This window comes from Schistocerca gregaria, chromosome 5 (genome assembly GCF_023897955.1).
Source record: "Schistocerca gregaria isolate iqSchGreg1 chromosome 5, iqSchGreg1.2, whole genome shotgun sequence".
NCBI lineage: Eukaryota > Metazoa > Arthropoda > Insecta > Orthoptera > Acrididae > Schistocerca > Schistocerca gregaria.
Window position 1 is genome coordinate 66,498,080 of NC_064924.1, and position 72,089 is coordinate 66,570,168.

Below are 72,089 nucleotides of genomic sequence, written 5' to 3' on the forward strand. Positions count from 1 at the left end.
CACCAAGCATGTGCATTGTCAAAACGATCTATGATTCTTTTGTAAGGAACAATAATTATAGTGGTACATAGCCCGCCCGGTTGGCCGTGCGGTCTAACGCATGGCTTTCCGGACTGGAAGGAGCGCCGGTCCCCGGCACGAATTCGCCCACGGATTTGTGTGGAGGTCCGGTGAGCCGGCCAGTCTGTGGATAGTTTTTAGGCGGTTTTCCATCTGCCTCGGCAAATGCGGGCTGGTTCCCCTTATTCCGCCTTACCTACAGTAAGTCGGCGATTTGCTGCACAAACAAGTTCTCCACGTACGCGTACATCACCATCACTCTACCACGCAAACATAGGGGTTACACTCGTCTGGTGTGAAACGTTCTCTGGAAGAAGGGGGGAGGGGGGGGGGGGTCCACCGGGGCCCAAACAGAACCATAACACTGGTTCGGTGTGGGGCGGCTGAGGGGTGGACTGCGGTAGTCGTCGTGGGGTTGTGGACCACTGCGGCTGCGGCGGGGACGGAGCCTCTCTGTCGTTTCTAGGTCCCTCATTAACATAACATAACATAACGTTGTGGAACATTCGTGGAGGCATTTAATCGAGGTGTAATATGGAATCGCAATGAAATGAAATTTTATTTATTGATTCATTTATGTGCGTGTTTAGAGTTTATAACAGTGAAGGCGTTTCGATCATCATTTTTCGTCGTCATTGACAGGCTGACAGTTGCTGGAGCATAAAAATATAGCACAGACTATCACTAAGAATCACTTCATTAATCCTAGATTACTAAACCCTTGTAAAATTTAAGATAGCAGTTGATAGTAATTCGTGGTTCCCGATTATCTGGTATTGTAAGTATAGGTTGCAAAACAGGACATTTTGTACTTATTTTGTACATTACATACCATTGGAGACAATATAATTGTAATTAACTAGTGCATAAACTATAAATTCTGACTTCCTTTGAATGAAATGTAGAATAGTAACGTTTACGATGGTTTAGTAACAATGTAACATTTTCCCCCTTTTGTATTCCAGAGTTGAGTTATAAAGAGAAGCATCCTTCAGAAATAATTGTTGACACAAACAGTGCGTATTTCAACATAGAGACAGATACCGTGGCTGTCATTTGAGTGAGTGGAAGAACGATGCAGTCAGTTTCTCTACAGCCCTAGAGTTGATGATAAAATTATACGTTGCTTGCCTGACACAATGGCGTGCGTTTCGGCGGTAAGATCTTCAGCGTACACATTACTGTGATAAAATTATACATTGCTTGCGTGACATAATGAAGTGCATTTCGGTGGCAAGATCTTCAGCGTACACATTGCTATTCCGCTTTTAACTTGAATGATTTTATCATTCAAAACTGAATCGGTCTGCTCCCCGCATGAATAGATCATGAGCTGCAAGATATATGACATTTCGGCAAAATCATTATTGTTGTTGTTGTTGATGATGATGGTGGTGGTATTCCCTTCCGAAGAAAGCTGTTCTTAGTAACGACACAAGTGCTTGATGTAAGATAAGAAGGGAAAAAAAACCCAAATGGGACATGTAGTATATCGCTCGGCCGCTGGCCATCTCGTAGAGGTCGTATTTCCAATTGGTGTGTAGACTGGCTGTTTTTATTAAATGTGGGTAAGTTGTAAGATAAAACATCTAACGAAGAGATTGGACTAAGTGTAAAAATTTATGAGGGGCCGTCCATGCTGCAACCTCTAAGTATGGGTTGGTGACTCGTGTACCGAAAAATTTACATTAGTTACGATGACGGAAGAGAGGATGTGTCATTTTCTCGTAGCGATCGCGGCAGAAATCAGTCAGTTATAGGAATACGTCATGTCTGTTCTTTCGCTCGGTGGTAATATGGTTAGGCAGTGAGGTGTGCCGAGATGGTCCGAGCAGTTGCGTTAAAACTGTGTCCCGAATGGTGCAGTGGCTGACTCAACTGCCTATAATAGTAAGTAGGAGATCCCGGGTTCAAATCCCGCTCCGGCAAACATTTTCATTCATCGCCGCCGATTTCTTTCTCGCAACGCCGGCCGAGGTGGCAGAGTGGTTCTAGGCGCTACAGTCTGGAACCGCGCGACCGTTACGGTCGCAGGTTCGAGTCCTGCCTCGGCCCTGGATATGTGTGATGTCCTTAGGTTAGTAAGGTTTAAGTATTTCTAAGTTCTAGGGGACTGATGACCTTAGAAGTTAAGTCCCACGGTGCTCAGAGGCATTTTTTTTCTCCCCACCTCCACCTTCAATTTACGTGTAAGAAATTAGTCGGGTGCGCGATATCTTAGCAGCACAAAGATTTTACGAGCGCAGCTGAGGCTCGTCTCACCACTGGCCCTATCGGTTGCTCCTCTATCGAGAAACCTGGACTCTGAAAGGGACTAAGAGAGGCTTGCTTATTTGGATGAATCAAAGAAGCTTTCTTCAGCTGCGGCAGAGGATGGCTTCATCAGACCGCCATGGAACAGGGCTGCAATGCGACAGGCTCCACCACCTCAGCTCATAACGACGTAGAACAGCTGCTGTGTTATCGGTCCTGTACAGGATCAGCCTGCTGCAATAGCAGCACCGCCACAACGTGAACTGAAGCAGAGGCTACCGCTTCTCATCCTCCGGTATCCTGAGTCGCATGAGAAATTACACTACTCGCCATTAAACTTGCTACACCAAGAAGAAATGCAGATGATATACGGGTATTTATTGGACAAATATATTATACTAGAACTGACATGTGATTACATTTTCAAGCAGTTTGGGTACACAAATCCTGAGAAATCAGTAACCAGAACAACCACCTCTGGTCGCAATAACGGCCTTGATACGCCTGGGCATTGTGTCAAACAGAGCTTGGATGGAGCGAACAGGTACAGCTGCCCATGCAACTTTAACTCGATACCACAGTTCATCAAGAGTACTGACTGGCGTATTGTGACGAGCCAGTTGCTCGGCGGCCATTTACCAGACGTCTTCAATTGGTGAGAGATATGGAGAATGTGCTGGCCAGGGCAGCAGTTCAACATTTTCTGTATCCAGAAAGGCCCTTCCAGGGCCTGCAACATGCGGCCGTGTATTATCTTGCTGAAATGTAGGGTTTCGCAAGGATAGAATGAAGGGTAGAGCCACGGGTCTTAACACATCTGAAATGTAACATCCACTGTTCAAAGTGCCGTCGATGCGAACTAGAGGTGTCCGAGACGTGTAACCAATGGTACCCAAATGACGCTGGGTCATACGTCAGTATGGCGATGACGAATACACGCTTCCAATGTGCGTTCACAGTTCACAGCGATGTCGCCAAAAACGGATGCAACCATCATGATGCTGTAAACAGAACCTAGATTCATCCGAAAAAATGACGTTTCGCCATTCGTGCACCCAGGATCGTCGTTGAAACACCATCGTAGGCGCTCCTGTCTGTGATGCAGCGTCAATGATAACCGTAGTCATGGTGTCCGACCTGATTGTCCATGCTGCTGCAAACGTCGTCGAACTGTTAGTGCAGGTGGTTGTTGTCTTGCAAACGTCCCTATCTGTTGACTCAGGGATCGCGACGTGGCTGCACGATCCGTTACAGCCATGCGGATAAGATGCCTGTCATCTCGACTGCTAGTGATACGAGGTCATTGGGATCCAGCATGGCGTTCCGTATTACCCTCCTGATCCCACCGATTCCATATTCTATACCTTTATCAAAGTCGGAAACGTGATGGTACGCATTTCTCGTCGTTACACAAGACATCAGAACAACGTTTCACCAGGCAACGCCGGTCAACTGCTGTTTGTGTATGAGAAATCGGTTGGAAACTTTCCTCGTGTCAGCACGTTGTAGTTGTCGCCACCGGCGCCAACCTAGAAAAGCTAATAATTTGCATATCACAGTATCTTCTTCCTGACGGTTAAATTTCGCGTCTCGTGCACGCCATCTTCGTGGTGTAGCAATTTTAATGGCCAGTAGTGTATGTGAATGACTCAAGAGCCACAGAAAAAGGCTTTTTATACAGTAATGTTGACGCTTACTTGTATAGAGGACTACGTTACGCTTATGAACATTGGGCGAGACGAGTGTATTGCTGTTATGTTTCTCCCGCCGTCAAGGCGAAGCTGATGAAAGTAGGTATCCATAGGATTCTACTCAAGATGGCGGAAGTCGAGGTTAAGGAAGAATTGGAAGATATTGCCTTTGTAGTCATCAAAGTTCTGCGGATGACGTAACCAGGAACTCGACACGAAATGAACAAGAAGACTGTCATTCTCGGCGACACAGCAGAGCACCGCACTATGTTTCGGAAGGAGCGATTTTTCTCGCTCGTAGTTACGGCTTAGCGTCACGCGTGGTCCAGCTGTGTGTTTTAATTACCACGACCCTGGACCATGTCGCTAGGCAGAGTACTATGCCCTCTCTCGGCGTGTCAAGTATGGGGACAATCACGATAGCAGAAGTTCCGAGTGATAAAAGTGCTATGTGAGCACCTCGTGGGTAAGTTTTCTTGTTGAGTTACGGAGGCTGTATTCATTAAAAAAGAAAGTAGAAGGCACCTCCAGCGATGTCTACCGCCGCTTTCCAACAGACCTGCGGCCTGTGGACGCTCCGCGACGACTCGTCACCCGGTACGCGCTTCAAAAGTAGCTGCTGCTCTTTCTATGCAACAGCTTGCGCAACAACGCCATGCAGAGTATCCGACACGTGTTAAGGTTCTCTGTGGTTGTCCGCTCCACACCGGACATGGTCCCAGCTGCAACGGACCTAAACACAGCTGCAAACCTGCCATCGCAGCCGAACCCTTCCCGGCGCCAGTGGCTTTAAACCAGCATCCAACTCACTCTGCTGTTCCCTCTGTGCCTTAGATGGCTGACATCACGGCCCAACTCCGCACAGTGGAGGAAACACTTACCAGCACCAACGAGACGCTGAGGAACCTTCCTCACTGCCACAGGCGCTGCATTCTTAAGGTGTGATACCAAAATCCAGCCAGCACCGACAGTGTCTGCTAATGGACCAGCCTAGAAAAATTATTGTACTCCATACTGCGACATGGTATGCAAACCGAATTCTTTCTACATTTTTCCGTGGTCAGGGAAACTCACTTCATGTTGCGACTTGATGCAAACTACGCGTGTTACTCCGCTGATAGGTTGACGGATGGGAATGGCTTAGTGATGTACAAAATATCAAGACTTTGATCTGCCATTACCAAGTCCCAACTGCAGAACTCACTAACTTAGAGACTACAGCTGTGGCGATGGATACTGCCAGAGGACTTTTGTAGTGGTCTATCCGTTACTCAGGGTACATATCAACACTGAAGATGCCACGGTGTCGCTACAGTTAGGACGATACTTGTCTATAGCTGCCGTCCTCAGTGCGAAGTGGCACTGACACAACACGAATAGCAGTGACTGAAGGCTCCTGTGCGCTGTTACAAGAGTTCAGAGACAAGTTTATGGACCATCAGAGCACACAACATACCCGTACTCGAGAAGCCTCACTAATGTCCTTGAGAATGGGATACTTAAAGGACTGGAGTTTACAGGTAGCTAAAGGACTGAGCTGGTTCAGTGCGGCAGAAGTCATAAAAATTTTACTCTGAGACCACTTTCCTTTCTCCTAGCCAATGAGTCGATTTCAACACGACCAGGCCTTAATACGAGGGAAATGGACTGGCATACGTACACTATGTGATTAAAAGTATCCGGTCACCCCCAAAAACATACGATTTTCATACTAGGTGCATTTTGCTGCCACCTACTGACAGGTACTCCATATCAGCGACCTGAGTAGTCATTAGACATCTTGAGAGAGCAGAGTGGGGCGCTCCGCAGAACTCACGGACTTCGAACGTCGTCAGGTGATTGGGTGTCACATTGTGTCATGCGTCTGTACGCGAGATTTCCACGCTCCTAAACGTCAAAAAAATGGCTCGAGCACTATGGGACTTGACTTCTGAGGTCATCAGTCCCCTAGAACTTAGAACTACCTAAACCTAACTAACCTAAGGATATCACACACACCGATGCCCGAGGCAGGATTCGAAACTGCGACCGTAGCGGTCGCGCGGTTCCAGACTGTAGCGCCCAGAACCGCTCGGCCATCCCGGCCGGCAGAGTCCTAAATGTCCCTAGGTCCACTGTTTCCGATGTGATAGTGAAACGGAAACGAGAAGGGACACGTACAGCACAAGAACGTACAGGCTGACAGTCGAAGAGGGTTGCAATGTGTAATAGACATCTATCCAGACCATCACACAGGAATTCAAAACTGCATCAGGATCCACTTCACGTATTATGACAGTGGAGTTGGAGGTGAGAAAACTTTGACTTCATGGACGAACGACTGCTCATAATCCACACGCCATGCCAGTAAATGCCAAACAACGCTTCGCTTGGTGAAAGGAGCGTAAACACTGGACGATTGAACAGTGGAAAAACGTGGTATGGAGTGACGAATCACGGTACACAATGTGGCGATCCGATGGCAGGGTGTGGGTATGGCGAATGCCCGGTGAACGTCATCTGCCAGCGTGTGTAGAGCCAACAGTAGAATTCGGAGGCGGAGGTTGGTGTTATGGCGTGGTCATGTTTTTCATGGAGAGGGCTTGCACCGTTTGTTGTTTTGCGAGGCACTATCAGAGCATAGTCCTACATTGATGCTCTAAGCACATTCTTGCTTCCCACTTTCCCACTGTTGAAGAGCAATTCGGAGATGGCGATTGCATCTTTCAACACGATCGAGGACCAGTTCATAATGCACGGCGTGTGGCGGAGTGGTTACACGATATTAACATCTCTGTAATGGACTGGCCTGCACAGAGTCCTGACCTAAATCCTATAGAACACCTTTGGGATGTTTTGGAACGCCGACTTCGAGCCAGGCCTCACGGACCGACACTGATACCTCTCCTCAGTGCAGCACTCTGTGAAGAATGGGCTGCCATTTCCCAAGGAACCTACCAGCACCTGATGTATGCCTGCAAGAGTAGGAGCTGTCATCAAGGCTAAGGGTGGGCCAAGACCATATTGAATCCCAGCATTACCGATGGAGGGCGCCACGAACTTGTGTCATTTTCAGCCATCTGTCCGGATACTTTTGGTCACATAGTGTTACAACAGTGTCGCACATCGCCTTGAGGGTGTTGAACGTGGCGTGTGTGCCAATGTCGACAACGCTGCGCTGCTCTTCCAAGAAGTGGTCACTGAGGCGCTGCACCGACTCAGCACTCTCCACCGCCAACAGGTTCCTTCTTTATTGGCAGAGTGCCAGATACCAAGAGGCAGATCAATTTCCTGCGTCAATATGAGAAAGCTGCCCTAAGATAGTACTGCAACTAACGTTGGCAGGACAAACTAACGATGATCTAATCTGATGGCCAGCCTTGTGATGTGGTCCGTCTCTTCACCAAACAACGTCCCCACGACTTCCTCCTTTAGATACACCACCAGACACCGCTTATACCCCAGATGCCAAAGCTTACCGAAGCTATTTTCAACTTCTTGAGCGACCAATGAACCTTGAACACGTGCAGCTGTCGAAGAGGTGCTTCAAGTCCCTGACTATCCCGAAGATGCAATGAGGTCGGCCGCTGAAAGGGAGGTGTGAGGTCATCTTCGGCGTCTTCCAACCACGGAACCTCCCGTGAGTGGTAACATCTGGCACCGATTCCTCGAAGCACTGTCGGTTGCAGCGATTACCTACGTCACGAGGTTGTTCGATATATCCTCACCCAGTAGCGTTATCCTCAAGCTTGGAAACATGCGGTTGTGGTAGGTGTACTGAAGCCTGATAAAGAAAGGAAGGACCCTACCAGTTAGAGGCCCATGTCTCCTCTCGATGATCAGCAAAGTTTTCGAGAGTATCTTCCTTCCACGACTAAACCTGTACACGGAGCATGGCAGCATATTACCAAATGAGCAATTTGGCGCTGACGTTGTACACTAAGATTTCAAGAAGAATATAGTATTTCCAATTCCAAAGTAGGTAGCGGTTGACAGATGTCAATATTGCCAAACTCTGAGTCTAATAACTTATGGCTGCAAATACTGACACGAATTATTACCAGAAGAATGAAAAAAAAACTGGTGTAAGCCGATCCTAGGGATGATTAGTTACAAATACTGACCCTGCGCATTATCTTAGAAGATAGATTAAATAAAGGCAAACATACTTTTAAAGCACTTGCGGAGTTAGAAAATGTTTTTAACAGTGTAACTGGAATACGTCCTTCAAAATTCTGAAGATAGCAGGAAGAAAATACAGCGAGCGAAAGATTGTCTATAAGCTGTACAGTATCCAGACAGCTGTTACAAGAATCAAAGTACGGAATAGAGAAACAGTTGTACAGTAGAGGTTAAGACGGGATTGTAGTCTATACCTAACGTCACTCAATCTATACACTGAGCAAATAGTATAGGAAACCAAGACACTTCATCTACACACTGAACAAGTAGTATAGGAAACCAAGGAGAAATCGGGAAGACAATGAAAGCAGAGGGACAACAAATAAAAGTTGTCAGGTTTGCCGATTATATTGCCATTCCCTTTAGGTGGCAAAGTCAATTTACAAAAATCTGCAGTGACAAAACATTACGAGAAATAAACAGACAGCTACAGTTCGGCCAGCAATTCGGTGTCATCGGCGGTGTTAAAAAGCTGTTGGTGGTCGTTTCGAATATCTCACCCAGTATCAGATATGTTGTTGTTGTTGTGCTCTTCAGTCCTGAAACTGGTTTGATGCAGCTCTCCATGCTACAATACCCTGTGCAAGCTTCTTCATCTCCCAGTACCTACCGCAACCTACATCCTTCTGAATCTGCTTAGTGTAGTCATCTCTTGGTCTCCCTTTACGATTTTTACCCTCCACGCTGTCCTTCAATACTAAATTGGTGTTCCCTTGATGACTCAGAACATGTCCTACCAACCGATCCCTTCTTCTGGTCAAGTTGTGCCACAAACTTCTCTTCTCCCCAATCCTATTCAATACTTCCTCATTAGTCATGGGATCTACCCATCTAATCTTCAGCATTCTTCTGTAGCACCACATTTCGAAAGCTTCTATTCTCTTCTTGTCCAAACTATTTATCGTCCATGTTTCACTTCCATACATGGCTACACTCCATACAAATACTTTTAGAAAAGACTTCCTGACACTTAAATCTATACTCTATGTTAACAAATTTCTCTTCTTCAGAAACGCTTTCCTTGCCATTGCCAGTCTACATTTTATATCCTCTCTACTTCGACCATCATCAGTTATTTTGCTCCCCAAATAGCAAAACTGCTTTAATACTTTAAGTGTCTTATTTCCTAATCTAATTCCCTCAGCATCACCCGACTTAATTCGACTACATTCCATTATCCTCGTTTTGCTTTTGTTGATGTTCATTTATACCCTCCTTTCAAGACACTGTCCATTCCGTTCAACTGCTCTTCCAAGTCCTTTGCTGCCTTTGACAGAATTACAATGTCATCGGCGAACCTCAAAGTTTTTATTTCTTCTCCATGGATTTTAATACCTACTCCAAATTTTTCTTTTGTTTCCTTTACTGCTTGCTTAATATACAGATTGAAGAACATCGGGGATAGGCTACAACCCTGTCTCACTCCCTTCCCAACCACTGCTTCCCTTTCATACCCTTCGACTCTTATAACTGCTATCTGCTTTCTGTACAAATTGTAAATAGCCTTTCGCTCTCTGTATTTTACCCCTGCCACCATCACAATTTGAAACAGAGTATTCCAGTTAACATTGTCAAAAGCTTTCTCTAAGTCTACAAATGCTGGAAACGTAAGTTTGCCTTTCCTTATTTTTTCTTCTAAGATACGTTGTAGGGTAAGTATTGCCTCACGTGTTCCAGTATTTCTACGGAATCCAAACTGATCTTCTCCGAGGTCGGCTTCTACTAGTTTTTCCATTCGTCTGTAAAGAATTCGCGTCAGTATTTTGCAGCTGTGGCTTATTAAACTGATTGTTCGGTAATTTTCACATCTGTCAACACCTGATTTCTTTGGGATTGGAATTATTATATTCTTCTTGAAGTCTGAGGGTATTTCGCCTGTCTCATATATCTAGCTCACCAGATGGTAGAGTTTTGTCAGGACTGGCTCTCCCAAGGCTGTTAGTAGTTCCAATGGAATGTTGTCTACTCCGGGGGCCTTGTTTCGACTCAGGTCTTTCAGTGCTCTGTCAAACTCTTCACGCAGTATCGTATCTCCCATTTCATCTTCATCTACATCCTCTTCCATTTCCATAATATTGTCCTCAAGTACATCGCCCTTGTATAGACGCTCTATATACTCCTTCCACCTTTCTGTTTTCCCTTCTTTGCTTAGAACTGGGTGTCCATCTGAGCTCTTGATGTTCATACAAGTGGCTTTCTTTTCTCCAAATGTCTCTTCAATTTTCCTGTAGGCAGTATCTGTCTTACCCCTAGTCAGATAAGCCTCTGCACCCTACCATTTGTCCTCTAGCCATCCCTGCTTAGCCATTTTGCACTTCCTGTCGATCTCATTTTTGAGTCGTTTGTATTCCTTTTTGCCTGCTTAATTTATTGCATTTTTATATTTTCTCCTTTCATCAATTAAATTCAATATTTCTTCTGTTACCCAAGGATTTCTACTAGCCCTCGTCTTTTTACCTACTTTATCCTCTGCCGCCTTCACTACGTCATCCCTCAAAGCTACCCATTCTTCTTCTACTGTATTTATTTCCCCCATTCCTAACAATTGTTCCCTTATGCTCTCCCTGAAACTCTGTACAACCTCTGGTTCTTTCAGTTTATCTAGGTCCCATCTCCTTAAATTTCCACCTTTTTGCAGTTTCTTCAGTTTTAATCTACAGGTCATAACCAATAGATTGTGGTCAGAGTCCACATCTGCCCCTGGAAATGTCTTACAATTTAAAACCTGATTCCTAAATCTCTGTCTTACCATTATATAATCTATCTGATACCTTTGAGTATCTCCAGGGTTCTTCCATGTATACAACCTTCTTTCATGATTCTTAAACCAAGTGTTAGCTATGACTAAGTTCTGCTCTGTGCAAAATTCTACCAGGCGGCTTTCTCTTTCATTTCTTAGCCTTAATCCATATCCACCTACTACGTTTTTTTCTTCTCTCCCTTTTCCTACACTCGAATTCCAGTCACCGATGACTATTAAATTTTCATCTCCCTTCACTATCTGAATAATAATAATAATAATAATAATCAGATATAGTAAGCCAAATTTTTAATAATATTGGGACTGTCAGACAGCGACTACATTTATGAGCCTCCTTTATTTAAAAAACTCTTGTTATTGCGTTTGATTGCATATTTAATAATGTAACCTGGCATTCATCTGTGTAAAATGAACTCCGGACTGCATCTAATAACATTCCTGTGCATGCTCCGTATTATCCGTTAGTCCTCTTCTCTCATCGTGATTGTTGTATTGCATACCAGTACAGTAACAAGGTTGAATTCGTCATAGTAAATACCGGCACACAAGCAATACAACGACCGTTATGCTGCAACTTCCAATTTGATAACTGCAGAGCTTCTGCATGGATGTGCGCGGAAAGATTTCCCAGGAGAAATGCACCGCACCGTTCGACATTCCCAGTTATTGAGAGAAGATTGTGAGACATTGGAAGTTGCTAGCAGATACTGTATTTTCCTCCTGCAGTGTTTCTGTTGCTGTAGTGAATACGTACAGCAAAGTGCGCGCTGTTTTTCATACAGTATGAATGATAAGTTTTAATTGGTGGGACCTTTAGTGAATTCTTATATGCCTTCTGAATACTGTGTCGATTGTTCTGCTGCCTTCCGGTGTCAGATATGCAAAACGGATGCCGCCATCCACTCCTAATTGGGAGCACTTTAGAGAGGAAGCGACCACCAAAACTGGCCTGGTGGAGCAGTCTTGGGCACCATATTCTTCTGCTGATGTATGGAGAGTTAACTGTGAATATCCATACCATCTGCAGAAATTCCAGGCATTGTAAATCGGTACTTAACAGTGTTACATCACCTAGCCACAGTTGCCAACTTAGATGCTGTTTACGGGTGAATGAACGTTCACTTGTAACTGCATTGCAATCTTTCACAACGCTCGTGTTTGGGGAGATGAAAATGTGCGTGTGTGAATAGTAGAAGCAAGGAACACAAATTAAGTGCAAATATATGGTCTGGAATAATTTCTGACGAATTCAGTGAATCATATTTACTGCCTTCCATTCTAAGAGATTGAAGGGCATAGTGTCCTGCATTTTGTTGTAATTTTTCTAGGTTATTCCAGATTAATGCTGTGCAGTTACGCACATATAGACGAACGCACTAGCGCGTGCCACACACACACACACACACACACACACACACACACACACACACGCACGCACACAAACGCACGCACACACACACACACACACACACACACACACACACACACACACACACACAAATATGTACTGACTAAAGTACTCTTGCCTCTTTGCACCATCCTCTGGAGTATTTCTACTCGGACTGACGGAGGGCCTCGAAAAAGGTTCAGGGAAAAGCAGCTCGTTTTGTATTATCGTGGAATGGGGGAGAGTGCGTCCCGGATACGATAAGCGATTTGAATTGACAATAATTAAAACAAGGGACTTTTCTGAATTTCAATCACCAACTTTTTCCTCTAATTACGAAAATATTTCGTGCACTCCCACTTTCATGGGGAGAAATGTCCGTCGCGATAAAGTACGAAAAATGAGAACATGGTATTCCGGAGTGGATCGCTAAAGAAATAGTCTCAAAGTGATTCCATGAAACCCTCTGACAAACACTTCAGTGTGAATTGCAGAGCAACTATATTTTAATTCTGTCCTTATGTGTAAATTTATGTACCAGCTTTTTACTGTTAGTACTACACTGTTCTCAAACTTTCCTGTCAACTATCTATCATTAGAATCTGTAACTCGCTTACATATAATGTAGGATTAATCACGGTAGTCGAATTTCACTAGTGTCCCTTCTTAGTTAGGTTAATTAAATCTATTAAAAGGAAATGAACGGAAGCAGTAACATAAAATTATATCAGTCAAATATATAGCGAATTGCAGACGCTGTATTTAAATGAGTGTGTTGTGACTACTGGAAGTTTGTGTAAGACTGAATTTTTACCTATATCCTTCTTAGGTGTGCTTTTAGAACCATCTAGCTTCCAAGTACGCCTAGGTTCCAATTCAAACCATCAATGTGTGAAGGTAGGCTGCAACATTTTATTGTAAGGGACATGTAAGTTTCTGTCTATTTCTAGCAGTGAAATACTATTACACGTATTTTATCTATTTTTTCCATACGTTTTTGCTTCTATAACAAAATGTTCTTTTTATCAACATAGAGTAAAATAGGAGGCCGTGCTGAAAAGTAATGCCACAGAATTTTTTATGTGAAAAATCTTAAAGCTTTTTAAGTAAAACGTACGCTATTAACATTTTACATCTTTATTCTCCATGTCCCCATATGTGCACCCCTCTGCGGCTAAGTAGGCTGCGAATTGTAGAGTGTAAAATGGCGATGTGTAATGTGTAACCTAACTATGTTGATACGTAATTTTCGAAGTCGAAACGTTTGGCCACACGAAGAACAACCCCTCCTTCGGTATCACAATGCTACGCTACACACGAGCGCTGCATCATCTGCAACAATCCGACGCCTTGGGTCCTCTATCAGCCAACGTCCTTGCTGCTGTCTCGACTGGGACCCATCCGGTTTTCATCTTTTCCACAACTTAACGCTATGAGGGCGGTATCAGCGAGCTTCCTTTGTAGGGCCGCTACCGCTCATTTCGATCGGTGATGTTCACTTCCTTTTTTTCCAGTTATACGTGTTAAATTAAATCAATACGGTATCTTTAAATGTCACCAGTGTATTACGCTTACACTAGCAACGTGCTATGCTTACATTTGTCTATAGAAACTGTATTTCATTAAAGGAAACAGGATTGAAGTAAAGAATACATCGTAAATACACAATATTCATATGCAAATAAATATAAAACTATAAAATAACGTTTTTCTTCTGTATGACTTGTTCTCAATCAAATCCCTAACATGTCATAAATATAGTATATTTATTACAAGTTAGAAAGAGAAACGGAGCAGGCATCTCGTGGTCATGTGGTAGCGTTCTCGCTTCCCACGACCGGGTTCTCGGGTTCGATTCCCAGCGGGGTCAGGGATTTTCTCTGCCTCGTGATGGCTGGGTGTTGTGTGCTGTCCTTAGGTTAGTTAGGTTTAAGTAGTTCTAAGAAGTTCTAGGGGACTGATGACCATAGATGTTAAGTCCCATAGTGCTCAGATCCATTTGAACCATTTGAAAGAGAAACGGACATAAATCTCTATGGTAATTATGAGCAAACAACTTTATTTCTCTCTGACATATTTTCAGTCAAAGCCACAATCTTTATCATAGAACTTGGCGCATATGTACTGAACAGTTGCAGCACATGCACCACATAAAAACTTCTTTCACTGCACACATAGGTATTTGGTGAACTGTTGGATCCTCCTATCTGGCGGATCTTCCGAAACAGTACCTTAAACATTTTAGTAATCGCAATGACTCTATGAACAAGCCTTTACCTTCATTGTACGTATGTAGAGGAGAGCTCTTTTCTTAATCTGCAAACAAACATTCACCGCGTATTTTTTTGCCCTGTTGTCTCTCGGTAAAGCATTCAGGCGTTCATTCCAGCAAGGTCAAGGACGATGAAAAAAAGAAAAAAAAGTGCATAGTCCATCTGCGGCAGCCACACTTGACAGTGTACAGACGAGAGATCTCATTGAGAAGATCAGCTCCAAATTCTGTGGAATTGCAGAAGCGCTAAACTTCTGCAGAGGGCAACTACGCATTGGCAGACAACTGCAAAACTGAAACTAAAATATGTCCCCTGTTCCAGTAAATAAAGTACAATGGAAAGAAAAAGAGAGAACCTGATCACAACAGTGAGATAAAATATGTTAAACGGATACAAAAATCGATTATTGCGCTTTTGGAGACACGAAACATAAAAAAATATCATACTGGTGAAAATGATGGGCTGTCGTTCTTCAGGGTAAAAATATTTAAAATTCGTTCATTTTTTGTAGTATGCGAGTGTCTTTTACAGAAATTATAGACCACCAAAGTACATTAAAAGTCATCAAATATAAGCTCCCAAAATGAAAACTTACGCTGTTTATTGAGTGTTAAACAACGCTCACCGGTCAGGTTGACCAGTAAGATCCTTCTAGTGAGGGCTGCACTTTGATAGTGATGAAGCGATGCAAACACAGGTGAGGTTATGACTCCGTCAACGAAGTCAAGCATTCAACAGTGACGGTATCGACAAATTGGTTTCTCGTTGGGAGAAACGTGTCCGTCGCCAGTGTGACCACGTTGGGAAATAAACATGTTCAAATGATTCAAATTGCTCTGAGCACTATGGGACAGAACATATGAGGTCATCAGTCCCCTAGAACTTAGAACTACTTAAATCTAACTAACCTAAGGATATCACACACATCCATGCCCGAGGCAGGATTCGAACCTGCGACAGTAGCGGTCGCGCGGTTCCAGACTGAAGCGCCTAGAACAGCTCGACCTTAATTGTTCGGCAAAATGTAGACATGTAGAATAAACAACGTTTGTTTTATTAAAAAAGTCTTAAGAAATTTCACAGAAGTCCGTGGGCATTACTTTTCATTATACTCTTTTATTTTTGTGTGTTGGATTTACTTTAAGAGAGAGATTGAAAACACTGTAGCTATCAATATATAAGTGAGTCGAAGTAAAGACTACCGGAAGAGTTTAATACGAATGATCGCTGGTCACGATACATATGTGCGACCGCTGTTCCGTACGTAAATTGATATGGCAATGTTTTGGAATACGTTAACCTCTTCGATCAGATACATTCAAGTAAAGCGTTTCAGTATTACGATTAGCATTTGAGTGTCACGACAGCGATATGGTATTGGTTGGAGCGTTCGCATGTTTTGAACAGAGAATGACTATTCAGTGCGCGAATGATTGTTCTGTCAACTATTGTTATCTTCTGAGTCGAAGGAAGCTGTTAGGTATGGCTGATGAATGTGTGTTTAGCAGCAATCCAAATAAATGAACACATTTCAAAAGTACCAATACAGATGGAAACTCACCTAGTGATCATTAGAGGCATCAACGTGGGGATTGTAAAAACACCTACAGCCGTCCTTACAATCTTATTTTTATATGGCTACTAGTTTCGGTGCATCAGTGCTTTATCTTCAGGTCTTAACTGACGATTCCTCAGTAGCCAACATCTGTGAACTGGTTTTCGCAGACTACCTCTATCAACGATGTTATGTCTCCACCCATCAATATCATCTTCAGTCAGTTGAGGCCTGAAGAGGGTACACTGAAGCACCGAAACTAATATCCATATAATAAATAACATCTTAAGGACGGATGTAGGTGTTCCATTTCATTAAATACGTCAACGGCCAAAGTCCCTCAAACCTCAAACCAGAAGCATGGACATGTAAAACAGAGAGAATTCTCATCTGTTATAGCTGTTTGAGTCGAACTTGGTTACGAAGTTCTCCCTCTGCAAATTATTCTCACAACAGTTAAATTAAAAATAATATATCTTTTGAACAAATTTTAATTTTGAAGTATTCATGTTGTAATTGGGCAGCAAGCTACTTGTCTCGTATAGATGTTTTCTCTACCAGTAAGATTGTCAATATCACAGCAAGCGTACTGTATATACATTTATCGGTATCTATTTACTGTGTGATGTTTAATTTTAAAATTCTTAAATTTGCGTATGTCACGCTTCTTCGAACTGTGTAAACTATTTCAGAGATATATTGCTTTTACTTTGAACTAGTGTTTGATGTGTCACTCACTATTCACACCGGTACCCGATACCGGTAAGAGTGACGAAAAAAAATCTGAACCATAGATTTCAAGATGTGGTGCGATAGAACTTACTTTTTAACAGAACAAAATAATGTTATATTAAGACTCTTAAAATGCGCAGAAAAGTGCTAAAATAACGTTTTAAGATGTCTAAATTTTACTCCCCCCCTCCCCTCCCTCTTGAACATCGCAGTATGGGAACCTGCTATTCTACAAATCAAGCGCTCCTTTTAACTCTCTGTAAATGTCAATTCAAGTGTTTTGGAGGATTCTCTAACTGTGGAGGTGTGTGGGCGTATATATATCAATATGTCAATGAAATTACGTCACTTCAGTGTCCGCAATTAGCTCTGCCGCCTCGGTCAATCAGAGATCGTGGAACGAAGTGAAACATCTGAATTTAACATCAGTGAATGTATTTTGAACGTGTCTTCCCAGGTATTGTGATGTTAATGTTGTTGCCAGTTGTGTACGTTAGGGAAAAGGTTGGAGTATAATTCTTTAATTTAATGGAATACATTTTCTTGTATTGATTGTGTGTAGTTCTGACTGAAGACCTATACAGACAACAGAAAGACGTTTTCAATTGGTGAGAGATATGGAGAATGTGCTGGCCAGGGCAGCAGTTCAACATTTTCTGTATCCAGAAAGGCCCGTCCAGGACCTGCAACATGCGGTCGTGCATTATCTTGCTGAAATGTAGGGTTTCGCAGGGATCGAGTGAAGGGTAGAGCCACGGGTCGCAACACATCTGAAATGTAACGTCCACTGTTCAAAGTGCCGTCAATGCGAACAAGAGGTGACCGAGACGTGTAACCAATGGCACCCCATACCATCACGCTGGGTGATACGTCAGTATGGCGATGCGAATACACGCTTCCAATGTGCGTTCACCGCGGTGTCGCCAAACACGGATGCTACCATCATGATGCTGTAAACAGAACCTGGATTCATCCGAAAAAATGACGTTTCGCCATTCGTGCACCCAGGTTCGTCGTTCAGTACAGCATCGCAGGCGCTCCTGTCTGTGATGCAGCGTCATAGGTAACCGCAACCATAGTCTCCGAGCTGATAGTCGATGCTGCTGCAAACGTCGTCGAACTATTCGTGGAGATGGTTGTTGTCTTGCAAACGTCTCCATCTGTTGACTCAGGGATCGAGACGTGGCTTCATGATGCGTTACAGCCATGCGGACAAGATGCCTGTCATCTCGACTGCTAGTGATACGAGGCCGTTGGGATCCAGCACGGCGTTCCGTATTATCCTCCTGAACCCACCGAATCCATATTCTAACAGTCACTGGATATCGACCAACGCGTGCAACAATGTCGCGATACGATAAAACGCAATCGCGATAGTCTACAATCCGATCTTTATCAAAGTTGGAAACGTGGTGGTACGCATTTCTCCTCCTTACGCGGGCATCACAACAACGTTTCACCAGGCAACGCCGGTCAACTACAGTTTGTGTATGAGAAATCGGTTGGAAACTTTCCTCATGTCAACAAGTTGTAGGTGTCGCCAAAGGCGCCAACCTTGTGTGAATGCTCTGAAAGGCTAATCATTTGCATATCACAGAATCTTCTTCCTGTCGGTTAAATTTGGGGTCTGTAGCACGTCACCTTCGTGGTGTAGCAATTTTACTGACCAGTAGTGTATATTTCCATTCTGTTATCAGAGTTATTTCGATGTTAAATAACGTAATTATTAAACTGAGCACCATGTCTGCAAGAACCCCAGCCCAAACCCCACTCCACCTATGCCTTATGCTACACTGCTGCCAAGGAAATAATAATAATAATAATAATAATAATAATAATGTCGCGTAGCTTTGTGGTCTGGTGCATGTCTTTTGATTGGATGCCAATTCGGCTACTTGTTTGCCTCTAACGTACCCCTGTTATCCAACCAGAAACGAGAAGCTACAGTTTACTGTGGAATCCGAACCACATGTCATTCCTGACGCCTTCTCTCATCATTCAAAGATGAAGGTTATATTGAAGGCACATTGAAAATTTCCATGGTCCGTCCGGGATTAGACCCCGCGGTCTCTGGGTTTCCAGACGCAGGCTTTACTACTGAAGCAGATATAATGGAGGTAAACAACCAGCCATGGCTGCTCTCTAACGCAACAGAAAACATTGAATACCAGATGTGGGCGGAGGCCAAACGCGTCACACAGTTCCTCGAATCGTTACTACAGTTGTGGAAGGTTATGTGATGGGCGTTAATTGTTAGTCGCTGTCGTCATTTCTTGCTGGGCAGGCAGCGCAGTAAATCCACTTGGGCACTGAAGAAAAGACAGAATTTCCCGTGAACAGGCCGTGTCAGAAAGGTGCACAAATCGCAGGAGGGACTTCGTGATACCTCCACAACTACCGTCCCTGGTTCCCGCTTGCGGACACCTATGGTTGCAGATTAGTGCCAATTGTTTTAGTGGAGGCTTTTTCATCTTCCCATTCAGTAGCGTTATGAATCCTGATTTATTTCCCAACATGATTACCGCTCTGCCTGTACACATATAAGTCCATGAAACACCTCCGTTTTCTACTCTTCCTTCAATGCTGGCAAGATTGGCTCATTCGGCTGTGTGCCACTGATACTGTTTGGCCACGATAACTCGACGATTGCGTCCGTGCTGCCAGAATCAGGTTTACTTGTTCAGGTCACTGGGGAAGTTTATTTCAGGAACTTTCTGCAAGTACTTTTTGCAGAAGTGCAGCTATTCTTAAAAATCACTTTTGTTGAATAGTTGTTACTGATGTCCGCCCCCGGTAGCTGGGTGTCAGCGCGACACAATGGCAATCCTAAGGGACCGCGTTCGATTCCCAGCTGGGTCAGAGATCTTCTCCGCTGAGGGACTGGGTGCTGTGTTGTCCTAATGGCAATCCGAAGGGACCGCGTTCGATTCCCAGCTGGGTCGGAGATCTTCTCCGCTGAGGGCCTGGGTGCTGTGTTGTCCTAATCGCCAACATTTCATGCCCACCGACGAGCAAGTCACCAAAGTGGCGTCAAATCTAAAGACTTGCTCCCGGCGAACGGTCTTTCCAACGGAAAGTCCTATTTACACGACATTTATATTTACATTATTAATGATTAAACATCGTGACGAACACAAAAATAAATAAAAAATTGAAAAAAGTGTTACAGGTGCACCTATTGATGTTACTAAGAAACACTATTCAGTTAACTAAAATCAGAGCACTTCACTTAGATTCAAAACTTTGAGGCCGAGCAGTTCTAGGCGCTACAGTCTGCAGCCCCGCCACCGCTACAGTCGCAGGTTCGAGTCCTGCCTCGGGCATGGGTGTGTGTGATGCCTTTAGGTTAGTTAGGTTTAAGTAGTCCTAAATTCTAGGAGACTGATGACCTCAGAAGTTAAGTCCCATAGTGCTCAGAGCCATTTGAACCATTTTTTTTTTTCAAAACTTTGAGGATGTCATATCCTAATTTTGAACATCTCTTGTCTATTGCATAATCCAATATTCGATAACAGGTAACAAAAATGCGTTGCGGTACCTCACCAAGAGACTGCATTTCAATTATTGTTCAATTTTTTAAGGGAGTAGTTACTGCTTTTATCATAAATGTAATGCATTTCTGTTTACACTAACATTAAAAAGTGAGCTATAACTTACAGACGTCTATACTGACACTCTGCTGTCCATTCTGGTAAAACAAACTGAATGGTAAAGTCATTTCGCACATGGTGCCAATTATATGTGTTTAGGGGTTTCAATGGTACACTTATTTCGGCCTATCTGTCTTTATGTCATTCTCATTTTCGTCACTGACATTTCTGCATCGGTACTGAACACACACAACTGCTGCAAGTTTGAGAAAAACTTCCACAAAATGACAAATTCGGCAAGTACTTCCAGCAAGATACAAGAAACTAAAACGAATTTTCACTCTAGAGTGGAGTGTACGCTGATTTGAAACTTTCTGACAAATTACGTAAGTAGGTTTAGGTTTTTATGTTGGTAACGCCACGTAGTGCTCTGTATGAAAATCACTGACTGTGCTGTGTGCAGTCTGTGGCTGATTTGCATTGTTGGAATATTTGCTATTGTAATGTTGGTCAATTGGATGTGAACAGCGCGTAGCGTTGCGCAGTTGGAGGTGAGCCGCCAGCATTGGTGGATGTGAGGAGAGAGATGGAAGAATTTTCAGAGCGGACGATCTGGACGTGTGTCCATCAGAGAGAGTAATTTTGTGATATATGATGACTTTTGAACATTATTAAGGTAAATACATTGTTTGTTCTCTATCAAAATCTGTCATTTGATAACTATGCCTATCAGTGCCTTCAGTAGTCAGAATGTTTTATTTAGCTGGCATAATTGGTGCTCGCTGTATTGCAGTAGTTCGAGTAACGAAGATTTTTGTGATTGATGAAAGGTCATTGTTCGCCAGGGCCATTCTTTTGTAGGGATTATTGAAAGTCAGATTGCGTTGCGCTAAAAAAATGTGTGTCAGTTTAATGATGATCAGAATAAGTAAAAAGAGAAATGTCTGAGTACGTTCAGTTTTGCTCAGCTGTTTGAAAATCAAATAACGTAGAGGTTTTCCAGCACTGTCATTTATAAAAATTTTCTAAGGTGATGTTTCGATTAGAACTGTGTGCCAGACGAGGAATCGAACCTGGGTACTATGTGTGGTACACAGTTCTAATCTGTCAGGAAGTTTCATGGAAAAAAATGTTTTTAGAAACTTGCGAATTTCTTGAAGTTGGCGAAACTACCAGACGTCAACGGAGGGCCAGGGGGTGTTTGTAAATATGGTGGTTCCTATTTTCCACTCTATTATGTATAAGGCGCCATACCACAGCATGAAGTTCGGCAGAATGGCTGATAGATATTATTTTAGGATTAAGGTGTTAGAGTGGTTGCGAGGTAGTCAAATAAACCGTAACGACTCAATGAAGGAGACTGATCTGTTGTCTGACAGGGAAAACAAACCAGCCGTGAAAGTGCACGTCATGGATAAAGTCACTGACAGCAGAGGCCACAAGATAGTCCGTTTACCGCCCTACAACTAGGATCTAAATCCGATAGAATTCGCATGGGCCAAAATAAAACACAATATCCGCGAATCAATGTCAGCGGTGTCATATCGGTGGGAATATTGCAGAATCTTATTAATGTTGCTTTACTTTCAGTTACCGCACAGGACTGGAAAGGTTACTGTAGGAAAATGCAGCAGATGGTGCAAGAGTATTGGACACGAGATGGAATAATGGAAGTGGTCATTGCTCAAGCTGTGATGATGATGATGGTCTTGAATCAAACACAAATGACAGTAACTTTAGTGAGTATAATTTTAACAATTCTTTGAGGTACAGTTAATTACAGCTTGTAAACATTACAGCTGTGCCGTGTTCAATAAACGTAATATGCAAAAGGATTTCAAAAATCATTTTTTGACCTTCGATTCTTAATGTCGTAAGTTCTACATTCATATACTTTCATTTTTCATTATTTGTGAGAGATAAATACTATGTAAGTTGTAGGTAAAACTCAAGAGCGTGAATATGTCAGCAAATTAAGTGATTTCCTATCCGACAGAAGTGTCACTTAAACTGGTAATGTTTCCGCTAGTGCCGCCTCCGATTTCGTGTTACGCAGAAAAAGCAGGTAGTGGCGCCGGCTGCTTGCCACCTACCCCTCGCCGCTCCTCGGCCCTCAGCAGCTATAATGCGGGGGGGTGGGGGGGGGGGGGTGGGAGGAGGTCATTCCTGACAGTCACAGCCCCACTCGTCAACTTATCGTTACAAAGATTTTACACGATCATCGTTTTTGATAATAGCACCTTGTGCAAATTTTCGAACTGAAGCGGTCTTAAATGTTCAACTGTAACTACCAAATATTCTTTTATTTTTTAACTAGCTGCTAAACCGCTGCTTCGCTCGCATACCAATACTTTTGTTACGATGGGTAATAGTGAGTAAGTAATTTTAAGAGATGTCTGTGTGTATAGTGACGTAGAGACGATTGTATAAAAAAAGGATTCATTGCTGATATGTTGGTGTACAGTGACTGAATTTCTATTATTTTCTGTATGCATTATATTTTCTAATTAACTTCAAAATACCTCGATTCATTACATTCGTGCAGAAGTGGAGTTTCTGTGGCTCACCTAGTACTGGATTTTGCCACCAGAGCAACCAACATATACCAACCGCTTCTCCCTTCCATTTTAACACATTTATGATCCAACCGCTATGATTTCTAAGCCAGTCAGATAACAGATCATACTCAAATGCAGCCTCACCAAAAGCCTCCCACGCCCCTCAAGTAAGGTACAGTACTCTGTTCTTTCTTTAAATTACGCCTTCGTTGTGAGTCTTCGAGCGTCATAGAACCAAGAAGAGGCGCGTGGCGCTCATCCTATAAAATGTGACAGGCTTCGGACTCCTCTAATATCTGTGTAGCTCTTAAGGAAACCTGACGTTCCGCATCCAAGTTCCGGTGGTCAGGAGATTGCTCCGACGTTTGTTGTATTCAACTAACTTTCGCTGCCTGACCAATCTTAGAACTACATGCTACATCAGACATGTTTTCGAAGCTTACAGTGTTTTAAATACGGTTCTCCGGCTACCGTATAAATTTGGTGTCGCATCTCCAGAAAAACTCTCCAGCTATGCTAAATGCTGTGGAAACTAAATATCATAAACCACACCCACAGTATCACTGGATTTGCACTGTCACGGACAATATAGTCGCAGAACAAGCTGAGTAGCACCGTGGTGTGGTGGTTATGATACTAAAGTGTTGCATGGAGGGGCGTGAGTTCAAAACGCACTTGTACAATTTTAATTTCTATACTTATTTCGAGTATATTCTAGAAGCATCCACAAATGTCAAGAATCATTGTGCTGGAATGTTCTCTAGCTGTATATGTACTGTATTTGTTCTGGCCGGGGGCAGTTCGCTCCGCGCTTTTGTATGTGCAAGTGCTGAATAAACCTTCGTTAAGTGAAGTTCGTGTTCGTCATTCATCTACTTACACCTTCTTATATGTGACATTATTCCTGTGGAGACGCTGGGTATCAGAACTTGTGATAGCGCTTATTATTGGCAACACAGTGGATTCCCTTCAGGCCACAGCTGCCGTTTACGTGGCGAGAAACCCGAGTTCGAGCCATATTCAACAGATCGCAATCTATCGGAGACAGGCGATGAAGAGGACGTTACGATGACAGCAAGTGTGTGCCACCACATAAGACATCCTTCCAGGTTCTCTGGTGACGATGGACAAGACCCAAACAAGTGGCTGAAGGTATATGAGGGTATAGCCAAATTTAACAAATGGGATGACACCTTGTTTTTGGCTAACGTATCTTTCTACTTGGAGGGCACTGCCAAGCAATGGTATGAGAACAACGAGGAGAAGTTCACAAGCTGGAAAGTATTCCAGGTGGTACTGCGAAAGCAGTTCGGCAACTCACAACGACAGAAGTGCAAGCCTTAAGATAAATTAAAGTGCAGGGCACAGCGTCCAGGAGAAACTACAGCGTGCTACATTCAAGACGTCTTAGAGCTGCGTAAAATAGTGGATCCTAGAATGGAGGAGGAAGAAAAGGTTGCACATCTCATGAAGGGTGTTGCTGAGGACATGTATCAAGCCCTACTCCTGAAGGAGGTTCCGACAGCAGACGACTTCATCAAATGGTGCCAGTATAACGAGACGATGCGTCAAACAAGAATTACATGCAAGAAGTTTGAACAGCTTCCAAACGTCTTATCGATGTCTGTGATGGAGGAAGCAACTGATTTCACAAGTGTTCTTCGTCAGATAGTGAGAGAGTAAGTTCAGAAGACACTTGGATTGTACGGCGGGCAAAAAACCGAAACACTTCGAGAGGTCATAAGGGAGGAAGTGGAACAGACACTGAATCCAATCTCTCGTCCTTCATTTCCCTTTAAAACGGTGAAAAAGTCGAGACCCAAGCGAAGTTACATTCCTACAGTGCTGCATGAGGAACCTGTTTGGGCATCAAGGACCCCGGATAACCAACCAGTATGTTTCCACCGTGGACGACCGGGACATGTGCTGCGCTATTGTCGAGAAAGGCGGCGGATGTTTGATGATGCCCGAGCCAGAAGATAGCAGACCGATCTTAGTCGGGACGACGAATATGTGAGTGCAGGACGACGTAGGTCACCATCGCCGCAAGCTAGCCGCTGGAGAGGACGCTCCCCAACACGCCGATCAAGGTCTCCATCACCGTTTAGAAGTTCCAGCCAATCACCTAGTAGCCGCAACCTGGAAAACTAAAAGGTGCGACCTTCCTTGGAGGTGAGGCCTCCGAAGAGAAAAATCTTCCGCCGTCGATCACCACAAAAATGATAACGTCGATATCCACACGGATGGCCGACAAGCCCAAGCTCTTGTGGACAATGGAGCATCATATTCAGTCATTTCAGAGAAGTACCGTCGCCAGTTGCAGAAAACAGTATTCGTCGATAGCAAAACACCTCTGCTAAGGTGGCTAATGAGAAATACGTAAAACCTACAGGAAGATGTACCATTCGTGTTGGTATAGATCTTACAAGAGTGTAGTCATGATATCATTCTCGGATGGGACTTTTTGAAAGCTTCTCAGGTAATTATAGATTCTGATCGCTCGAAGATTATGCTAGACGAGATGAGATACAGTGGACATGAAGATCCGCATCCGAGTGTGTGGATACTATGTGTGTTGGATGAAGTTATCATTCCTGCAGTCAGCACTAGAAAGGTAACTGTCAAATGTCATACCATGCATTAACCCATGGATTTTGTAGTGGAATGTAAGAGAAGTATACCACTGAAGAATAACTTGGTCACCCCAGCCTCTGTCGTCTCGTTTAAGAATGTATTCGGTGAACTGTGGATAGTTAACTGTCGCGGAGAACCGCAGATCCTTCCAAGACGCATGTTCATCGCAAACGCTGAGCCGTTAATTGAAGAACAGCTGAGAGTAATAGAAACCTCCGATGCCGAGTCTGTGGGCGAATTTAGCGCTACCACTACAAGATCTTCTAGCTCGACTATCACCAAATCTGACTGAGGAACTACAGAAGAAGCTACTTGCCATTCTTCAAGACTTTTCTGAAAGCATCAATCCACAGGTTAAGAGCAAATTAGACAAATCGATTGTGAAGCACCGGATTAGCACTGGAGACCATCAACCAATAAGCCAGAGAGTATACCTTGTGTCAGCAACGGAATGTCGAATAATTTGCGACGATGTAGAGAAAGTGATGGAGAATGACTTCATTACGCCTTCGCAGAGCCCATGATCGTAACCAGTGATCTTCGTCAGGAAGAAGGACGGCAGTTGGCGTTTTTGTGTTGATTACAGAAAGCTTAATAAGATAATTAAAAAGAACGTTTACCCTCTTCCTCGAATTGACGATACACTAGATTGTCTGAAGGGGGCTGAGTTTTCCTTAACCATGGACATGTACTCAGGATACTGGCAAATCGAAGTAGATGAGGCTGATCGTGAGAAAACTGCATTAGTCACCCCCTGAGGGCTTGTATGAGTTTAAGGTAATGCCGTTTGGTTTGCGTAACGCACTAGCAACTTTTGAACGGATGACAGATAATCTTCTAAGACATCTGAAGTGGACGATGTGTCTTCGTTATTTAGATGACATTATAGTGTTCCCAGAAACATTTGATGAATATATAAAAGGACTGAGGGCCGTTCTTAAGTGGCTCCAACAAGGTGGACTGAAACTTAATCCAAGAAAATGCCTCTTTGGATCAAAAGAAATCTAAATACTTGGACACCTTGTGTCAAAGGAAGTTATGCGGCAAGACCCAGAAAAGGTGAGATCCATAAGGGAATTTCCTATTTCTAAAAGTATTAGAGATGTGGGAAGCTTCCTCGGATTATGTCCTTATTACCGTAGTTTTATCAGAGACTTTTGTATCACGATTCTTTCGATGTGCTGCGAAAAGCTCTGACAACTGACCCTGTACTTGGTCTGCATGATGAGAGAGCACCTACAGAACTAGATCCCAGCGGGTATGAGATCGGTGCTGGCGCAAATTTCGGATGGAAAAGAGAAGGTTATAGACTATGCTTCTAGGACACTTACAAAATCCGAGAGAAACAGCCGTCCGATGTGTCCGAGCGGTTCTAGGCCCTTCAGTCTAGAACCGCGCGACCGCTACGGCTGCAGGTTCGAATCCTGCGTCGGACATGGATGTGTGTGATGTCCTTAGGTTAGGTTTAAGTACTACTACGTTCTAGGGGACTGACGACCTCAGATGTTAAGAATGTCTTGCTGTAATCTGGGCCATGTGCAAATTTCGACGGTATCTCTATGGAAGGCCATTCAATGTGGTTACAGACCATCATTCACTTTGTTGGTTGACAGGTCTTAAGGATCCGAGAGGACCACTCGCCAGGTGGTCACTACATCTTCAAGAGTATGACATTACCATAGTGTACAAAAGTGGGAGAAAACACCAAGATGCCGACTGTCTCTCAAGATACCCTGTGCAAAATCATCAAGATTTTGATGGACATAGTGACTGTCTCGCTGCACTCCAGGATCTCTATGCTGAGCAGAAAAAGGATACCAAGATTTCTCGAATTATGCTTGCCTTAAATCGGTCAGAGGATGTGAAAGTACAATTTAAGTTAGTTAATGGATTACTTTGCAAGAAAAACTTTGATCCGTTTGGAAAGCGGTGGCTACCAGTGATTCCTAAACACATGTGCTTAGATGTTCTACAGAAATCCCATGACACATTCGAGGCCGGACATTTAGGGTTTATTAAGACATACGATAGAATCCTCAAGAGATTTTTCTGGCCAGATGTATTTGGGAGTGTCTGTCAATATGTGTCGCACTGTCGAGATTGCCAGAAGAGAAAGGCAGTTCCTCAGAAATCACCTGGCGGACTCATACCAATACCACCAGCCGAAACGCCTTTCCAGGTGTTGGGATTGACTTCCTCGGACGGTTTGCAAAGTCTGATAGAGGCAATAGATGGGATATTGTTTGCACTGATTATCTGACACGATATGCCCTTACAAAATCCCGTGAAAACAGCCGAAGCTTCCGAGGTAGCGCGGCAGACATTGTATTAAAACACGGTGACCCAAGGTCGTTAATTACGAATCGAGGGAAAGTTTTTCAATCGAATCTTGTGACAGAGATAAACTGTCGGTGCAACATTACTCATCACGTGACGACTAACGGGCTTACTGAACGCCTTAATAAGACCTTGGCCGACATGCTATCAATGTTCGTTAATGTTTAGCAGAGCAACTGGGATGAGGTGCTACCTTTCGTGACGTTTGACTACAACACCACCAAATAAGACACCACAGGATTCACGCCCTTTAATGGGCGTGAGGCGACTACGACGATGGACTGTGTTTTCGTTACATCCTGATGACGTGGACGACGACTACATCGGCCAGGTGTTAACCACAGCTGAGGAAGCTCTGCAGTTAGCTTGACTCGGACGCTGCAGGCTCAAGAAAACGATCACCGAAGGCACCGCCCTGATGGCTACCAGCCTGGTGACCTCGTATGGATCTTCACTCCTGTTCGGAAGATTGGTCCCTCGGAGAAGCTCCTCAGGCGCTACTTTCGACCTTATAAGGTTGTAAGACAGTTGTCTGATGTTTCTTATGAAGATGAAGATTTCGACCCCGAAACAAGAAAATGAAAGATCAGAGATACGGTCCACGTCCTTCGAATGAAGCCCTATAAGATTCCTGCAACCCAGGGTAAATTCGAAGCTCCAGCGACAGGCAACAAGCGGAAAGGTGACGAAGGGCGTAGCGGCATAAGAAGTTCTAAGAAGATCACCGCCAGGGCGAGATTCAGTCGTCAGTAGGCGGAGTATGCAGGACCGATGATTCGTTCCCGGACTAGGGGGACGTAACACCGAGACGTAGTTCGCTTGATGAGGGAGCAATGTCGCGAAAGATGCTGAGTAGCACCGTGGTGTAGTGGTTATGATACTAAAGTGTTGCATGGAGGATCCTGAGTTAAAAACTCACATGGACTGTACAATTTTAACTTTTTTTATTCGGTTCGAGTACATTCTAGAAGTATCCACAAATGTCAAGAATCATTGTACTGGAATGTTCTGTAGCTGTATATATACTGTAGGTATTCTGTAAAAAGAGACAAATGTAGCCAACGGTTTCTCAGCTAAAGATGTTATGCCCCCATACAACAGAATAAAAAAAAACAGATAGTAGACAGTAGGCAGATCCACAATCATCTAGAAAAAAGAAAGAGTAAAGAAAACCTGAAAACTATTCCAATGAAATTTTACGGTAAAATGTCCCAACAAATGGAAAACTGTTTGAATAAATCTAAGGTTAGATGTGGTCTTCAAGTTAATAACACTCTGAAACTCCGTGCAAAGCATAGTTTGAGTAAAGATTCTGTTAAATTTAACGGTTCTGGGGTTTATAAGATCGTTTGTAGTAGTTGGGACAAATTTTACATCGGTCAGACTGGCCGTTCTTTTAAAATTAGATTCAAGGAGAATTTGCAGGCAAGTAACATAACTGCATTGAGAATGCGTTTGGCTGAAATCTGCCACGCTATAGCCTCTACATAGGACAGAGAAAGTTCGCGCTCTCAACTTCTTGAATTACAAAGCCAAAAAGCATGATCTCACTAGGATACCCAATGCCTACTTCGCTGTGCTTGATAACGGACCAACTTTTTTTTCTTTAATGTTATTTTAAAGCCTGTACAACAGGCAGGCTGTCAGCAACGTTCTATGCTGCTCTTCAGCCAGAGGATACACAATGAGGAAATACTGAAAGATTACACATACGTTACAGAACGGTGGGCAAGAAAACACTTGACACAGAAAGGCAAACACGGAGCCGTTCACACTTGACGATAGTCCACACTGAAAACTGGTGACACGACGCACAAACACGGAAGACGGCGATGGCATAGGTGAACGATGGAGTGCGACGGTGAACACTGAACATTAAACACGACGGCACACACGAGACACTGATGGCGATGATCTCCAGCGCACGAAAGTCCACGTAGCGTGTGCGAGTCCGGGGACCTGCCAAGAGGGGAAGAGGGGTGATGGGGGGGTGGAGAGGGGAGAACAAAGACGCCAATGGCTGAGGACATGAGAGGAGGAGTAGAGGGACAGGGGAGGGCAAGCCTGGGGGAGGAGTGGGGAGAAAGGGATGAGGGAGGGAGGATGCCCAAAGGAACAGAGACAGGAAGAGGGAAGGAGGATCAAAGTTGGTAAGAGGGGTATATGGAGGGAAGGAGGACATCATCAGGGAGGAGGAGCTGGCGGAAGCCACCTTGGGAGAGGGTAAGGAGGGTAGAGATATGGAGACCGGGTGGGACGTGGGAATACAGGCGCGGCAGCGGGCGGGGGCGGGAGAGGATGGGCGAGACAAGCGGGTGAGGAGGATCGAGTTTGCGGGAGGTGTACTGGATCCGTAGCCTCTCAAGGAAAAGGGGGAGGTGGGGGAATGGAATGAGATCATACAGGATCCGCATGGGGGAGGGGAGACGGATGCGATAGGCGAGGCAGAGAGCATGGCATTCAAGGATTTGGAGGGATTTGTAAAAGGTAGCGGGGGCAGAGATCCAGGCCAGATGGGCGTAACAACGGATAGGGTGGATGAGGGATTTATAGGTGTGGAGTATGGTGGGGGGGTCTAGAACCCACGTACGACCGGAAAGGAGCTTGAGGAGATGGAGACGGGAGCGTGCCTTGGCTTGGATTGTCCGGAGATGTGGGGTCCAGGAGAGTCGACAGTCGAGGGTGACGCCAAGGTACTTGAGGGTGGGGGTGAGGGCGATAGGACGGCCATAGATGGTGAGCTAGAAATCAAGGAGGCGGAAGGAAGTGGTGGCTTTGCCTACAATGATTGCCTGGATTTTGGAGGGATTGACCTTGAGCAACCACTGGTTGCACCAAGTGGTGAACAAGGTCAAGATGGGATTGGAGAAGGTGTTGGGAGCGGTGCAGGGTGGGGGCAAGGGCAAGGAAGGCGGTGTCATCGGCAAACTGGAGAAGGTGGACGGGGGGTGACGGCGGCGGCATGTCCGCCGTATACAAAAGGTACAGAAGGGGGGAGAGGATGGAGCCTTGGGGCACACCGGCGGAGGGAGAAAAGGTGTAGGAATCCGTGTTATGGATGGTGACGGAGGAAGGACGGCGGGAGAGAAAGGAGCTGATCAGACGGACGTAATTAATGGGAAGGGCGAAGGTTTGAAGCTTGAAGAGGAGACCGGAATGCCATACGCGGTCATAAGCACGTTCGAGGTCCAGGGAGAGGAAGATTGCAGAGTGACGGGAATTAAGCTGTTCAGAAAGGAGATGAGTGAGGTGAAGGAGAAGGTCATCGGAAGAGAAGGATGGCCGAAAGCCACACTGGGTGATGGGAAGGAGGCGGTGCTGGCGGAGATGCTGGTGGAAAACGTACCAACTTACGCCTCGCGTATTTATACCTAGCCTTACCTGATGATTCATGTCGAGAAGCGTAGGCATTTGCCTTTCTCCATACATTAATCGCTCTAATCCTGTAACTGATTATATTTTACCTATTAATGGAATGTATAGCCAGACTATATAATTTTATTTATTGACTATTAATATGTTGTTTAAACTTTTTCTGTGGGAGACATATCACATTGTATGTGAAGCCCTCTAGTGGTTAAGTTCTTAAGATCGGTGCGCACCTACATAACAGCCTGGCGGCCGACCCAACAGAGGGCGCTGACCATTGATTTATCTTTTTCTCAGCTGTCATACAGGCATTTTAGCTTTCATAGGCAATTTATAGGTTGCTACAGGCAGTGTATTATGTATATTAATTGTTGACCATACATTCACCATAAAAAAGGATCGGTCCTGTTCTCTTGATATATTTCCGTTTAATAATTTTGTATGGGTAACTATATTCGTCTTTTAATGTATCACAATTGGTTTCCATAATAGTTATCAATTTTAAAAGTCTGCTACATGTATTTTATCTTATGTGTTTGTATCTGATTATATTTATTTGCGTAAATGATGACTACATCTAAGCCAGCAGAAGCGACATCTAGGGAGGATGTAGGCCAACAGATTTCTGGTAGCTACTGTACTTCAGTAGTCAGTTGCAATAATGACCGTGTGGACGATGCGGCCTATTTTACACCTTATTTTAGATATATGTGACGATGCTGTACTGATTGTATTTATATGTTTAGACGATGTCATTATGGCCTTATCACTTTAGGACATTGTGTAAAAAAGATAAGTTTTACCGTATTTTATCTATGTATTTCCCTGGTTGTATGATAGTATATTGTGATACGTATTGCTGTATTATGTTCAAAGACACACTGCTCACTAGGTATGTGTATTTGTATATTGTAGATCTGAGGATGGTCAGGCCGGCCGGCGTGGCCGTGCGGTTATAGGCGCTTCTGTCTAGAACTGCGTGACCGCAGGTTCGAATTCTGCCTCGGGCATGGATGTGCGTGATGTCCTTAGGTTAGGTAGGTTTAAGCAGTTCTAAGTTCTAGAACCCATAGTGCTCAGAGCCATTTGAACCATTTTTTTGAGGATGGTCATTACGAACTGAAACCGGTCATCGTCTAAATAATTGATATTGTTATCAAAGACTGGGAAAATAAAAAAATAAAAAAACATATGACAGTATTGGATCACCGTTTGAATACAACACCATGCCGTAGTTGGTAAAAAGAGACACGCGTATCGTCTAAAAATAACTACACCTGACCATGCAAAAGGCAGTTTTGACTACCTTAACTTAACGTGTCTGTTATCTCAGGCTACACACACAACTGGTAACGCTCTTATCCTTGTGCCACCTTTGTACTTGGACTTATGAAGACTGAAATAATTCCGAAACGCGTCAGTCATGTTTTGTAATCAATGAGTCATTCTTCACTTGCTGTATGAATTTTTATGCGACCTACCCAGCTTAAATACAGATGTACGCATATTAACACGTACTAGTTCCGTGCAGTGGTTTTGGGCGTCACGTAGCACAGGTCGGCGACACCCCCGTGCAGCAGCCGGGCAGGGCGGAGGCCTTGAGCGACATTCCGCGCCGGCCTGTTATCGCGGCAAAGCTTCCGCGGCGAACCGCTGAGAGCGTTCCATTCGGGGTAATTTCCGGGCCAGGGCTCCGATAACTGCGGCCGGCAGTTGCCGCTCATTTGTCTGCGGAAGGCGGGGGAGGTGGCGGCGGGGGGGGGGGGGGGGGGGAGGGGGGGGGGCAGCCGCGTCGCGCCGCGCCGCGTCGCAGACCAAGTTGTGACACAAGTCCCAAGTTGTGACTGCCAACTGGCAGCCCGGCCTCCACCAGCCACCAACCACTCACGAAAGCAAACGCCTCGCCGACAGCCGGCGGCGCCCGGCCGGCATACACCGACTGCACGGGGGTCCGCACCACTTAGGGCCAAGTGACGCCCCATTTCGATTTCACTTCGGCGTCAGCCAAGGCAGATGCCACCCCTTCGAGTACTCCTTTCAGCACGTATTACATTTAGACATTTGCTTCTGACAGCGTTGCTCTTCCCATCGTTTCTTCAGTTGTTTGGTTGTTTGGCTTGCGGGAGACTCCTACCAAACTAACAGACACTTGAAGAATTACCCCAATTGTCCCGCAAAAGCCTTCTCAGAAAGTTTCAGGAAACAGTATTAATTGAAGAATCTGAAGAAGTTCCTCGTCCCTTATGGACCGTGAAAACAAAACTAATCTGACAAGGAGCCCACGCTGCAACTGGATTTTTGTAACTTTAGACACAGGGTCGAAAAAAATTGCGTCACAAAATTTCGACACTGGATAGCTGACGCGAGTAGGAACCAAAATTACTACATCTAAATCTACATTTATACTCCGCAAGCCACCCAACGGTGTGTGGCGGAGGGCACTTTACGTGCCACTGTCATTACCTATCTTTCCTGTTCCACTCGCGTATGGTTCGCGGGAAGAACGACTGCCGGAAAGCCTCTGTGAGCTCTCGAATCTCTCTAATTTTACATTTGTGATCTCCTCGGGAGGTATAAGTAGGGGGAAGCAATATATTCGATACCTCATCCAGAAACGCACCCTCTCGAAACCTGGACAGCAAGCTACATCGCGATGCAGAGCGCTTCTCTTGAAGAGCCTGCCACTTGAGTTTGCTAAACATCTGCGTAACGCTATCACGTTTACCAAATTACCCTGTGACGAAACGCGCCGCTCTTCTTTGGATCTTCTCTATCTCCTGTGTCAACCCGACCTGGTACGGATCCCACACTGATGAGCAATACTCAAGTACAGGCCGAACGAGTGTTTTGTAAGCCACCTCCTTTGTCGATGGACTACATTTTCTAAGGACTCAACCATTGAATGTCAACCTGGCACCATCCTTACCAACAATTAATTTTATATGATCATTCCACTTCAAATCGTTCTGTATGCATACTCTGAAACGTCCCCTTAGAAAAATTATACAAGACTGTGCTTAAACTGACACACAATAGTTTTTAGCGCAACGCAGTCTGACTTTCAATAATCCCTACAAGAGAATGGCCCTGACTAACATTAACCTATATGTTTCACAAATCACTTACCTCACAAAAATCTTCGTTACTCGAGCTACTGCAATACAGCGAGCGCCACTACTGCCAGCTAACTAAAAGATTCAAACTACGGAAGTCACTAACTACTGATAAGCACAGTTAGCAAATGAAAGATTTTAATAGAGAACAAACAATGTATTTACCTTTATAGTCATAATATATATATCAGTTCATGACACCAATTCTTACAAATTTCAAAACTGCGCCATCTCTCTCCCCACGTCCACCACTGCTGGCGGCTCACCTCGAACTGCGCAACGCTACGCGCTGTTAGCATCCAACTGCCGCTGCCCAACACTACAATGGCGAGTATTACAACAATGCCAACCAGCCACAGACTGCACACAGCACAGCCAGTGATTTTTCATACAGAGCGCTACGTGGCGGCGGCGCTACCAATAAAAAAAACTAAACAGTGATACCTGAGCTTCTTCTGGCGTAAACTATGTTCAAAGTACTTACGGGCATTCAGCCAGGTTGAATTTTCGACAACTGCCGATATTTCGGCCGATGCACACTCCGCCATTTTCAAGGCTTAACTGCAACGACCAGACGAAGTGCAGAAAACACGAGAGCTCGGTTCTGCGAGTCTAACAGCAAAGATAACACACACCTAAACAAAAGCCACCAAAGATGAACGAAGTCAGAGCTATCGATAGTAAGAAACTATGGACTGGTAGTTGAGGAAACGTTAACTCTGTCCCTATGTTTTTTAACAGGTGAAAGAGCAGGATTCCAGGCTTGTTAAAAAACACAGGGACAGAGTTAACGTTTCCTCAACTACCAGTCCATAGTTTCTTACTATCGATAGCTCTGACTTCGTTCATCTTTGGTGGCTTTTGTTTAGGTGTGTGTTATCTTTTCTGTTAGACTCGCAGAACCGAGCTCTCGTGTTTTTTGCACTTCGTCTGGTCGTTGCAGTTAAGCCTTGAAAATGGCGGAGTGTGCATCGGCCGAAATATCGGCAGTTGTCGAAAATTCAACCTGGCTGAATGCCCGTAAATACTTTGAACATAGTTTACTCCAGGAGAAGCTCAGGTATCACATTATTTACCTCTACGGGGAGGAAATGTATCGGTGTTTACGTAAGTTGGATGAACTTCGTAGCTGTCGTGTCAGACTGCAATGTGCCTTGTCGTTCTTATTGAGGTGTCGTGCTGAGAATCGTGTCCCAACTTTTGCTAAAATTGTACATCATATTAATTCTCCCGCCGCCAGTCGCATTAAACAACGTGCTGGCTTGGCGCTTGTCCGTGAAAGGATTCGTTTTACTCGTCGACGGTTGGACTCTGTTTCCAAAGAATTGTTTCGTTTCCATTTATTGATGGCTAGTAAACTGTCTGAATTTACATGGGATTGGTTGGACGGTGCCTCATGGACTCAGGCTGATTGTGAATATCGTTCTGTCACTGCTCGGCATCTGGCTAAGTTTGAACGTTTCCGTGGCTCGGAGGCTGATCCTATCTCCCGACGTTCTGTCATAAATCTCACAGAGAAATCCCTTGACGACGCAGCGTTATCCGTGCTAGGGAAGGGTTTAAATTTTGCACCAACACCGAAGAGTTTGCCGGTAGTGGATTTTATCAGTTCGATTGAACAGGCAGTTTACAAACTACCTCCTGTTGATGCAGAGGATGTCAGGAGGGAGACATGTCGTGTTTTGACTAGGGCTCGGCCACCCAAGAGCAATGTGACATCAGCGGAGAGGGCTGCTTTACGTTCTCTCAGAGCTGATCCGGACATTGTCATTTTACCTGCAGACAAGGGCAATGCCACCGTTGTTTTGAACAAACATGACTATGTACAAAAGATGAATTGTTTATTATCTGACTCAGCGTATCGCAGGATCGATGCTGACCCCACGAAAAGCGTTGAGAGGAAGACCAACAACCTCCTGAAGAAAAGTGGTTTGCCACAGGACACTATCAAGAGTCTTAACACCTATAGTGCTGTTCCCCCAGGTCATATGGCCTTCCGAAACTACATAAGGAGGGGGTCCCTCTCCGCCCCATAGTCAGCAATATCGGTGCTCCAACATATCGTGTGGCTAAGCACCTTGCTTCAATGTTAAGCCCACAAGTTGGACGTTGTGAACATCATATTAAGAACTCAGCTGACTTCTTACGGCGTTTGGAGGGAATGCAGTTGAATGACTCTGATATGTTAGTAAGTTTTGATGTGGTCTCGCTCTTTACTCGTGTTCCTTTGTCTGATTCGTTGCGGTTAATTGAAGTAAAGTTTGGATTGGAACTAACTAATTTGTTTCGACATGTGTTGACGTCCACGTATTTCTTATTCAATGACCAGTATTACGAGCAGACAGATGAAGTTGCGATGGGTAGCCCGTTATCTCCTGTGATTGCAAATCTGTTCATGGAAGACTTCAAGGAGTGTGCATTGGAGTCGGCGTCATTGAAACCTGCCTGTTTTTTTCAGATACGTTGACGATACTTATGTTGTTTGGCCGCATGGCAGGGAGAATTTGAATGCGTTTTTATAACATCTAAACTCGATCCACCCCAACATTCGTTTTACCATGGAGGAGGATGGTTGCCTTCCCTTTCTGGACGTTTTGGTTAGGAGGAAGGTGGATGGATCGTTGGGACATGCAGTTCATAGGAAGCGTACTCACACTGACTTGTATCTGCAGGCGGACAGTTGTCATCATCCGGCCCAACGTGAAGGGGTACTTCGTACCCTGGTACACAGGGCATATGTCATCCCCGACGTTGAGACTTTGCCTGCTGAGCTGGCCCATCTTGAGGCTACCTTTCGCCACAATGGGTGTAGTGAAAGACAGATTGAACGGGCGTTGCGATATCAACCAACTGTGCGCCAGATGACTGATGATAATTCTCAGTTGACTCCTAAATCTATTGCCTTTTTGCCCTACATAGGAAGCACTTCAAACAAGATAGGTCGTATTTTACGGAAATACAATGTGAAATGTGTTTTCCGACCTCCATCTAAGATTAAAGCGCTTTTGGGCTCTGTTAAGGATGATCTTGGTTTACGTAAGGCAGGTGTTTATCGCATTCCTTGTAGCTGTGGCATGGCATACATTGGTCAGACCATCAGGACCGTGGAGGACCGGTGTATTGAACATAAACGGCACACGCGACTACAGCGGCCTAGCAAATCTGCTATTGCCGAACATTGTTTGGACACTGGTCACCCCAAGTGGTATAATAATACCGAGATATTAGCATGCACGTCCGGCTATTGGGATAGTGTGATTAAGGAGTCTGTTGAAATTAAATTGGCTAGCAACCTTGTGAATAGGGATGGAGGCTTTTGTTTAAACTCGGCCTGGAATCCTGCTCTTTCACTTTGTTAAAAAACATAGGGACAGAGTTAACGTTTCCTCAACTACCAGTCCATAGTTTCTTACTATCGATAGCTCTGACTTCGTTCATCTTTGGTGGCTTTTGTTTAGGTGTGTGTTATCTTTTCTGTTAGACTCGCAGAAAGATCAGTTGACACAGGTAATACAAGAATTACGTATTTCAGAGGACACTCCAATACGGGAAGAGGGACATAAAAATTCGGAACTGCCACAAAATAACAACACAGGGCACTTTGGAGATTATGAAAGAAATTGGCAAAGTACACCCAATTTTGAGATGGAACCGCCGAAACGACGTAACAATGACCGATATGCGACCAGCCGACACGATGATTTTGACTATAAGCTGTTCATTACTACACGTACATTTAAAACATTGAAGAATTCTGGCAACGACATTCATCCACAAGCGTGGCTCCATCAATTCTCTCATTGTTTTCCTCCCAACTGGTCACTAGAGCACAGACTAGAATTTATGTGTGGCTACTTAGAGAATGAACCAGCTGTAAGAATGCGATCGGTCATTCACGATTGCCACAGTGAAGGAGAATTTTACCATGCCTTCCTCTCAGCATATTGGTCCCAGGCCACACAAGACCGAGTAAAACATGGCATCATGATGATGAAACATTTCGAACAATCTGAATTTTCCAGTCTTGTGAAATATTTTGAAGACATGTTGCACAAGAATCAGTACCTGTCAAACCCATACAGCCCGTCAGAAGTCATCCGCATTTGCTTAATCAAATTGCCTGAACATTTACGGCATATTATTTTGGCAGGCCGTTGCAAAGACGACATTGAAGCATTTCAGGGACTCTTACAAGAATTAGAAATTGACAGTCGCGGGATGCGAAAACAGGAAAACAATCACTACAGGTCACATCCGTCGCAATTCCGCGATTAAAGAAACAATAACAGGACACGACAAGGCCATTCTCACAACACAAATCGTGACCAAAACAGACACCACCCATATGACAACCACTGGCAGAGTAATAGTTACAGAGAAAGATCGCATTTCCGTAGTAATGAATATCACAGACACAATCAGAGAAACAGACAATACGGGAACCAAAATAATTATTATCAAGGGAGACGGAATAACTTAAGACGCAACGGTCCAGCGCGCAGTTACAATTCAGGGAGAAATTCACCACCACGTGACCGACAAGTAAGAAACTATGGAATCTACCGACATGACGACAGACGATATGATCGTAACGACAGACCTGAATTGCACCACAACTGGCGGGATTCAAACAGAGCAGGGCCCTCTCGGCAAGGTGAATTTGTAGAAGTAAGGTCTCCTAATCCCAATAACGACGCACGCCAACAAAGAGGCAGACAATGACTCGCACCGCAGGCAGGCACGTGCGCCGGCTGGCTCAGAGAAAAATAACAAAGGCGCTAACCTTGAGAAAAACTCCAGTATTCTTTACCGACGTTTACCGCATGATAATTGCGCTCAAGTTGAAACTCTGAGTACTAGGAAGAATAAAGGTTTACACTACATTTCACATGTAAAACCGTTTATTGAAAGATAATCTGCTTTTTAACTTTGTCTTTGCCATAAAACATTTCACTTCACATTTCTAGTATGCTTTGTCACACAGAGAAACTGTTAACATGCAACAATGTTTTGAAGTTAACTATCCAGTCTAGAACCTAGGGAACATTTTTAAACAGAAATTACGAACGCATTGTTATAGTGAACAGACGACACAGTGTTGTTAGTTGTACATTCTTGCTTGTTAGTTGCACGATTACGTAACGACTATAAGGCTTACATACTTAGAACATATACTGTTAATGAGATTTTAATGCAACATTTTGGTTTAGTTGAAAATACATTCTTCATTTAAAGTACTTTCTAAGAGATACCAGATGACACAGTGGTTAGTTTACTTGACAGCTACACGATTATATCTCGACGCTACTAATGTGTGACACGATTTACATTGTTGCTTTTGTGCAGTATCTGCTTTATATCTGCACAGTTTTTCTGAATTCTTCTGGAAAGGAAAACATGTTTTAGTAGTAACTTTGTGGTATAGCTACAAAGAGACAGCCTTTCTGTAGCACAACAATACGTTACAGTACAGTACTTACTTCATCACGGCAATAAGCGTAATAACTAAGATATCTATACGCAAAGCATTTCAATTTCGTTTATCATGAGGTAAGTACATTGACTTCCGCAGAACTTCCACAGAGATTGTCTTACAGCAAGACGCACATTTAGCGCTACAGGACACGCATTAAACTATTTATTTTTCAACATATTTGAATTACAAAGAAAGTTTTCCGTGATACATTTCATTCCATTGCTGTAATCTGTAACACCTGAGGGTATAATTACATTAATCCTCACGGGGGGTACACGCTTACTTTGTGTACCATGTGTTTGGCAAGCACAAGGAGCCCTAGCTAGTATGGTATTTGCTTATACAACTTTACACATCGGTACCATATTTCTCTAACACATAATTACACAGCTATCTGATCATTTAACGGAGAGACAAACATCTTTTTACTACGTCAGTGACACATGTTTACGCAATTACGCAAGTGGATTACTTCACACTTATGAAATTGTATTTTGTCTGTACTTTGTGAAATGTTCATATTTTTTTCGGAACCATTGTGATACTATGAGAGCTTTGAATGATGTATTTGGTATGGGATCATGATTTTTAAGGTACGGTTGAAGCAGATGACACTTTTGACATCAGCAGAGAATTTTTTTTAGGTTTTGAAATTATTGGAGGAAGCTACGACGATTTTGAGATTTGGCTGAGGTTTTATGATGTTATGATGACGATGTATATTACGCTGTTGCGGTCTGTTTATGATCAATAAGCTGATGCTGTATGAGTTATTTGATTATGCTACGTATATGTTATGATGAAATATTGAAGAAGTGTCGACGAATAAGGTAAGGAATAATGAGTAGTGGTTAGGGACCCTGGTTTGTGGAAAAGGATGATGGAAACCGAGAATCGTACTTTAAATGTTATGAAATGTGTGTATATGCGTGAATGTATCACTATGCTGGTGAAAATTTTTTGGACACTATTCTATTTAAAGGAATTTGTTTCTACAGATTTGTAACGCAAATTCTCAGTCTGTGAAAATATTTTGATATGAGACTGTCACTGTAGCGGAAACTGTTGTCGTAAATTTTTCAGTAAGAAAGGTAAGTGACCACCTGCACATAATGCGTTGTGGGAACCCAGCTGTGCGACAGTCGCCTGGGAGAAAAGCCATTAGTGTGTGCCTTTCAGAGGCACAGGTAAAAAAAAAAAAGCATTATCCTCGCTATTGACATTACTTTGTAGAAAGCATCATAAATACGACACCCTCAAACTTGAAAACATGATTACACTGTAGAGTTCTTAATTTATGGTATTTACTGAAATGAAATGATAAGAACATTTTATATCTATTGTCTTTCTAGCTGAGAGATTGCTCATTTTGTTTAATATCCAGTTTCTATCTGCACTGCAACATTGGTTAAAATAAAATTTAATAGATGTACTAATATCACTATTTTCTGTCTACAGACCCAGTAAAGAATCATTTTATGATGTACTTTCTTAGAAAAGAGAGCACAAATAGACATTTCCCTTCACAGGAATTGCAAAAATAATTTTTTTACCATTTGGTAACGTATCTGCTAGCGCATGTTCTCGTGATGCATCACTCTATTGTTAAGATGTGACATAGGTATTAAACATTTTTACTGTAATATTTTTTCTGCTTCAGCTTTGTCATGTTTAGATATAAGTTATTACATTTATTGCTGCTCGCTATGCTTACTTGCATTTCTTTTGTCATTGCTGTTTGTATTAATTGTTTTGTGCTGCTGCATTGCCTCATCCATTAGTTAAGCATCTGAGCTCAGTAGATTTAAGATAGCTTAAGAGGGGGTAGCCTACATAAGAGAATGAGTTGCGATGAATTTGAAGAAATGCACTGAGAGGTTATACAAGAACAGTGCAGAAAGCAGGTATAGATAGGACTTTTTGGAAATAATGAAGAACGAAGGGAGATCTCTGCGAAGTAAAGAAAGTTTTGTTTGCAAAATACTGCAGTAAAACAAACCCTGTCCTTTCCTTGTGTTATCCCACTATGTGTTTGTGTACCCTTGTGTATTTATGTTCTTCCTGTCTTTATATGTTTATCTGATAAGACTTATGTTGCAGAAATTTTCTAATACTCAGTTACATGAACTATGATGAGGAATACTGTTATCCTCAAATATAATTTGCATTAATAATATGTTATTTACTTTGTAAAGATATTTAGACATTATTTATCTGTTCTGTTTTGTTGCTCATATTTGAAGTTGATGTTTCAAAAGTTATTCTGATCTTTATGTATGTACTTATGTCATAATTTTTGTAAGACAGATGTGCATGTTTATTTCGATTCTTTTGTAAAGCCTTTATTACTGCAAATGTTATCTGTACTATTATGTTCTTTAGTGATATATTTTGTACATTTGTTATTGTATTCTCATGTTATAAAATTGTAATTGACACCAGTTCATCAAATTAAGTGACTTGTAAATTACATTGCACTGCACACGTTTCTGTTGGTCATAGTATATGGATAATATGTGAGAAGTAGGGACTGATAGTGTTTGCACGTGTGTTAATAATTCAGCAAGGGACTGGATAACAGCATTGCTGGTTCTAAGGACATTACAAAAACAATTTTTGTGAGTGCACAATTGGTGGTTATGGACTTGCTATATTATCCGCAAGACTCTTCAATGGTGATTGTGCGCCTGCACAGTCGCAACAGTTGTCTGCTTGCCATCTATACAAGGACCACAGTGGGTCTACACCTTTGATGACTCACCAATACCATTATTTCTACAAGGACTGCAGTGGGTCTGCACCTCTGGTGGCCCACCAATACCGTAATCTCTACCAGGACTACAATGGGTCTACTCTGTGACGACCAACCTACCAATATTCTTTAAAACTTCGACTGACTCTGCTGTGGGTTTGCTCTGTTGTGGCCCATTACCTGTCTGCATGTCAAGAGTCAGCACTGTCTTTCTGTTGGAAGAACAACACTTCCTCAAAACTGCATGGAAATCCACTACTTCCGTATGCATTTTCTTTTACTGCTCAGACTTTGAGAAAAACACTTCAATTTTACTTTGATGAATGATCAGGACTGTCTTTATGGACAGTGAGAAAATTTTAGCTTTTGACCAAATTGTATCGATAAGTGTGTGCATTTCATTTCTTTGTTATTGTAATTATGAAAAAAATTTTCAAATCTGTATTGGCCACTGCCCAAAACAATTTGTAAATTTTTTTGTGGGGAGCATGGGGGCTATGCAAGTAGGCTGTTTAGTTTTTTGTTCAAAGTACTTACGGGCATTCAGCCAGGTTGAATTTTCGACAACTGCCGATATTTCGGCCGATGCACACTCCGCCATTTTCAAGGCTTAACTGCAACGACCAGACGAAGTGCCCTGTGTTGTTATTTTGTGGCAGTTCCGAATTTTTATGTCCCTCTTCCCGTATTGGAGTGTCCTCTGAAATACGTAATTCTTGTATTACCTGTGTCAACTGATCTTGTACTTCCCGGATATCTCTTTGGTGTTGCGTATTAATTTGATTCTGATTTTGTTTGAATTTCCTAATTTGTTCGAACTCTTCTGTGTCATTAAAGACTACCGGTTTTGTGTCATTCAGATTATCATCTACCTTCGTAGATAAATTAGTGAACTGATCCGAAAGTTCGGCTACTTTCTCCGATAGTGAACACATTTCCTCAGTGTGTTTTTCTGAACCAAGTTTCAGAGTGTCCATTTGTGTTGAAATCGAATCTACTGTGTCCTTTAAGTTTTCCTGAGTTCTTGCAAGTTGCGTAACCGAATCGGTGGATGCAACTAAGTCCATTTTAGCTTGCAAGGTGTCGTGATTTTCACGAACAATAGTTTGCAGTTCTTTTATGGCTGCTTCATGATTCTGTAATGCATTTTCATGCCGCGAAAAAATAGGTCGAAAATGCTCACAAATTTGTGTTTTTATGTCATTACAGATTTTTTGGCATTTCGATTCAATGTTATGTAACTCAGTAGTTAAATCGTCACGTGTTTGTTCAAGTGTGGTGTCTAACTTCCGAAGATTATGTTCCATTGTGTCCAACTGTTACTGTGTTTGTCTCTGATTTTGTTCCATTGTGTCTAACTTTTGAAGCTTTTGTTGTGTTTGTCTCTGATTTTGTTCCATTGTGTCTAACTTTTGAAGATTTTGTCCCATTTGTTTCTGATTTTGTTCAAGCGTTGTGTCTAACTTTTGTAGCCTTTGTCCCATTTGTTGCGTTAACTGTAATAACAGTGCACTGGTGTCTGAAACATGTTCCTCAGTGCTTTTCGGCAGTGCATTTCAACCGGCAATATTCGCATTTTGAAAAGCAGAAAATGTGTCTTGATTTATTTGAGAAAACGGTGAGGACGCAAAATCTGAATCTACAGTATTTGCAAGATTGTGTCCTGTCATTTCGGAATCTTGAGGCGAGCTGTTGCCGACCGATCGATCGATAATGCTTCCCTGTTCACTAATTGTTTCACTGCCTACACCATTATTTGCAACCTGCTCCATTTCCCTATACACAATTACCAAATTACTACTTTGAACATTAGTTAATTCATTACATGGTGGCGCTAACACACTGCTTTCGTCTTCACTGTCATTTCTCAGTTTACTTTGGAGCCTAGTATTACGTTTTTCACACGCCATTATTGTCACAATTTTTCAAACGACAACACAGAAAAACACAATTTGAAGAACAAAAATAAGAGAACACATTAACATAGCACTGAGAATAATATCTAGTTAATTGCAAGCGCAGCTGCGAAATACTTGGTGCAACTCTACATGCATGCCACTGCACTGTACAACAATGGAAGACTACAACTACAAAGGAAATTCTATCTATGATTACGCTCTAGCAATGAAAAAAATCTACATTAATTACACAAACTACAAGAAAAAATCAGAAGATTCCAGTGAGGTATCCTCGGCTAAGGGTCGACATATGAAACGTCCCTTAGAAAAATTATACAAGACTGTGCTTAAACTGACACACAATATCTTTAGCGCAACGCAATCTGACTTCCAAAAATCCCTACGAAAGAATGGCCCTGACTAGCATTAACCTATACGTTTCACAAATCACTTACCTCACAAAAATCTTCGTTACTCAAGCTACTGCAATACAGCGAGCGCCACTACTGCCAGCTAAATAAAAGATTCAAACTACTGAAGGCACTAACTACTGATAGGCATAGTTAGCAAATGAAAGATTTTAAGAGAGAACAAACAATGTATTTACCTCACTAGTCATAATATATATAGCAGTTCATGACACCAATTGTTACAAATTTCAAAACTCCGCCATCTCTCTCCCCACGTCCACAACTGCTGGCGGCTCACCTCCAACTGCGCAACGCTACGCGCTGTTAGCATCCAACTGCCGCTGCCCAACACTACAATGGCGAGTATTACAACAATGCCAACCAGCCACAGACTGCACACGGCACAGCCAGTGATTTTTCATACAGAGCGCTACGTGGCGCCGGCGTTACCAATAAAAAAACCTAAACAGCCTACTTGCAACTCCTAGATACACTCCTGGAAATTGAAATAAGAACACCGTGAATTCATTGTCCCAGGAAGGGGAAACTTTATTGATACATTCCTGGGGTCAGATACATCACACTGACAGAACCACAGGCACATAGACACAGGCAACAGAGAATGCACAACGTCGGCACTAGTATAGTGTATATCCACCTTTTGCAGCAATGCAGGCTGCTATTCTCCCATGGAGACGATCGTAGAGATGCTGGATGTAGTCCTGTGGAACGGCTTGCCATGCCATTTCCATCTGGCGCCTCAGTTGGACCAGCGTTCGTGCTGGACGTCCAGACCGCGTGAGACGACGCTTCATCCAGTCCCAAACATGCTCAATGGGGGACAGATCCGGAGATCTTGCTGGCCAGGGTAGTTGACTTACACCTTCTAGAGCACGTTGGGTGGCACGGGATACATGCGGACGTGCATTGTCCTGTTGGAACAGTAAGTTCCCTTGCCGGTCTAGGAATGGTAGAACGATGGGTTCGATGACGGTTTGGATGTACCGTGCACTACTCAGTGTCCCCTCGACGATCACCAGAGGTGTACGGCCAGTGTAGGAGATCGCTCCCCACACCATGATTCCGGGTGTTGGCCCTGTGTGCCTCGGTCGTATGCAGTCCTGATTGTGGCGCTCACCTGCACGGCGCCAAACACGCATACGACCATCATTGGCACCAAGGCAGAAGCGACTCTCATCGCTGAAGACGACACGTCTCCATTCGTCCCTCCATTCACGCCTGTTGCGACACCACTGGAGGCGGGCTGCACGATGTTGGGGGGTGAGCGGAAGACGGCCTAACGGTGTGCGGGACCGTAGCCCAGCTTGCGAATGGTCCTCGCCGATACCCCAGGAGCAACAGTGTCCCTAATTTGCTGGGAAGTGGCGGTGCGGTCCCCTACGGCACTTCGTAGGATCCTACGGTCTTGGCGTGCATCCGTGCGTCGCTGTGGTCCGGTCCCAGGTCGACGGGCACGTGCACCTTCCACCGACCACTGGCGACAACATCGATGTACTGTGGAGACCTCACGCCCCACGTGTTGAGCAATTCGGCGGTACGTCCACCCGGCCTCCCGCATGCCCACTATACACCCTCGCTCAAAGTCCGTCAACTGCACATACGGTTCATGTCCACGCTGTCGCGGCATGCTACCAGTGTTAAAGACTGCGATGGAGCTCCGTATGCCACGGCAAACTGGCTGACACTGACGGCGGCGGTGCACAAATGCTGCGCAGCTAGCGCCATTCGACGGCCAACACCGCGGTTCCTGGTGTGTCCGCTGTGCCGTGCGTGTGATCATTGCTTGTACAGCCCTCTCGCAGTGTCCGGAGCAAGTATGGTGGGTCCGACACACCGGTGTCAATGTGTTCTTTTTTCCATTTCCAGGAGTGTATTTTACAGAAGTAACTGCTACCAGTTTTTGTTCTGCTATCATATCATCATACAATACTCGGGAGATTAACGATATGTAGCTGCAATTACGTGCCAAGCAAAAAACAGAGAGAAACCTGCGACACCCAGATTCTCTCTTACATATTCATTTACGTTTCTTTCGCTACCAATGCTATCAATGCTGTCGGTAATCCCATCATTTAATAAGTCACTTCTACATCTATATCTACATCTACTTTTATACTCCGCAAGGCGGAGGGCACTTTACGTGCCACTGTCATTACCTACCTTTCCTGTTCCACTCGCGTATGGCTCGCTGGAAAAACGCCTGCCGGAAAGCCTCCGTGAGCGCTCGAATCTCTCTCGGGAGGTATAAGTAGGGGGAAGCAATATATTCGATACCTCATCCAGAAACGCACCCTCTGGAAACCTGGACAGCAAGCTACACCGCGGTGCAAAGCGCATCTCTTGAAGAGTCTGCCACTTGAGTTTGCTAAACATCTCCATAACGCTATGACGCTTACCAAATAACCCTGTGACGAAACGCGCCTCTCTTCTTTGGATCTTCTCTATCTCCTCCGTCAACCCGACCTGGTACAGATCCCACACTTACTAGCAATACCCAAGTATAGGTCGAACGAGTGTTTTGTAAGTCACCTCCGTTGTTGATAGACTACATTTTCTAAGGACTCTCCCAATGAATCTCAACCTGGCACCCGCCTTACCAACAATTAATTTTATATGATCATTCTACTTCAAATCATTCCGTACGCATACTGCCAGATATTTTACAGAAGTAACTGCTACCAGTGTTTGTTCCGCTATCATACAATCATACAATAAAGGATCCTTCTTACTATGTATTACAAAACATTACATTTGTCTATGTTAAGCGTCGGTTGCCACTCCCTGCACCAAGTGCCTATCCCCTGCAGATCCTCCTGCATTTCGCTGCAATTTTCTAATGCTGTAACTTCCCTGTATACTACAGCATCATCCGCGAAAGGCTGCATGGAAGTTCCGACACTAATGTTGTGTAGGTCGAAAACGCACAATTTTTAAGCTACGGAAACGAGGTGCCACGCTCTCCCATTGGACGCGGGATTGGCCTGTTGCCGGATGCTCTGGACATCTCATGGCCACGAATGCTTTGCCTGCCGGAGATCGCAATACATCCAATGCGTCCCACACGCTCGGTGGTAGCGCGCCAGCCTTCCACTCTAGGGGCGAATCCGCCGAGGTCCCGACACACCCACTGTAGTTTCATGATGAGACATACCGGGAAGAAACCCATCAACAGCTGTTAGTTCCAGTACAGAAAGTCTTTTACCAATTGTGTCGTCCCAGAAAAGGGCCAATTTTATAGCTAGGGCATTGTTTACTTAAAGCAGGTGCTCGAACTGGCGACCCTCTGACGCGACACAAGCTTGGTAACGTCGAACGTTGTTTTGTCGAGCTCTTCCGAAGATTGCTGGCATCGCCCTGATGTGAATGGCGTCATGTTGAATGTGATTCATTAATTCCTCTTCGTTGCTATGTGATTCGCGTCCGGGTGCGTGAACTAGAGCCCTGAAGAATTCCCACAGGAAAAGTCCGGTGGCTTGAGATCTGGTGATCGCTGAGGCGTTGCCCTACGAGCACCCCCGCCAATTACCTGGCCGTCGGAGAGTTCATTTAAATATACGCGCACAGCACGACTGTTATTTGCTGTCGCCCAATCATGCTGCAACCACATGTGTAGCCGTACATCTTCCAGCAGACCGGGCAGAGTTTCTTGCAAAAAGTTAAGGTAATTTCCCCCGGTAAGTCGAGGAGGTAGACGGGCCGACCCAATCAGATGGTCACCCACAACGCCTGCCCAAATGATGATCGAAAATCGTTCCTGGTGTCCGTGGACGTACGTGGCCTGACGATTTCGCCTTGCCCAGTAATGAACGTTTCGATTGTCGTAAAGGGCATCCCGATGGAAGGTTCACTCGTCGGTAAACAACACAATGGCGGGGAAGTCGGGATCTTGTGCAACGCGTCGCAGAAACCACCGGCAAAACACTAGCCAGTATTCATAGTCCGCCACAGGATTTAGGTTTTGGACAGGGTGGAAACTAAATGGATGCTCGCCGTCATCCCTCAAAACCCAGATTAAGCGATGAGTGCCCCCATGAAGTGTCCGACCGCTCGAGTATTTGTCGTAGGTGCTTCCTCGAAGCGCTCGAGAACAGTCTCTTCAAATGCAGCATCCCGTCGTCTTCGAGGTCTCCCGGCATCACTGTGATATCCCGCTAACGAGCCTGTTTCGCCAAGTCCCTGCTGAATTGCTGTAAAAGTCTGCGGGTGTGGGAGGCGTCTAGCTTGGTACCACTCCTTATACAACCGTCGAGCTTCATGCCCATTACCGTAGGCTGTTCCGTAAACAAAAACCATATCTCGTTGTTCTTCAAAGGAATACTGTGGCGCAATGCTTACTGTACTATATGACTAAACTGCAGCTGAGTGTGTGTGCTCCGAAGCGAAGCTTACGTGTGAATGCCTCTGGAGACAAACAGCAAGACCTATTCGACAGGTGTGCATATCGTGTTGGGCAGTGACGGGACGAGGGACGTTTGTACTAGGGTGAGTCAAATGAAAACCTTAAATTTGTAATAACACGTCGAAATTTCGAGCCGTTATCCTGTAAGTTAGTAAGCGTGCTGCAAACAGCGTGCAGAATGGCCTGTAGGTGGCAGCATAGTGCAGATGCACACATACCGTCACAGTATCGGTATAAAAATGGCCGCCCCACTTGCGACTTGCACCAGGGAAGAACAGCGTTCGTTATTCGGTTTTTGCATAGTGAAAGTGTGAAACCTATTGAAATTCACGGACAAAGGAAGGTTCAGTACAGTAATGCATGTTTGCCACAGCAGGAAGTCTACGAATGGAGTAGCATGTTTGCAAATGGTGTGACTTCAGTGGAAGATGCTCCTCGTCGAGTTGTGACTTCACAGAACGTTGCAGCAGTTGAAGCCATAGTGAAGGAAAACCGCCGAGTGACACTGAATGACATTGCAGCATGTTTACAGATTAGTCATAGGTCAGCACACCACATTGTGCATGATGTGTTCCAGTTTCACAAAGTGTCTGCAAGATGGCTGCCACGGCAGCTGACTCCTCAAATGAGAGAACGACATGTTGAAGCTTCTGAAGAACTTCTTCGGCGCTTTGTACGAGAGGGTGACGGCTTCCTTGCAAGAATCTTAACTGGGGACGAAACCTGGGTTCACTTCCACCAACCGGAAACGAAGAGAGCGAGCAAGGAATGGCGCCATTCCTCATCACCAAAACCAAAGAAGTTTCGAGCAGAACCATCAGCAGGGAAGGCTATGCGGACTCTCTTTTGAGACGAAAAAGTTTCGAACAGACTCTCTTTTGGGGAGAAAAAGGCGTCATTTTGGAGCATTACATGGGTAGAGGGACCATTGTCACCAGTGCATAGTACACAGATCTCTTAAAAAATCATTTGCGGGGTGCAATCAAATCAAAGCGACGCGGATTTCTGTCAGTAGGTCAGTAGGTGACCTTTTGAAACATGACAATGCAAGGCCCCACACTGCCTGTACAACAGCTGCAACAATCACAGAGCTGCATTTAGAGGGTGTTCCTCATCCACCATACTCACCAGGCCTTGCCCCAAGTGATTTCCATGAGTTTGGTCCAGTCAGAGACGCAATGGAACGAAAGAAGTTCCGTTGTGATAAAGAGATACGCCATGCGGTGCATGGGTGCTTGCGCGGACTACCAAAAGAATTTTTTTCTAAAGGAATTTATGCACTTTGTAAGCACTGGAGGATTTGCATTGAGCGTGGCGGAGATTATATTCAAAAGTGATACAACATTGTACCACTTTTGCACAATAAATAATATTTAAAAAATATTTAAGGTTTTCATTTGACTCACCCTCGTATGTGCGAACCGACAGCTATAGCGCTGCCCGTCGACCTACGGCAATAGGGCAATCCCAGGGTCTATCGGAGCACGTGGCGCCATGTTTCCTTAGTTTAAAAATGGTGCGTTGTCGACCTACACAAAATTAGTAATTCTGGTTTCTGCTGGCATCAGCTATCCAGGGTTAAAACTGCGTGACCCAATTTTTTCCCACCCTGCATATACGGTATATGAAGTTCAGAACACAAGTATCAGTTTCAAAATCAGTCGATGCAACTCTCAAAGATTCTGAAAAAAAAATAGCCTTTGAATGTTTCCAACCGACGTTAATACCTAACGTAAGGTCCATTTTTGATAGGCAGCATGGTTCTGTGGTAGATTGCTCACCAGTATCGTGGGTGGCCTGGGTTCAATTTATATGAAATACGCTGTTTTTCTGTCGTCTAGAGTCCATCCTGTTCTGTCGGCTACTGTGGGAGTCAGCACCGCCACAAACAAGGAAGGAGAGAAGTTGCGATGGCCGGTGGTACGAACCAAAAATGATCTGTATTCACACTTGCAAATTATTCTTTTTAAAATTCAGTCTTGATCGCACCACGTATGCTGTAAGAACAGAGGTGACCGGTTTCGGTCATATCACGTGACCATCATCAGACCCATGGGATCCTTTGAAGATTAGAGGTGGAGCATCTTCTCAGTTGCTGTGATGTCAACTGGTGAAATCACAGCAGCTGAGAAGAGTGCTCCACCTCCCATCTTCGAAGGATGCCATGGGTCTGATGATGGTCATGTGATATGACCGAAACCGGTCACCTCTCTTCTTGCAGCATACGTGGTGCGATCAAGACTGAATTTTAAAAAGAATAATTTTTTAAAAATTTTTTGATCGCTGTTCCAAAATTAGTAATAAAAACTTGCAAATTAATAGATCGCTTTATTTCACACGAATGACGTGATTAAAAATGACAGCTCCGCCAATACATTGACGTTTTATACCTCGTGTATGCTATGTTACTACCATCTCTAAATATGCTTATCGCTATTCCATGACTTTTTCACCTCAGTGTATTCAAAATGTGCGCCGTTTAAGAAAAGGGAAAGAATTTATATAAGTATCCCAAAACTGCGTATCTAACATTTAAATTCCATTTAACAAAATTACTCATTATCTTCAACCCTATCATAGACACCAAGCATTAGTGAAGTATAAGACTATCAGTATTACGTTTAAATTATTAAATCAAAATTTCCTTTCAACTAACTAAAGTTTGTGGAACTTGCTAACATCGTGGACATACGACTGATATATCGTCTCATTTATGTGACACTCGCAATCATCGAACAATGAAAGTTAACAAACTATAATAACTGCTAAATGCACGCGAAGGAATGCAATAAATACCATTTGGTTGCTGAGTCGTTTCTGTATCAAATTCAAATTTCAAAAATCTATCCTCCAATAATATTCAGGTCTTAGCTATTTTCTACTTATCAAAATTTCTCATCTTCAAAAGCGAACCACTTACTCAGACCAAGAGCACCTCAGCTAAGATAACAAATCACTATCGCATTTCATCAAAAACCAGACTATGACTCACTTACACGAACCTCGCATAGACCCATACCTACAACTCAAAAAAATTTCCAGATCTTAATTGGCAAACGCAATGGAGATTTTAACAAATTCTTAAGACTAAAGTTTGGCACTGTGGTCTGTGAAAAATATTTAGTAAATTTTTACATGATTTTAAAATCTTTCATTTTCTAAGTACAAAGTAATTATTATGAGTGAGCATATTATCTAAGTTCTGTGTATTCAATATTTATATGAATAGTTCAACATGAAAAATATTTTAAAAACTACCAGCAATTATTATATTATATTCAAGTACTGAGAAAAGCTTTCATGTTCACTAGTAAGGTAAGATAATACCATACTCATATGTATAGAGTTACAAGAAATATACAAACACAAGTGTTGAATGTACATAAAATATTAAATATATTACAAACAGAAAATGTTGAAGAGGCTTAGTAACTAAGGGTATAGGTTTCGATAATTTTATTACTTTTTTTTCATAGATTTTCGAATTTGCCAATCAAAGGACAGACTCGTGGAACACTGTCTCCACTGACGATCCTCTGAAGGTAAAGCATTTATGGTTTGTGGAGCACGAAGACTCAGTAACACAACGATTTACGTAGTTCATGTTACTTACAACCTGTCCCCAATTACTTATATCGAGGTACTTAACACTGTTTGATGAAATACAAAAGTCACTGAAATGTTTAGCATAGTTTCCACACATGTGTCGAAATTCGTACCTCTGGGCTCACTACGGCAAAGTATATTTTCATAGGCGGCCGGGGTGGCCGAGCGGTTCTAGGCGCTACAGTCTGGAACCGGGCGACCGCTACGGTCGCAGGTTCGAATTCTGCCTCGGCCATGGATGTGTGTGATGTCCTTAGTTAGTTAGGTTTAAGTAGTTCTATGTTCTAGAGGACTGATGACCTCAGATGTTACGTCCCATAGTGCTCAGAGCCATTTGAACCATTTTTTTTTTCTGTCAGCCAAGGTATTTTATCTTCACTTCGTTTGTGTAGTGTGCAGGTTTTAAACTGCTGCATGAAGTCTTAATGAATAATTACTCAATGAAATTTTCTGTTTTAGTTCAATTGTGTTATTAGTTTCACCAATAGCTGGGAGCATTTTATTCCAGTGAGATGTTTAATCTGGGATCCCAGATACGATACCATATTGGTAAAATAATATTCCCAGGGTAATTTAATTAGGACCCTTAATGTTGTGGTTCACCAGTGTCAAATTATGAGTAACGTACATTATTACTAAACTTTAGAACTTTTGATTGGGGGCTATCAGAAGACTTTTAATTAATTTATCCTCCTTTTCAGAAAGTAAATCGCCACAATGGGACGATGTTGCAACATGATTTTAAACAAATCTGTACAACTTTTTGCCCTTTTCTTCATTGTACATTAAGGGAAGTGTATTATTTGTTGCCTGTTACCATGGTGCCTTCTTATAACTCATTGTCAACAGCCATGTGGTCCGTGGCCCTATGTAATTATGCGAACTTGATTTTATCGCCTGATGTTCCGTTAACGTAGAGCTGCCTGCTCGATTTGTACGGAGAGCACCACAAAAGATGGAGATTAATGGTCGGGTTGAACAGAGATGGCTTACATGATCTCGCATACAAATGGTTGGCCGGACCAAGTTTCACGCCAGGAGCAATTCTGGGTATTTTTCAGATAGGGTAGGTAAGCCGTTACACGTATGAGACAAGTGTTTTATCCGTTACTATGGTGCTTATGTTGACAATTACACACTATATGAATTTAATAGAGAGCTGTATAGAAATCACTTCTGATAATAATGTTTTAATTTTTTTCGCCTTCTATGGTAAATAAATGGTTCTTGTGTTTTGACAATTAATTTGCAAATATAGTCACTCCACTTTGGAAGCATTTAACATCAAAAAATCTAGTTGGAAGCGGTTATCAGTATCATCCAAATTACACTCCACTTTTTTTAAATATACATTCTCCGTACAGATGAACACTGTAACCAGAAACACTAATAGCTTGTCGTTAGAATCCTTATTTCAACGGTAGCGAGCTTAATTATTCAAGAATTTAGATGAGTTGGAACTTGATACTCCTACTCATGTATATATATATACTTCTCGTGGTTTGAGACGTTCAGTAGGATGCCAACAGGAAGTTTAATGAGGTAGGAGTTGCATCGGACCAATGAGAGGCGAACAGAATGCGTGATAATCTAGAGAACTTTTGTTTTGAATACACACAAAAGTCCGAGTTTTGGAAGAGTACGGAAGAGATGTAATGATGTAATAAGGAGCTCCATAGTTCAGTAAGATCTAAGTTGAAATGTGATCAGGGCCTGTTGTTCACTCGCGGATCTCCTCACAAATGCTTTCTTTTCCTTGGTATGTTTTTCTAAGCTTAAGAGGTTCGAACTTACAGTAACTTCAGGACTTTAGCGTCTTCGTATCCATGTGGAGTTGTTCCATACGATGTTTCATGAGTTGGTTAACTATAGGGCAAAGAACAGAAAGCCAATTTATATAAATCAGTGTTAATTCTAGACACTTGACTTCATCATATTCCCAAAGAGTGAACTTCTTTCTATGTTTTTTTGATGTATATAATATTCCTTTTGTTTAAATATTTAATAAGCAGTTATTCATTGCACCACGTGTTTTATGAATGAATGTTGTATGGGTCATGGTGGCCCTAATCATGCCTTAATTGCAAATACATGTTTTCTTATTTAGAATTCTACAGTTTATTCGTGATCCATTGCCAACGTTCTAGTAAATAATCTTTTTTTCACCGAGCTGTAATTTGGAAGTGATTTTGAAGTATCACGTGTAACAGTCTCTGTATTATATGCAGAATTATAGCTTCTTTTGAACTACTATTACAAACAAAGTTTCTATTAAAAAATCACAGTGAGTGCAATACTTTCAATACGCTTTTTCGGGACTGAATGTAAGTCAGTGGTAGTTGCGTAGAGAGCTGCGAGTTCATCATTTAATACAAGACGTGATAGCGTTACGTCTTTTCGTTCTCAGATTAGTAAATAGGAGGGTTAGACAAATAAACTGGCAAAGCATGCTCATGCACATACCCTGTCGCCGAAATGGGTTGCAGACAAGCTGTTCGGGTGGAGTCATATGAGTATCATGACGCAGTACGATAACATAATATAGTAAACTGCCTACTTATGTCCATTATAACTGCGTTGCGCAAAGTAAGCTACACACTTTTCTTCTTTTGTTATGTTTTTTTTAAGGATACAGTCAACGTTGTCATATGATTTCAGCGGTCTAAATTTCGTATGCAAGAGGGCATCTTATTGAGGACACATTTCAGGATACACATTTGCTTGCAAACCGAATTCGAGGAAAGAACAGACAGCTTGCATATGCAGCACCATAGCGCTGGTATAACCTTAACAAAGGTCTTCAACCATCAAGAAACATATTCAACACTTCTGACCTTTTATTTTAGAAGACCTGGCAATACAAAATCGCCAAATATGCTGCACATTCTTCCAACTATCAATAAAGCAGGCGAGAAGTTGAAAGAGTTGACACGATTGATTAAAGCACTCATTCTTAGTCCTGGGAGTTAGGTTCAGGTCCCCACTATGCCATCCAGCCCTGGTTTTAACGTAGTCTCCCTAATACAATTTCCTTATCTGTTGTATTATATGAGCTTCTACTCCTGTAATGACATCATCGTTGAAAGGCATGAATCCCCAATACTCCTTCCTTTCTAGAGTTCTCCCGCTTCCGGTACTATAGCAAATCAAGTCCCCTCTTACACATTTCACTAATTTATCAATTTTATCATATGTAGCTATTTTCTACTTTATCATTAGCTTCTGATAAAAGGGTATGAAAACTTGTACAGTAGCGATTAGCGTTGGTTTAATTTCCGTTATGAGAGAAACTCCTAATAATCAGTTACCACACAGTCCTATGAATTCATAGTAATGTCGACATGTTGATGCTGCTGTTGGCCTGTAACCGCCTCTCAATATGTTTTAATCCCATTTTTCATTTGACTTCACCAACCAGTTCTAAATCGATCCACCACTCTCTTTCAGTTTAGCATTTATCAGTGACATTAAAACGTAGAGGTCTCTACTCTGCGAATAGAAGACACGTCTCTTAAATAATCCTGGTTACTTTTTCCCTAGTTGTTCTTCTCTTTCTCGCCTTCTTCCGAATTTTTTTTCCAAGTAAGAAGTTATTAGAATTTCACTTTACAACACAGTAATGGCCGCTATCGACAGGGGATCTCAAGTTGATTCCGTATTTCTAGATTTCCGGAAAGCTTTTGACACCGTTCCTCACAAGCGACTTCTAATCAAGCTGCGGAGCTATGGGGTATCGTCTCAGTTGTGCGACTGGATTCGTGATTTCCTGTCAGGAAGGTCGCAGTTCGTAGTAATAGACGGCAAATCATCGAGTAAAACTGAAGTGATATCAGTTGTTCCCCAGGGAAGCGTCCTGGGACCTCTACTGTTCCTGATCTATATAAATGACCTGGGTGACAATCTGAGCAGTTCTCTTAGGTTGTTCGCAGATGATGCTGTAATTTACCGTCTAGTAAGGTCATCCGAAGACCAGTATCAGCTGCAAAGCGATTTAGAAAAGATTGCTGTATGGTGTGTCAGGTGGCAGTTGACGCTAAATAACGAAAAGTGTGAGATGATCCACATGAGTTCCAAAAGAAATCCGTTGGAATTCGATTACTCGATAAATAGTACAATTCTCAAGGCTGTCAATTCAACTAAGTACCTGGGTGTTAAAATTACAAACAACTTCAGTTGGAAGGACCACATAGATAATATTGTCGGGAAGGCGAGCCAAAGGTTGCGTTTCATTGGCAGGACACTTAGAAGATGCAACAAGTCCACTAAAGAGACAGCTTACACTACACTCGTTCGTCCTCTGTTAGAATATTGCTGCGCGGTGTGGGATCCTTACCAGGTGGGATTGACGGAGGACATCGAAAGGGTGCAAAAAAGGGCAGCTCGTTTTGTATTATCGCGTTATAGGGGAGAGAGTGTGGCAGATATGATACTCGAGTTGGGATGGAAGTCATTACAGCATAGACGTTTTTCGTCGCGGCGAGACCTTTTTACGAAATTTCAGTCACCAACTTTCTCTTCCGAATGCGAAAATATTTTGTTGAGCCCAACCTACATAGGTAGGAATGATCATCAAAATAAAATAAGAGAAATCAGAGCTCGAACAGAAAGGTTTAGGTGTTCGTTTTTCCCGCTCGCTGTTCGGGAGTGGAATAGTAGAGAGATAGTATGATTGTGGTTCGATGAACCCTCTGCCAAGCACTTAAATGTGAATTGCAGAGTAGTCATGTAGATGTAGATGTAGATGTAGTCCTATGCCTCCATTTTCTCTGTATTTAATGCAATGGTTTATGTTGCCAGCTGCATCCTTCCTGATGATGATAAGTTTTGTGTTATGGGAGGGTAGTTCCGACCCTAAATGGAAGAGTGTGTCCAGTTTTGAGTAGTCCTTCTTTTTGTTGTTTTGGATTGCGAGTGATAGAAACTATCCACTTGATCAAGTAGCCAAAACACACATGGGTACAAAATTTTTTTTAATGAACGAGAAGAAATTCTTGTTCTTGACTACGATGTACACTATGTTAAGAACAATAAAACACGGCAATATTGATGCATGCGGTTGCGCGTTAACACTCGACGTTATGCGTTTAATACTATCTGACTATGATTTATTGGAGATAGTGACGACACGTAAATTGGAAGATGAACTTGTCTGCAACCGTTTTTCGACAGACTTATGTTGCGGGATTAGGGTACTTGATCCTAGTGTCAGCTTTGCACAGAATGAAACACCGCACACGATCATATCCATAATTTTACTCTCGGAAATTGTGAGGCTTGGAATTTATGAATCTGATTTGTTCAGCGAAAGGGCAATTTTAAATTATCTGAACCGGCACTAACAGTGGCGATTCGCCAGATTAGGGAACTACTGCTGGAACAGCAGCCATTATACCGATACACGGAGTATGTCGGCTGTAACGGTCGCCTTTACTACGGTTCGCAGCAATTCAGTGGGCTGCGTGTTCAGCGGATTCTGCTTGCAACTGGGTCAGGATTCCTGCGTTGCATGTGCTGCGCAGTGGGCTTCCAGCCGCGCCAACTAGTTACCGCGGCCAGTGTGCGATGCTCGCTGCAGCAGTAGTGCTCGTGCATCTGCATCTTATCCGCAATTACGAATAACCCAACAGCCTCAACAAGCAGCCCGCGAATTCCGTGCATTTCCGTACCCTGCTGTGTCGAGCGGTCCGAATAATTTGCACGCTTGCCAACAGCGCGTTCATGAGTTGTCCGCTCCTATTGAGAACAGCCGGTTCCGGACATGTCGCGAATTATTGTTCCCTCACATACTTTGTACATAAACTTAAACTATTATCGTGTCTTTCCGTCACTTCCTGCAGTTACTGTATACGACAAACTAGTTGAATACAAATTGAAGTGTGGAGAAAATTGTAGTTTTGAGGCTACAGAATTACACAGAATCAAACTTCGGAAAGTTTCCCATATGCATTAAAACTGCGAAAATTTATGTACCCTGGTCGTCTATAAATGAGAAAGCTTGTGTTAATGCAATGTATTATCTAATAACAATAGTGCAAGTAGACCAGGAGTCTGTGTTATTTATGTATTGATAGTATAAGAGGCACTCAAATGAGAACGAGACAGATGGAAACATATTGTCCTGATGCGAGTAGAGTTGGCTCGCTGACAGTTTCATTCATATTTAATTATGTACATACACGGTTAATCCATCCCTAGAATCGAGGATTTCGACGACTTTTGCCTGTTATCGACATTGGTAACCGTCCCAGGGATTTCTAGACCTTCGAGAATGACTTAATTTCAAGTCTGCAGTCGGATAACAAACTGCAAAATAAATATTCTTTTGTGTTACATAATCATTAACATCTTTCTGATTTTTTCAGTTAACTTGCACTGTGAAGCATTCCTTCTTGCCAAATTTCATGCTTCTACGCCATGGTTCTACCTTACAGGCTTTAATGATTGAGTCTGCGAGTATTAAAATGCATTACATAAATGATCATAAAGTTTATTACATCGCCAAGGTATCATAAACCACAGTACGTGACATAAATTTCAACTTCATTCATCGACTCGATCTTGAGAAAAAGGTGTCTTAACTGATGGACGGACAGACAGATAGTGTGGCAGCAGACGGAGAAAAAATTTTTCTTTGTGATGTGATAGATAAAAAATTAACAATTTTCGGATTTTCTGCTTTCGTTGTAGTATAAAACATTACTCCTTGGAGAATTTCATTGTTCTGTGTCAGTGGGAAGCACCCTTTATGTTTTGCTGAGTCAGTTTGCGTGTATCAAAATATGTGACATAAACGGTCGTATCTTCTGACTGCATTGATTTAGAAGCTAACGTCTGTTATGCCTCCAAGAGACCGTAGACCTTAGTATGTGACATGAATTTCAATTTAATTTCCAGAAAAAAAGCGATCGTACGACGCGGGCTGTCAGACAGAGCATCTGAAAACAAATGAAAAAATAAACTTTTTTCTTCTTGTGATATAATTACCGATAAACAATTTCCGTATTCTTTCCTTTCTTTGTAATTTGAGACCTTCCTTTTTTTTTGTAAATTTCATGTTTCTGTGTCAACGGGAAGTAACCTGCAGGTGTTGAAGACTGAATTTGCAAGTACGAGGAAGAGCCAAATGAAAACCTTAAATTTGTAGAAACAAATCGAAAAATTACGCACCGTTATGGTAAGCGCCCCCCCCCCCTCCCCCCCCCCCCATGAACCATGGACATAGCCGTTGGTGGGGAGGCTTGCGTGCCTCAGCGATACAGATAGCCGTACCGTAGGTGCAACCACAACGGAGGGGTATCTGTTGAGAGGCCAGACAAACGTGTGGTTCCTGAAGAAGGGCAGCAGCCTTTTCAGTAGTTGCAGGGGCAACAGTCTGGATGATTGGCTGATCCTTGTAACATTAAATAAACGGCCTTGCTGTGCTGGTACTGCGAACGGCTGAAAGAAAGGGGAAACTACGGCCGTAATTTTCCAGAGGGCATGCAGCTTTACTGTATGATTGAATGATGATGGCGTTCTCTTGGGTAAAATATTCCGCAGGTAAAATAGTCGCCCATTCGGATCTCCGGGCGGGGACTACTCAAGAGCATGTCGTTATCAGGAGAAAGAAAACTGGCGTTCTACGGATCGGAGCGTGGAATGTCAGATCCCTTAATCGGGCAGGTAGGTTAGAAAATTTAAAAAGGGAAATGGATAGGTTAAAGTGAGATATAATGGGAATTAGTGAGGTTCGGTGGCAGGAGGAACAAGACTTCTGGTCAGGTGACTACAGGGTTATAAACACAAAATCAAATAGGGGTAATGCAGGAGTAGGTTTAATAATGAATAGGAAAATAGGAATGCGGGTAAGCTACTACGAACAGCATAGTGAACGCATTATTGTGGCCAAGATAGATACGAAGCCCACACCTACTACAGTAGTACAAGTTTATATGCCAACTAGCTCTGCAGATGACGAAGAAATTGAAGAAATGTATGATAAAATAAAAGAAATTATTCAGATAGTGAAGGGAGATGAAAATTTAATAGTCATGGGTGACTGGAATTCGGTAGTAGGAAAAGGGAGAGAAGGAAACGTAGTAGGTGATTATGGATTGGGGCAAAGAAATGAAAGAGGAAGCTGCCTGGTAGAATTTTGCACAGAGCACAGCTTAATCATAGGTAACACTTGGTTCAAGAATCATAAAAGAAGGCTGTATACATGGAAGAAGCCTGGAGATACTAAAAGGTATCAGATAGATTATATAATGGTAAGACAGAGATTTAGGAACCAGGTTTTAAATTGTAAGACATTTCCAGGGGCAGATGTGGACTCTGACCACAATCTATTGGTTATGACCTGTAGATTAAAACTGAAGAAACTGCAAAAAGGTGGGAATTTAAGCAGATGGGACCTGGACAAACTGAAAGAACCAGTGGTTATACAGAGTTTCAGGGAGAGCATAAGGGAACATTTGACAGGAATGGGGGAAAGAAGTACAGTAGAAGAACAATGGGTAGCTTTGAGGGACGAAGTAGTGAAGGCAGCAGAGGATCAAGTAGGTAAAAAGACGAGGGCTAGTAGAAATCCTTGGGTAACAGAAGAAATATTGAATTTAATTGATGAAAGGAGAAAATATAAAAATGCAGTAAATGAAGCAGGCAAAAAGGAATACAGACGTCTCAAAAACGAGATCGACAGGAAGTGCAAAATGGCTAAGCAGGGATGGCTAGAAGAGAAATGTAAGGATTTAGAGGCTTATCTCACTAGGGGTAAGATAGATACTGCCTGCAGGAAAATTAAAGAGACCTTTGGAGAGAAGAGAACCACTTGTATGAATATCAAGAGCTCAGATGGAAACCCAGTTCTAGGCAAAGAAGGGAAAGCAGAAAGGTGGAAGTAGTACACAGAGGGTCTATACAAGGGCGATATACTTGAGGACAATATTATGGAAATGGAAGAGGATGTAGATGAAGACGAAATGGGAGATACAATACTGCGTATAGAGTTTGACAGAGCACTGAAAGACCTGAGTCGAAACAAGGCCCGCGGAATAGGCAACATTCCATTGGAACTATTGACGGCCTTGGGAGAGCTCGTCCTGACAAAACTCTACCATCTGGTGAGCAAGATGTATGAGACAGGCGAAATACCCTCAGACTTCAAGAAGAATATGATAATTCCAATCCCAAAGAAAGCAGGTGTTGACAGATGTGAAAATTACCGAACTATCAGTTTAATGAGTCACAGCTGCTACATACTAACGCGAATTTTTTACAGACGAAAGGAAAAACTAGTAGAAGCCGACCTCGGGGAAGATCAGTATGGATTCCGTAGAAATGCTGGGACACGTGAGGCAATACTGACCCTACGGCCTATCTTAGAAAATAGATTAAGGAAGGGCAAACCTACGTTTCTAGCATTTGTAGACTTAGAGAAAGCTTTTGACAATGTTAACTGGAATACTCTCTTTCAAATTCTGAAGGTGGCAGGGGTAAAATACAGGGAGCGAAAGGCTATTTACAATTTGTACAGAAACTAGATGGTAGTTATAAGAGTCGAGGGGTATGAAAGGGAAGCAGTGGTTGGGATGGAAGTGAGACAGGGTTGTAGCCTATCCCCTATGTTATTCAATCTGTATATTGAGCAAGCAATGAAGGAAACAAAAGAGAAGTTCGGAGTAGGTATTAAAATTCATGGAGAAGAAATAAAAAATTTGAGGTACGCCGATGACATTGTAATTCTGTCAGAGACAGCAAAGGACTTGGAAGAGCAGCTGTACGGAATGGACAGTGTCTTGAAAGGATGGTATAAGATGAATATCAACAAGAGCAAAACGAGGATAATGGAATGTAGTCGAATTAAGTCGGGTGATGCTGAGGGAATTAGATTAGGAAATGAGACACTTAAAGTAGTAAAGGAGTTTTGCTATTTGGGGAGCAAAATAACTGATGATGGTCGAAGTAGAGAGGATATAAAATGTAGACTGGCAATGGCAAGGAAAGCGTTTCTGAAGAAGAGAAATTTGTTAACATCGAGTCTAGATTTAAGTGTCAGGAAGTTATTTCTGAAAGTATTTGTATGGAGTGTAGCCATGTATGGAAGTGAAATATGGACGATAAATAGTTTGGACAAGAAGAGAATAGAAGCTTTTGAAATGTGGTGCTACAAAAGAATGCTGAAGATTAGATGGGCAGATCCCATAACTAATGAGGAAGTATTGAACAGGATTAGGGAGAAGAGATGTTTGTGGCACTACTTGACCAGAGGAAAGGATCGGTTTGTAGGACATGTTCTGAGTCATCAAGGGAACACCAATTTAGTACTGGAGGGCAGCGTGGAGGGTAAAAATCGTAGAGGGAGACAAAGAGATGACTACACTAAGCAGATTCAGAAGGATGTGGGTTGCAGGGGGTTCTGGGAGATGAAGAAGCTTGCACAGGATAGAGTAGCATGGAGAGCTGCATCAAACCAGTCTCAGGACTGAAGACCACAACAACAACAACATAGTGAGCGTACTACAAACAGCGTGCAGAATGGCCTGTAGGTGGCAGCATAGTGCAGATGCACACGTACCGTCGCAGTATCAGTATTAAGATTGCCGCCCCATTAGCGACTTGCACCAGGGAAGAACAGCGTCCTGTTATTCGGATTTTGCATAGTGAAGGTGTGAAAGCTATTGAAATTCATCGACGAATTAAGGTTCATTACGGTGATGCATGTTTGTCACAACAGCAAGCATACTCCATTCGTAATGGAGTAGGAAGTTCGCAAATGGCTTGGATTCAGTGGAAGATGCTCCTCGGATAGGTCAGACACGATGCGTTGTGACTCCACAGAACATTGTAGCGGTTGAAGCCATAGTGAAGGAAAACCGCCGAGTGACACTGAATGACATTGCAGCATGTTTACAGATTAGTCATGGGTCAGCACACCACATTGTGCATGATGTGTTCCAGTTTCACAAAGTGTCTGCAAGATGGGTGCCACGGAAGCGAACTCCTGAAATGAAAGAACGACTTGTTGATGCTTGTGAGGAACTTCTTCGGCGCTTTGAACGAGAAGGTGATGGCTTCCTTGCAAGAATCGTTACTGGGGACGAATCCTGGGTTCACTTCCACCAACCGCAAACAGAGAGAGCGAGCAAGGAATGGCGCCATTCCTCATCACCAAGTTTCGAACAGAACCATCAACAGGGTAGGTTATGCTGACTCACTTTTGGGACGAAAAAGGCGTTATTTTGGAGCATTATATGCCTAGAGGGACCACTGTCACTAGTGACTCATACACAGATCTCCCAAAAAATCATCTGCGGCCTGCAATCAAATCAAAGCGACTTAGATTGCTATCAGCAGGTGTCCTTCTGCAACATGACAATGCAAGGCCCTACACTACCCGTACAACAGTTGCAACAATCACAGTCCTGCATTTTTAGTGTCTTCCTCATCCACCATACTCACCAGACCTTGCCCCAAGTGATTTCCGTATGTTTGAACCACTCAAAGACGCAATGGGAGGAAAGAAGTTCCGTTCTGATGAAGAGGTACGCCACGTGGTGCATGAGTGGTTGAACAGATTACCAAAAGAATTGTTTTCTAAAGGAATTTATGCACTTTGTAAGCGCTGGAGGACTTGCATTGAGCGTGGGTGGAGATTATGTTGGAAACTGATGCAGCTTTGTACCACTTCTGCAGAATAAATAATATTTGAAAAAATATTTAAGGTTTTTATTTGACTCACCCTAGTATAAAAATATGCGACATGAATGACTGTATCTTTTGACTACATTGTCTTGAAAGCTTCACTTATTTACATCACCAAGGGCCTGTACATCTTAATATGTGACATATATTCTAACTTGATACGTCCATGCGTTCCTGAGAAAAGTGGTTTTGAACAGTCGCGCACAGACAGACAGCAAGACGGACAACAAAGGGTTGCTTTCTTACCGATTGACGTACGGAGTCCAATAAAGTAAGTAGAGTGTTTATGATTTCAAAAATAATAAACTGTTGAACAGGGTCGTAATGTGTAGTAGGTAGAAATCTATCCAGACCATCACACAGTAATTCCAAACTGCGCCAGGATCCACTGTAAGTACTATGTCAGTAAGGCAGTAGGTGAGAAAACGTGGATTTCATGGCTCGTAAGCCACACATCACGCTGGTAAATGCCTAATGACGCCTTACTTGGGTCGGCCCGAGTGGCCGTGTGGTTCTAGGCGCTACAGTCTGGAACTGCAAGACCGCTACGGTCGCAGGTTCGAATCCTTCCTCGGGCCTGGATGTGCGTGATGTCCTTAGGTTAGCTCGGCTTAAGTAGTTATAAGTTCTAGGGGACTGATGACCTCAGAAGTTAAGTCCTATAGTGCTCAGAGCCATTTGAACCATTTGAACCATTCAATGGCAGAAGCGGTTCTGAGATGCAAAGTATCGACCCATAGTGAAACACCCATATTAGCAAGTGGTGTAGCCTCTACGGGCGGCAATGCAGGCGCTGACTCTGTCATCCAGTCGACCATACAGATGGCGAATACTGTCGTGGGATACGTTATGCCACGTCTGCTTGACCTGTCCACATACCGGGTGACCAAAAAGTCAGTTTAAATTTGAAAACTTAATAAACCACGGAATAATGTAGATAGAGAGGTAACAATTGACACACATGCTTGGTATGACATGGGGTTTTATTAGAAAGAAACCAAAGTATTGCTAGACGAGTGAAAGATCTCTTGCGCGCGTCGTTTGGTGATGATCGTGTGCTCAGCCGCCACTTTGTCATGCTTGGCCTCCCAGGCCCCACGACCTCAGTCCGTGCGATTATTGGCTTTGGGGTTACCAGAAGTCGCAAGTGTATCGTGATCGACCGACATCTCTAGGGATGTTGAAAGACAACATCCGACGTCAGTGCCTCACCATAACTCCAGACATGCTTTACAGTGCTGTTCACTACATTATTCCTCGACTACAGCTATTGTTGAGGAATCATGGTGGACATATTGAGCATTTTCTGTAAAGAACATCATCTTTGCTTTCTCTTACATTGTTATGCTAATTATTGCTATTCTCGTCAGATGAAGCGCCATCTGTTGGACAATTTTTGAACTTTTGTATTTTTTTGGTTCTAATAAAACCCCATGTCATTCCAATTATGTGTGTCAATTAGTACCGCTCTATGTACATTATTCCATGATTTATTCAGTTTTCAAATTTATACTGACTTTTTGATCACCTAGTATTTCTATAAGAGATATTGGCCGACGATTTGCACGAGTCAGGTCTCGTCCCATCAAATCCAGTACGCGCTTGACTGGAGACGGGAGGTCGTGCTGGCCAGTGAAGCTGATCTATGCAGGTAGTCTATTGGAAAACCACATCACCTCCCCGTTGCAAGAACGGGGAAACAACGGCTCTAACAACATTCTGCACGTACTGAGCGCTGGTTAGTATCGCGTAGGCATAAGGCTTGGGGATGGGTCCAGTGGTACTTGGACGAACACACTCTGAAGGACAGCACTGACCGGGTCTGTGTCGTACGGGCCAACGACCATTACATGCGCCCAGGCAGAATCTGCTTTCATCGCTGAAGACCATGGCGCGTCATTCCATATTCCAAGTGATGCTCTAGCGGTACCAGTGGAGACGTGGACAACGATACTGTGGCGTGAGCGGAAGGCGTGCTAGAGGTTGAAAGGTTGCATGAGCCCCCTCTCATATTTCGATCTTACTCAGAGTAATTCGATTTTCCTCTCTAATTGCATGCGGTGAAAAGTAGCTATTCCTTCACATGCGGACTTCCCATGCAGCGTCTCTTGTCACCCGGGTGGTCCGGTGACAGGCGGGTTCTGCTGATCTTGAAAGGTTAAGTCGACGGGTGTGAGGGAGTCTAGTGGATGCTTTCCAGACGCCAACATTGTCATAGAGCGGCGGCGACCAAGCCCACATGGGTCTGACGGAGCGGCTGGGCTAGAGATTCCGTTACTTCGCAGAAACTCAGTGAAAACACTATCTGTCGGGCTACCAGCGAGATGCGGGAATGACCTGTGTTCCTAGGCAGTCATGGCGGGCAAATTCCCGCGTTTTCTGCAAAATCGTTACTGTGATTGGCTTGCTCAGCGGATAGCTCAGTGACATAGCAAAATCGGCGAAGAAATTGGCGCGAAGTATCTCCATTGGTGTAATAGTAGTGCGTCGGCAATAGAGTGGAATTTTCAGCCGGTTTTCGAGTTGCTGATTGGAACGTTTAACCAGAGCCACTGTCGTGGGGGCGGGAATGTTCTGTGTTCGGCTTGTACGGGTTCTCTTGAGAGAGTCGGCTCTCGCCTTTCGGTCGGAGTAGGTTACAAGACTGAGCTCTCGCTGCTCTGGACAGCTTGCCTTCCGTTGGCTGTCTAATATACTTTCGTTTAATTGTAACTGTTAGACGAAGTTGCTGAAGTTTCGACTTCAACATAACTTTCTGAGTACAGTTGGTAATTGAGCGTTATGCGTACAAACGGCCTATGTTGTCCGTCTTGAGCAGTTGTGGCTAAAGTTGACTGTACTGGAATTAGTGTGTGCCTTCTCTTGTTAAAATCACTCATTGTACCGTCAGTGATTGTGTACGAACCTTATTCGTCCCCCTCAGAGGCGTATTTGTGTTGCTAGGAAGTCTTTAGTCTGGAACAGCCAGACGAGGAGAATTTGTTTCGGGCTATACTCGCGACATTATCATCACCACGAAGGGATGTCGAAGCAACCAGCCATCGCCTACGGTACGCCAGATAGTGTCCTTGCAGTTAAGAAGACAGCTTCGTAATGTATGTCCGCAGCACTGGCAGTTTAGGGAATTTTGCTCTGTGATAATCAGAGCTCAGTAGAGCGTGTTCGTCATCTCTAACTTTGTTCTGTCGTGGGTGTTCATTGTCTGAGTTATCACTGCTGTAGCAGCAATTAATGTTGGGTTGGCTGGGCGTTTCTCTTAAGATTTGAGTTGCAAGGAATTGGCTCCACATACCACTTGGTCATAAATGTCACAATCTAGTTTATGGACAACTTCACCTTCACAGCATTTATTTGAGTATCTAGTTTGATGCATTGTAAATCTTTCATGTCTTTTGTTTATTATTTTGAGTTTAGTCATAATAAATCAAATTGTTATTTTGGACAGAACTTTCATTCTGTTAATCGGTAGAGCAGCCCTTTCATTTCTCACTACGTTAATGAAACTTTCCTTTATCTAATTAATTTCTATCCAATTAAAGTATTGCAGGTGCCAAACTGTTTTCTGCTCCACTTACAGGGTCGATTACAGTCTGTTCGCTTTTCTTATTAATCCATGTGCAAAAGCAAAAGTCGGAGTTAGAAAAAAGGGGGAGGGGGGGGGGGGGGTAAAGAGCACCATTTTCACATTAAGATTCTAGAAGAATTCAGTGTCAAATACACTGCTGGCCCCGGCAGCTCGCACGGTGTGCGTGACAGTACTCCCACAGCTAGCAACCGCATCGCAACAGTTCGTGGTGACACGACTGGGCTCGCAAGCTCTCTTATCTGTGCTGCGGCTGCTGTACGATCTGCCACTGCCGCCCACACAGTGTGATGATCCTGGCGGGCGTCTGCATTGCGTGGGCGCCCAGACCCTCAGCTGCGGGTGCGAGAGTGTTCGCGTTACCACTGGTACCAGCATCGTTGCACACGTGACGCAGAGTGTCCGACTTGTGTGGCTATTCTCCGAAAGGATCGTCCCGCCATTGAGAAGGCCATAATTTGACGCCTTTCAGACTCGTTCACTTGGCTGCAGGAAGCACGAGTCGGCTGCTTGCTTCACACGTCTACACGACACTGCTCCTTTCAGCTGTGAGCCTTCAGCATTAAAGGGTAGATATAGATGGCGCTCTAGTAGCTTTACCACTATGATATATATATATATATATATATATATATATATATATATATATATATATATATATATATATATATATATATATATACACTCCTGGAAATTGAAATAAGAACACCGTGAATTCATTGCCCCAGGAAGGGGAAACTTTATTGACACATTCCTGGGGTCAGATACATCACATGATCACACAGACACAACCACAGGCACATAGAGACAGGGAACAGAGCATGCACAATGTCGGCACTAGTACAGTGTATATCCACCTTTCGCAGCAATGCAGGCTGCTATTCTCCCATGGAGACGATCGTAGAGATGCTGGATGTGGTCCTGTGGAACGGCTTGCCATGCCATTTCCACCTGGCGCCTCAGTTGGACCAGCGTTCGTGCTGGACGTGCAGACCGCGTGAGACGACGCTTCATCCAGTCCCAAACATGCTCGATGGGGGACAGATCCGGAGATCTTGCTGGCCAGGGTAGTTGACTTACACCTTCTAGAGCACGTTGGGTGGCACGGGATACATGCGGACGTGCATTGTCCTGTTGGAACAGCAAGTTCCCTTGCCGGTCTAGGAATGGTAGAACGACGGGTTCGAAGACGGTTTGGATGTACCGTGCACTATTCAGTGTCCCCTCGACGATCACCAGAGGTGTACGGCCAGTGTAGGAGATCGCTCCCCACACCATGATGCCGGGTGTTGGCCCTGTGTGCCTCGGTCGTATGCAGTCCTGATTGTGGCGCTCACCTGCACGGCGCCAAACACGCATACGACCATCATTGGCACTAAGGCAGAAGCGACTCTCATCGCTGAAGACGACACGTCTCCATTTGTCCCTCCATTCACGCCTGTCGCGACACCACTGGAGGCGGGCTGCACGATGTTGGGGCCTGAGCGGAAGACGGCCTAACGGTGTGTGGGACCGTAGCCCAGCTTCATGGAGACGGTTGCGAATGGTCCTCGCCGATACCCCAGGAGCAACAGTGTCCCTAATTTGCTGGGAAGTGGCGGTGCGGTGCCCTATGGCACTGCGTAGGATCCTACGGTCTTGGCGTGCATCCGTGCGTCGCTGCGGTCCGGTCCCAGGTCGACGGGCACGTGCACCTTCCGCCGACCACTGGCGACAACATCGATGTACTGTGGAGACCTCACGCCCCACGTGTTGAGCAATTCGGCGGTACGTCCACCCGGCCTCCCGCATGCCCACTATACGCCCTCGCTCAAAGTCCGTCAACTGCACATACGGTTCACGTCCACGCTGTCGCGGCATGCTACCAGTGTTAAAGACTGCGATGGAGCTATGTATGCCACGCAAACTGGCTGACACTGACGGCGGCGGTGCACAAATGCTGCGCAGCTAGCGCCATTCGACGGCCAACACCGCGGTTCCTGGTGTGTCCGCTGTGCCGTGCGGGTGATCATTGCTTGTACAGCCCTTTCGCAGTGTCCGGAGCAAGTATGGTGGGTCCGACACACCGGTGTCAATGTGTTCTTTCTTCCACTAAGGCTCATCGCTCACCGGCCATATTCTTCTGTGCGGATGCACAAATAGTCGCCGACCTCTTACGGGAATCGGTGGTAAAGCCGCGAGTAATGAATATAATGGGCACGGGCATTATGAATATAGTGCGGGATAATAAGTTGGGAGAGTGGCTCTCACGGGGAGCGTGCCAGAGATAAGTCCCTGCAGTTGCACTATCCTCTATGTCCTCGGTCGTGGATAGAGCGTCTGCCATTTAAGCAGGAGATCGTAGGTTCGAGTCCCGGCCGGGCACACATTTTCAACTGTCCCCGATGACTTGTATCAACGTCTGTATGCAGCTAAGGGTATTCATTTCTTTGTAATTTCACTGTGCCTTCTGTTGGCGGACGACGTAGAAATCATTATCAGCACATCTAAGATCCTCCAGGTGGCATATGGCGTCATCGGACTAAAATCAACATTGTCTCTCCAGGTGTACGATTTTTTTTTTCCGCAGTGTATTTTGTTGCTGATGTTGGGGCCTTCAGTCCGAGAGGAAGTTTGTTCCAGCTCGCTAAGGCTGTAGCCAAAGGGTGCGGGGTCAGGATCGCTCATACCACCTAAATGAAACTACACACGACGTAGCTGCCTTGTAGTGAAAATGAAAGGTATTTTGATTTTCAATTATACGATGAAAAAGGGATACGTACTGTCGATAGACAGCAAGCCAAATATAGATTTACAGTATCTGTACATCGGTAGTACTATCACCTATTATTGCCCATCCCTGTTTAAGCCAAGACGCGTCCTTATTTGAGCTCAGTCTTTTTTTTTTAAGCAATCCAGTTCATACTTGCAGCTCAATTTAATGTAAGTTCTACCGTTTATTATTTCTGTACTTTGCTCTGCTGTGATACTTATGAATAAGATTGTAACAAGAAAGAAGACGAAAATCGATTTCGATTCGTCCGCTTGCGCTATGGTGAGTTGAAAATGTGTTCGCACTACTATAATGGCCTAATTATCTGTCTGTAGCAGTTAAATGTTAGCGCTGGATTCGTTATCTGGAGGCTAGCAGAAATTTGGGGTTGAAATATTTCAGTATTTCACAAGGTAGCAGAGCTGTAAATGACATTAAATTAAAATCAGTGCGTAAAAATACACTTGGATTTGTCTGTGTGGCCCAAAAATCGAGTTAATCAACAAAATATTGCCTAAACGACGACGATTACATTTATTTATAAAAATTAGCTTAATATTCTATTATTAATAGCCCAAATGGCAAAATAATTCCCAATTTAGTCACCTGACCTGGGCAGTACTCTACTATGAAAACCATTTCGAATACAGAATGATTGGGTGAAAAGGGGGGGGGGAGGGTAATAGAATTGTGGAGAACAGAAGGGGTGCGGTAAGATAGCACAATCTATAGTTTGTTCTGAAACAGTTTTCAACGAGCTGCTTGAATTCTTCGGGTCCGAATGCGGTCTGCATTCCTCGCGCCTCCTCCCCACATACATCATTTGGGTCAAAGTATATTTACGCTCTTGCAATGCTATAATAACTGAAACCAGCAATTACACGCACAATTAAATCTTAAAATATGCATGCATTCATGCAAAATCAAATGACTAAACAAGCACAATCAAAGGAGGAACAAGCAGAATGAATTTAGCCTTTTGTTGCTATACATTTAATTTTATTTTAAAACAATGTACAACAACCAGTTTTTCTAA